The 68,974-nt window shown below is 43.0% G+C and overlaps 9 protein-coding genes across 12 annotated transcripts; 6 read left to right on the top strand and 3 right to left on the bottom strand.

The window, feature by feature from the left end:
• Positions 1 to 7,714: 7,714 nt before the first annotated feature.
• On the top strand, positions 7,715 to 9,874 carry LOC131263553 (uncharacterized). The gene is made up of 6 exons (XM_058265766.1): positions 7,715 to 7,930; positions 7,984 to 8,639; positions 8,712 to 8,973; positions 9,040 to 9,346; positions 9,416 to 9,577; positions 9,649 to 9,874. The coding sequence occupies exons 1-6, from the start codon at positions 7,925 to 7,927 to the stop codon at positions 9,735 to 9,737; spliced, it is 1,482 nt and encodes a 493-aa protein (XP_058121749.1). The 5' UTR covers positions 7,715 to 7,924; the 3' UTR covers positions 9,738 to 9,874.
• A 16,071-nt stretch (positions 9,875 to 25,945) lies between these two features.
• On the top strand, positions 25,946 to 30,721 carry LOC131262182 (E3 ubiquitin-protein ligase LRSAM1-like). Of its 3 annotated transcripts, XM_058264127.1 has the most exons (8): positions 26,544 to 26,672; positions 26,800 to 27,042; positions 27,121 to 27,748; positions 27,815 to 28,302; positions 28,465 to 28,545; positions 28,604 to 29,140; positions 29,203 to 29,358; positions 29,422 to 30,721. In XM_058264127.1, the coding sequence occupies exons 1-7, from the start codon at positions 26,544 to 26,546 to the stop codon at positions 29,323 to 29,325; spliced, it is 2,229 nt and encodes a 742-aa protein (XP_058120110.1). In that variant the 3' UTR covers positions 29,326 to 29,358; positions 29,422 to 30,721. The 3 variants fall into 3 exon arrangements, with proteins under 3 accessions (XP_058120111.1, XP_058120110.1, XP_058120109.1); XM_058264128.1 differs by lacking the exon at positions 26,544 to 26,672 and adding an exon at positions 25,946 to 26,097 and having other exon boundaries at positions 29,203 to 30,721; XM_058264126.1 differs by having other exon boundaries at positions 29,203 to 30,721.
• Positions 30,722 to 31,056: 335 nt separating this feature from the next.
• LOC131262183 (deoxyribodipyrimidine photo-lyase) lies at positions 31,057 to 33,112 on the bottom strand. 2 transcript variants are annotated; one of them, XM_058264130.1, is made up of 2 exons: positions 32,975 to 33,112; positions 31,057 to 32,913 (listed from the first exon to the last, which is right to left on the bottom strand). In XM_058264130.1, exon 2 carries the CDS (start codon positions 32,892 to 32,894, stop codon positions 31,338 to 31,340), a length of 1,557 nt encoding a protein of 518 aa, XP_058120113.1. In that variant the 5' UTR covers positions 32,895 to 32,913; positions 32,975 to 33,112; the 3' UTR covers positions 31,057 to 31,337. The 2 variants fall into 2 exon arrangements, with proteins under 2 accessions (XP_058120113.1, XP_058120112.1); XM_058264129.1 differs by having other exon boundaries at positions 32,971 to 33,101.
• A 245-nt stretch (positions 33,113 to 33,357) lies between these two features.
• Positions 33,358 to 33,985, top strand: LOC131263065 (DNA polymerase epsilon subunit 3). Its single transcript, XM_058265208.1, has 2 exons — positions 33,358 to 33,737; positions 33,803 to 33,985. Exons 1-2 carry the CDS (start codon positions 33,467 to 33,469, stop codon positions 33,913 to 33,915), a joined length of 384 nt encoding a protein of 127 aa, XP_058121191.1. The 5' UTR covers positions 33,358 to 33,466; the 3' UTR covers positions 33,916 to 33,985.
• Positions 33,986 to 34,048: 63 nt separating this feature from the next.
• Positions 34,049 to 35,119, bottom strand: LOC131263064 (RNA exonuclease 4). Its single transcript, XM_058265207.1, has 4 exons — positions 34,956 to 35,119; positions 34,835 to 34,885; positions 34,391 to 34,769; positions 34,049 to 34,319 (listed from the first exon to the last, which is right to left on the bottom strand). Exons 1-4 carry the CDS (start codon positions 35,008 to 35,010, stop codon positions 34,106 to 34,108), a joined length of 699 nt encoding a protein of 232 aa, XP_058121190.1. The 5' UTR covers positions 35,011 to 35,119; the 3' UTR covers positions 34,049 to 34,105.
• A 104-nt stretch (positions 35,120 to 35,223) lies between these two features.
• On the bottom strand, positions 35,224 to 38,469 carry LOC131267720 (anaphase-promoting complex subunit 2). The gene is made up of 3 exons (XM_058270661.1): positions 38,353 to 38,469; positions 36,427 to 38,272; positions 35,224 to 36,361 (listed from the first exon to the last, which is right to left on the bottom strand). The coding sequence occupies exons 1-3, from the start codon at positions 38,413 to 38,415 to the stop codon at positions 35,913 to 35,915; spliced, it is 2,358 nt and encodes a 785-aa protein (XP_058126644.1). The 5' UTR covers positions 38,416 to 38,469; the 3' UTR covers positions 35,224 to 35,912.
• LOC131267721 (WASH complex subunit 3) lies at positions 35,262 to 35,918 on the top strand. Its single transcript, XM_058270662.1, has 2 exons — positions 35,262 to 35,367; positions 35,433 to 35,918. Exons 1-2 carry the CDS (start codon positions 35,338 to 35,340, stop codon positions 35,874 to 35,876), a joined length of 474 nt encoding a protein of 157 aa, XP_058126645.1. The 5' UTR covers positions 35,262 to 35,337; the 3' UTR covers positions 35,877 to 35,918.
• Positions 38,470 to 38,790: 321 nt separating the features above from the next.
• Positions 38,791 to 44,273, top strand: LOC131266383 (uncharacterized). Its single transcript, XM_058268880.1, has 4 exons — positions 38,791 to 38,892; positions 38,971 to 40,220; positions 42,879 to 43,057; positions 43,152 to 44,273. Coding segments are annotated over exons 1-4 (2,133 nt in total). The 5' UTR covers positions 38,791 to 38,890; the 3' UTR covers positions 43,854 to 44,273.
• A 7,103-nt stretch (positions 44,274 to 51,376) lies between these two features.
• Positions 51,377 to 52,690, top strand: LOC131265162 (tubulin beta chain-like). The gene has a single exon (XM_058267423.1). The coding sequence runs from the start codon at positions 51,377 to 51,379 to the stop codon at positions 52,688 to 52,690; it is 1,314 nt and encodes a 437-aa protein (XP_058123406.1).
• Positions 52,691 to 68,974: the final 16,284 nt, after the last annotated feature.

Below are 68,974 nucleotides of genomic sequence, written 5' to 3' on the forward strand. Positions count from 1 at the left end.
TTGTGTACTCAATTACAGTTTTATAACCTTTTCATTTTATCCCAACAAACGACGAACTAAATTACGCTCCTTCAAGGATGATTGGCTTCCGAGGTAGCTCATCGAGGGATCCTTTGACTATGTTTTCTTTTCTATATTTTTGTCTCAGCGTCCTCTAGCACTACACGCATCTTGTTCAAGGATATAGTTTTTATGGGCAGCCAACCCGCTGGTTTCGCCTTTTCAATTAGCTGTCAAACGCGTGCCCCGCTGACGTTAGAAAGACGCTTCGGAGTCATCCCCTTGCTGGATGGTGGCGATCAATGTTTACTGCATGCGTTATGTTTCTGCACACTAGAGGTCAAGCAGTCACCAACAGTCGCCATTTGGGAAGCCAACGATCCCGGGTCACCCTGAAGTATGGGTGCGGGGCGGTGCTGCTTGCCAGAGATCGTGGTGGACATTGTGGTGCCACGACGTCTGTGAAATGGTTCAAAGGAATTTTAATCAAATTCCTCGGGGCTAATTGATATGCGTTGTTTTGGGGAGATGGGGGATTTTTTTTACTATAGTTTTAAGGTAACCAGCGTAACATTTAGACACGAACACACCAGGATTTTATGACTCATGAAAAGCAATCAACTGCGGAATCTGCCAATTAGTTCCGAAAAAGGGCAGACGGGATGACGCGATCGGCTGAGCGTCAGTGACGGTGAGTGCCCTGCAGAGGGAAAGGATTGGGGTGGTGCCGATATCCGCCGGCGATATCTAGTTAAACCCGATTTTACTGATACTGGGCACAACTTAACACTAGAAAGGCCATCATTTTACCGCTCGCAGATTTATCGCAACGAGTCAAACTGAAGTTGAAGGTTACTAAACTGAAGTTACTAAACAAACAAAAAATAAATACCAAACCATCATCAATAATGAATTTCACGCTCATTTTGGCGTAGAAAATGTATCACGTTATTTTTCTCAAGAGTATCAATAAATTACAAAACAATCATAAATAATGAATTTCATGCTCATTTTGGCGTAGAAAATGTATCACGTTATGTTTCTCAAGAGTCCTTTCTGAATGTTTGCTTCTACAACATCCTTTTAACACTAGAATCCAAACAGGGGTCGTTTTGACCGCGACGCAATTTTCGATTTTAATATCTCGAAAACTTCTGAATATAATATATCACTCGCGTTTACACTGAGTATTTAAGTTTTTATGATTTGGATTGTATCAGTCACACAAGACATAGCAAAACTTTATTAAAACAAAATTTGCTTGAATAAATTATTTAAAAAAATTATGAACTATTTACTGCAATGACCCATGACTTCATGTTTCTGCCATGTTAAATGCCATCGAGAATCGTTGTGCTAGTAACAAGGACCGTTTACTAGAAAGTAGTGAAGCCCTTGATCTATTGAAAGAAATCTCATGGATTTATATTGTTTCATTTTACAATTTTCTGTTTCATTTTGATAGAAAATATCAAAAAGGGTTTTCTTATGCAATGTAATAATTTCCGAGTTTGGTAATCCTTTCTCGTTTCATCGTATACTGCAGAGGGAAGATGTTGTTATAGAATTGTTATAACGCTGCAGAAAAAATATACCGTTTTCAGCAAGGTTTCAATTGTGTACATCTACTTTCTCCTCAATGGACCAATTGAAATTATACCATAAAAGTCACATCTTTACATCGTTTGAAGCATTCTTCTCCACGATATATTACAATCCCCTTTAAACTATTCCACTGGTCGATAAGCCTGGCCCGGTCATTCTAGTGTTCGGCTCCGATACCTCGAACTTCCTTGGACTGATTTTCTGGTGGAACCAGGAACGAAAACATACGAGCAACCTCACACGGGGTATCATTGATAAAACTAAACCCCTCGCCATTCATTAACATTCGATTAGCATACAGATTTGACGTTTCGCTATTTATGGGCACGATTGGATTCGATCGGGCGAGCGATCGGGAAACCGGTGCCAAGTTGTCTGCCGGGCCAGCGGGCCACAGGCGCGCATCGAAACCGGTCCCGGCGGCCCCGTCGCAGTCTCCACACGCACCTGCAACCTACCCTGATCCCGGGCGGATGACACCTGGCCGATTGCCGAACAAAGTTTACAAAGCTTTTTGGTGCGATTCTGGTGTTTTTCTTCGAACCCCTGGCCCTGTTTTCTTCTCAGCTTCCCTCCACGCTACACACATTTTCGCGAAAGCTGCGCCCATTGGGGTCACAAATGACCGCGGGTCGGCTGTTTTTTTTTTTTTTGCAGCGATGGACGTAGCGCGTTCGACACGGACGATCGGGATTCGAGGGGTCTTGCGCCGTTTCGCCGGAGGCCACTGTCAAAAGTCAACTTCACTTCAAACGCCTCTTGAGCGGCGCGGACCAGAGCTTGTAAAACAACAAAAACTAAACCAGCGGTAACGAGCCAACGAGAGGATACAAAAAGATGAAAACAATATAAGAAATGACCGCTTGCGTCGATTAAGTAAACTGTCAGGGTAAAGGAAATGTTTAACAATGTGTTTAAAAAAATGAAAAAAGCATCATAAGCAAGAAAAAGCATCAGGATTGCACTAAAGAGATGACATGAGTCACTGCCAAATATACATTGATTTCATGTGTGCGCACGTACCATCGCCGTAACTTATATGTTAATCGGACCCGTTTAAACAGGTAAAACAAGAAATCATTAATCAAAAAACAATTTACCCCGAGTGGCCGCCGTTAGCGGAAACCGGTTCGGCCAGTTCGGCCAGCCGAACGATGAGTTGAACAAGAAGGATCACACCGGCATTTAGATTGACTCATTTGCATCCTTTGGAAGTGGTCCGCCAGGGAACTGGCCGCGCGAAATTGGATAGAATCGGAATTCTACAGCGTTCTAGATGATCCCACCTGCTATCCTAGCCGGTCGATCTGCCGGACGGTGGGAAGTCGGACGGCAGGCTGCACATAAATTATGTTCGAATTGATTTTACTGTGCCGAGAGACACGTTGATGTCCAAATTATAGCATCAATACAGTTGTGTGCAAAGACGCCTTTTGGATTCTGCCGCCGACGTAGATTGAGCGTGGATTTTCGTCCGGCTAATGAAAGCGCTGAATATTAATGACACGCCAGAGCCCATTATAAATATCTTCATTTTATTTACCTCTTTCTTTACTTTGTGTAAGCTTCATGCAAGTTATAATCGAAGTTATAATCTTTTTCTTACCATTCAATATTTTAATAGCATGAATTACGTCTGTTAGCGTCATAAATTGTTCCTACCATGTTTATTTTAATGGAGCTCTCAAATCAAACCGAAAATATGCATTGCTCTGTTATACCACACATAAAAGTAAATTTAAAGGACTTTAGTAACTTTGCATTCAACGTTCTGAAAACTGCTCATGAAACATACTGTTGTACTCATGGGATTTTATTTCAAAGCAAGCAAACCAACAGAACATCCCTCTAAAAAGAGTCACAAACAACATAGCGGTCTGATGATGTTCCAATTAAATTTTTGACATTGTATCGATAGGTTCGCGAAATCGGGAGTTTACGATCCCCACAATTGACCTTCTAGATTAAGGTTGCAGGACCTCCGGCAATGATCAAACCATGCCGACGGTCGGAATTGGCAAGTGATATTAATTTACGTTTCATGATCAATTTGAGCTGAAAGCGCATCCGCTATAATTGGCACTTCCCACTGCCCTGACAATTTAATAAAGCAGCAGCGCCGAGTGACAAGCGTTCAAACGAATTGCATATCAGCAGCTATCGATTTGTAGGTAGCATACGCGATATTGAAAAATATTTATCCCTACGGTACGCTCTGGACCTCCCATCGTGTGAAATTCATTGTCAATGAATGATGCCACCAAACTGGTTGTTGGCCGGTGGTCGATCAAAACCCACGCGCACGTAAATGGTTGACCACCGTTGTCCGTGCGTGATGCCTCTTGCAGCATCATTTTTTACCACGCTCTTGCTCTTGCGAATGCTCTTCGGAATGCATTCGCTGCGATGTAGTCGTAACTTTGCAGTGTTTCACTTACTGGTCCAGAATGCCAGACGCAGGTCTTTCAAGTGTATGATTTTTCACAGCCTTTTCGCTCCGAGAAGGAAACCATCTTCACTGCTCCAAACCGGCCCCTCTTGCCCGTACGAGAATGTGCGCCATGCTGTCTGATCGTGCGACGCAGTTTATCGTACCCCGGTTGATCAGTATGGCGGCAAGTGTGCCACCGTCGGTTCGGGAGCAATTAATATGCGGCTACCACCAGACCGCGATTGCAATCAATGAGAATAAATCGCGCGTGTCAGCTACCACACAAGACCAGTTGCTAGGACAGTCCGGTACGTTGCTCTGGACGAGTCACTTTATCACGTTGACTGCCACGCTTATTTTGGTCATGTTTCCCTGCAGGCCAAACTTTTTCTTCATACAATATCGCTGGCTATCATTTTTGATAGCCATGGCCTGCTGGGAAGTGCACAGGTGCTCGAAGCGCACACACACAGCTCGGCAATTGATATTTTTCTGGTTTTTTGCCTTTAACACCTTATTGTTTATTTCTATTGGCGTTATTATTAAATATATAGCGCCTCAAGATTTCTCCAATAAACGGCTTACGTATTAGCAGCGTGACTGCATCCGTCTCGTTCACCCAATAGACACGCAACGACATTAAGCGAAAGAGACAAAGCGATTTACATGTGATTCAATAAACAAAAACCTTCCACTAAAACAGCTTGAAACTTTTTTCATACCACAGTTATTGTAAAACCAACCACAAATTAAGCTAGACAGGAGATGAAACTATGTAACTACCAAAGGATTTGTAGGTAAGAGTTGTCATTTAGAAGATATAGTACTTCAAAAATCATGGTAGGTGGCTATCAAAAATGATAGCCATGGCCCCCCAGGAAACATCACTGGCTATCAAAAATGATAGCCATGGCAGTCAACGTGTTATAGAAGACTAGCTTGACGCCCGGTGATGCTTGGTGAAGAAGGGGTTGAGAAAAGTGTTATGGTTTTTACTCCAAAAAAACTCCGTACACTAAAAAGCTACAATCTCTTCTTCTCTTCTTCTCTATATCTATAAAAATGGATGTTTGTATGTTCGTGATGCTAAAACTCAAAATCGGCTGGACCAATCTTGATGACGTCTTCGTATGGTTTGTTCCTTTTTACCCAAGGAAGGTTTAGGAAAAAAGAGAACGTCAAAATTCTCAAGGAAAAGCCGTAAAATTCTAAAATTCGGTAAAAATGGCTTTTTTATATTAACAACTAAAATTTACCTTCTCTAACGAAAACTAAAAAACGGTTGAGCTCATCTCCACAAAGTTTTCTGATGATTTGTTTCTTTTTTTTCCCAATAAAAACAATGAAAAGTTAGAAAATTCCCCAGGAAAAGCCAGAAAACCAGAAAACTCGATAAAAGATTTTTTCCATACAACAATGGAAACTTAAAAAATGAGTGTTTGTGTTTGTGAACGCTGAAACTCAAAATCGGCTGTGCCAATCTTGATAATGTAATCGGTATTTGTTCGTTTTTATTCATGGAAGGTTCAACGAAAATAAAACTTTTAAATTCCCTAAGGAAAAGTCGGAAAATTTCTCATACAATCAAATCAAATATACGATTTATAACTAAAACTAAGAAACCGCTTGGCCAACCGTAACGAAGTTTTGGGATGATTTTTTCTTCCTTACCCAGCGATTAAAATTCACCGAGTCCAAATTCACAGATAATCGAAATATTTCATCTCGGTTAATCAAACAAGCGATCGCCTAGATCACGTGTATTTGGTTTTGATAGGTGTTGAATGTATTTTGTTGAGTGGCAGAAAATAGCTTTGTTGCACGTACACATTTTTCTATGGAAGGTGAACAAGATTCCGTCAGATCAAATAGCGAACATTTTTGATCCAACGGTGCATTGAGCCTGCGGACTTTACAATCCCACTTCGTTTCGAAAACACCAACTTCATACCATATTGGCCTTTATTGTGTAACGCATGCTAAACACATATGAATATTAAGTATTTAAATACTTAAGTTCAGGGAAATCTATCAAACAAGTTTGCAAGTACATCGCCGGAAGGAATATGGCGGTTGGAATATGGTGTTGAAGGAGATGAAATAAGTATCAAATAAGCCGATACGGTGTTGTGCATTCCACAGGTTTTGTTTTTTATTTAAATGTTTAGTTTATTTGAAAAATGGTTAAGGAATTCTCCAAGAACTCTTGAGTCAGGAGTACAGCAAGCAAGAAAAAACATAAGATACATGATTCCAACTTGCAGCAGCGACTGGATCGTTGCTCTAATATGAATTGATTAATCGTATGAAAATAAAAACTTCACTGGAATTTTAGAATTATTAATATTGGACGAGGCGAAGTTCGTTGGGTCAGCTTGTATATAATAGATTATTACAATATTATTAATTAATAAATTTCGAATTCGAACCCACGCCGTCAAGGTGGTGAGCCCCAGCGCTCATGGGCCGATTTTCTAACCGGCGCTACCGCTCGGTTGTCGCAGAGCCCCCGGACACATTGATTAGAAACAATATTTGGTTGAAATTAACACCGTAACCAATTGGTTTTAAGAAAGGGATACATTCAAGGGAAATGTTCCAATTAGTGTTGTGCCCTATGAATCTTTTGGCGGGATTGATTCATACGATTCTTTCGCCAAAGATTCATTCAGATGGATTCATGAATCTTTTGAGATTTGAATCCTCTTATGAATCTTTCGAAACCTGAATGAATCTTCATAAATCTTTCATGAATCTTTCACGAATCCCCATGATTCTTTCATTGCCGTGGATCATGCGACCAAAAAAGGGGGAGTCGCTCATTTTGTGTACATCACGTTTCACCAGTTGCTGAATCTTTGGAATTTATGAATCTCTTATTAAAAGATTTATGAATCTCTAAAACGCAAAGAACCATTCAGATTCATGAATCTGAATCTGAATTACACAACTCTAGTTCCAATTATTTTTTAAACGGAAACAAGTCGCAGCCACGTGCTACGTTCGATTGAAAGCCCAACTGTACTTCCATGGTTTTCAACTTTTAAAGCTTGTGTTTATGAAGACATTAAAACCTAAAATTAGATTAGCAAATAAGGAATCTTAAATAGGAAAATTTGTGAAAGCATATTTTCATAACTTTGCCTGAGAATATGCCTCTAATAATATAATAACAAATTACTGCATCTGAAAGTGAAAACGACCGAAGGTGCAACATCAATACTCGTGGTTCAAATAACATTTCCAGCAAAAACAAGATAAGAAAGGCTATTAAATAAAAGTAAGCGTGAAACGCGATTTATGATTGAAGAATAGCGTTTTTTCTATTTTTTCAAATTAATAAAGATCGCTTAGTCGAGACACAACTATTTCTCTTTCCAAGGTTGATGGAACCAAGCAAGCTTTACATGAAGAGCATAGCTTTGTTGAAAAACCTTTGCTGTAAGTCGAAAAACCATATATTTTAGCACTAACAACTTTATAAGAAGTTAAAATTTGAATATGCGTCAGATTAAATGTTTAAACCAATTGAATGTGTGGAAGGATTTAATAAAAGAAGGAATACATTTCTTGATCTCTAGTAATGCAGGATAAGCAACGGTTGTTAGCGAACTAAATCGACAGATATAAACAGCTTAGACGAACGTCAAATGTAGTAGACGAAAATAAAAACAATAATCAGTACGATCAACAACTAAAATATTATAGCCGGTCTTAGTTGTTTTAAACGACTTAGTTGCATAGAACAGCTAAGCTAGTAAATGTGCAGGAAGTTGGAATAATCCCCACGAATGCATAACAGCATCAAAGAAGTAGGTGGTCGGTAGAAAGTATTTTAGTACTTGCGAACGAATTGTTTTTGTGACCGATCACTGCAGCGCATATCAAATGAAGGTAAACGACTAAAATTAAAATTTTCCATTTAGCCTGATTGTTCTATGTTTTAGATACCAACAATCCCCCAGCATGGAACCGTATTTTATACGTCCGGTGGACATAAGGAATCGGGCACTTTTCTCACTGATGAGCTTGTTATCGTATCGGGGTTAATTTTCAGTGATAACGATACACTGGTGGAAGATATAACCAACTCACTACGCCGCTGCCCGGTTATAGAGCTTAACAAATGTGATAAGCTGAAAGAAGTTGCCGAGTTGGACTTTCGGGTGATTCGAAAATCCAAAGACAGTTTAGAGGAACATGCTGCTCGACCCTGTATGATGGTACACTCCGTGCGCGTGAAGAACTGTTTGGAAAATGTTTTAAATGACCTACACGTGTCCATTGATGGCGAATCTAAGCCCGTGAACAGGTACAGCAGCCTGTATGCCAGCATCGCTATCCTGTCCACCAATACAGGCACCGTTCCTTCTTGGGACCATATTAAAGCAATCATAAATCGTTGGAAATCACCAAAAGACGAGCCAACTAATATTTTAGATAAGGTTGTCGCCATCTCTACCCCATTTGGAAATGAATCCTTCTATAACACCGTTAACGTAGGACATGTTACTAACATGTTCGGTGAAAATGATTGTCTGCTGCTGCTCGATATACAGCTGAGCTTTGGATGCCAAGGAGGGGCCGTATATGATCGACAAATGTAAATTTTTGGGATTGTAAAAGTCACATGATCCAAATATTCCATCTAATTATAAATCATTATGAATTTTAGGAAAATCAAAGGAATTATTATCGGTACGACGTTCGTGCATCGCAATGAGAATGTAACTTTTCCGTTGGCAATCAACGTTGATGAAATAATAAGCATCACATCCAACAGTCGGAACCTGTGCCAAAGCCAAGTGAATCCTTTCCCAACGCAAGCAGTACGGTCCGTTTGTATGATCGATTCCCAAGGATGCTGGGGGACTGGTTGTGCGTTTGAATTGAATGGAAAATGCTACATCATTTCTTGTTCGCACGTTCTCGCTACGGTATGTACATGCTGGTCACCTATTCTTAATGGCAGTCTAATGAAAACTAGCGGCAAATATTTGCAGAACAATATCACCTGTACCTTCAGCAATCAAACTTTTACGAGTCCTAGGTTAATCTACAAAAATCCTACTTTCGATAGTGCGTACGATATTGCACTAATGGAAGCAACATTCGAAGAAGCTCAACGTTCCAATTGGTTTTGTCGGTTGGCCAACTATATTCCCAGTGTAGGGCAGCGTCTTTATGCTGTTGGGTTTCCTGTTTTCAAATCACTTGCTATGGGATCAAACTTTAAACCTAGCATCATACCTGGGAGAGCTACGAAGTACAGCAAAGGAATTCTTTTCACGGACTGTTCGGTGCAATACGGTAATTATTCTTTGCTCATTTGAATTCGCCACGATTTTGGTTTTTTGAAAATTTTATTTTGTTCAACAGGGCAAAGTGGAGGACCTATATTTGACGAGAACGGGTGTCTGATTGCAATTGCTGTTTCGAACTTCAAGAGCTCATTGGATAATCGAATATATCCTTTCCATAATATGTGTGTTCCGGTGAAAGATATTTACAACATACTGATGCAATTCTCTCAAACCAATGGTAAAGCTCCGAGCAGTTTAATCCGCAATTGTTCTGTATCTAATAAATTCGATTCCCGTTTTCATTCGCAGACCCGCTCGCGCTGGAACAGCTGCAAGCTAATTGGGAGATAAGAAGCAAATGGAAACTCAAGCCACCCATGATTTTGAATAAACTTTAATGTTTCGGAAAGGTGTTAGTGGGGAGGGGTACTGTAGTACAATATATTGTCATTCTAATTTTATTGATTTAATCAAGATTTGGTAAACGGAACATTTTGGGCCTGGTGAAAATAAAGAAAGAGATGGAATCATATGATTTGCCAGAGTTGTCAGTTTGTTTATGCCAAAAAGTCATCGCGAGGTGCAGACTAGTGATGGGGAAACTGAATCCCTACAGAGATTCGAATCTTTCGATTCAAATCCATTCCGAGATTCGGATCTTTGAATCCGAATCCCAATCCGTCATATCATGCGTGCTTACCTAATTTACCGATCTTTCATATTATTTGTTACTTTAACAATTGTACAATCAATGGTTGAATTGATCCAAAGGCTAAATCGAGCTTTTGAATGGTCCCCAGGACCATCTGGATCGCTATCGCTATCCGCTCCAAGGGGGAGCTGTTTCATTTCAGTTCCGAGGAAACTACCCACCACTATGCGCACAATTTGAGAGAGAAAAGAGAATTGAAAATGCTCTCGCAACATCGCAAAATCTCTCTTTCGAAGAGAGAGATTGCGCATCGGGACCTTTCGAACTGGGTTTTCCTGGGATTATATGAAAATGACATTTGGAGGTTTTCGAAGAGTTTCGGTCGACCGGGCCATGTTTACAATGTGTCGCAGTATTAATTTCTCCAAAACTGGAAACGATGGATAAGTCTTTACTTCGACAAAGTTGTTGGTCTGCAAAAGACCTTTCGTTTGAGGGGTCTGTCGTAAAAATCGGTCCACAGAATCAAAAGTTATTGGCAATTTGGCTGTTTCGGCCATTTTCCCATACAAAATCATTTTGCAAAAACTAAGAGGCCTTGAAAATCTTACTATCGTTAAAGTTGTGTGTCTTGAGCAGACCTTTCATTTAAGGGGTCACATGTACAAATCGGTTCAGCAGTTATAAAGTTATTAGCAATTTGGCAAGTTTTTGCCTAAATGGCTATTCGAAATATTGAGTACGTTGTTCCGGAGATTTCCGAAGCTTTTCGAAAAATAAAGTTTCTCAAAAACTAGATAATATAGAATGATCTATTGTTACACAAAGTTGTGTGTCTTGAGCAGACCTTTCATTTAAGGGGTCACATGTACAAATCGGTTCAGCAGTTATAAAGTTATTAGCAAATTGGTAATTTCAGCAGAAAATACCAACCAAAGTTTCTGCACCTACGTCTCAGAATTTCATAAACTAAGAATTACGGAAGAGTCTTTGTTGCACAGAGTTATCAGTCTTTAAAAGACCTTTCATTTGAGGGGTCTGGCGCTAAAATTGGTCAAGCCACTAAAAAGTTATTAACAAATCAGCTATTTCAGCCATTCATAAGGCAGTTTGATTGTTTCAATTTGAAATCTTTGATTTCTGAATGAATTTCACGACAATGACGATTCACCAGCCTGGCCATTCAACAAAGCTACCAACTTTAACACGTTGTGCCAACGCAAAACCATCAGTCACAGCGTAAAATTGTCGCCTGAAAGGCCATTCTTAGAATCGAACCATTGTGGTAGCCAGACGAACGTTAACGTTTCGTAACGTAAATCGTTTTCAAAGCAAAGTGAAGTTTAATTGGTGTAAATATGTCTCAAATGGTGAATGCTTTGCAATGCAATTGTAACAATAGTGAAAGCAGTGTGCCAGACGGGATATTGTGCCAAGATGCACCAACAGTCACATTCTCGGAACCTGTGGTAAGTGTGGAATGTTTAAGTTTTCGTTTTTTTTTTGTATTAAAAACGTTTGGAAAACGTATATAATTAATCTATATTGCTTACTGTAATATGTGGTCATATGTGTCTTCCGCGACGACTCAATGGGTTATGCGGTGAACACCCGATGGGTGGAACGATTAAATAAGGGTAACGGTACCAATAGTGGTGCACTTTGTAATGTAACTAACAATATGATGTAATTTATAAGTGTTAACATTAAAAATAGACTAAAAAATCGTATATTTCTTTCGAGTTGGTTGCTCCTATAATGGTGGTATGTAGTATTGGGTCGTGTGCTACTGTGCTACCCAACACACACACAGCACCACACACGACACAGAAAAAAATGTGTTACCACAGAAAAGTTTTACCAAATAATACAGTCATAACGTTATACCAATAATTTGTATGAACCGTTCTTTGGTTCCTTGGTGTACCCATTCCATAACTACCATACCAGAACACCTCCCCTCTAAAATTAATGAAAAACAATTATAGTTCAACAATTATTGAACGAGTTTTCACAAAAATTAGTACACATACTGCTCACATACTGACCAGGCCATGTCAGCACGACGTGCTCAACTGCGAGCGGGCCAGTGAAGAAGAAAAAGAAGACTGCTCACATAGGGACATACCATGGTTTGAAATTTCATCTTTCTAGGGGAAAGGGAAAGGGGGGCTCCCATACTACCCCATACCTTAAAAATGGTTAAAATGCAATATGGGTATCAATTTCGCAGAATTTATGGTTTCTAAATCGAATGACCTCACTATTAATGTTCAATCTTAGCCCAAACTCCCTCTACCCTCCTCCTCTTCTTCAGCAAATCAATAGCATAGCTCAAAACGAAAAGTGTTAATTCTCATCACAAGTATGCAACGCAAAATCTACTAAGTGTATCTGTGCCAAACTTGGCTGGAGTGTAACTCATTTTCTCGAACTAAATCGAACCCAGACATCCCAAACTTCTTCTATCTTCTCTTACGTAACAAATATTCTCAATCACACATAATCGGTCTAATCAATTTATACTAAACATAATCATAAGAAAGACAATTTTTCAAGTGTGAAATGTCCAACATTCTTATGCCTCCTTCCTGCCTATAACTTTCTATCGTCTGGACGATAGAAATTAAGTAAAACAATATAATGCCACATTACTACGGATGCGACGAGTTTACAAAACGCGTACATATCATGGGTTGACGGTTTTACTGGGGTATTTCTCATACTTGCTTCAATTGATTAATTTTAAATGGTTTAACCAAGGTGGAAGCACAATAAGATAGCGAATGCAAAATGTATATCAACATGGTTTCGTCGACTAAAGGTAATACTAAAAAATACCACTATCCCCAAAACGCTAAATTTAACATTGCAAAACTCAAGATACTGAATGAAAACAGTCTTTCGTTTGGAATTTCTTTCCACCCGGATGAAATCGGGTTAATCAGCTAGTATTTGTATAAAAAAAACTGCCCTCCTACGAAAAAAGGCTACAATTGAAGCGCGATAGGCACAAATATACTTTAAATAAAAACGACAGGAACCTAAAATTCCAAAAGGAGGATTTTCGAATAGATCAGCTTTTAACAACTTTAACTTGAAAAGACTTTTTATTTAAGGGGTCAATCGTGAAAATCGGTTGAAAGAATCAATAGTTATTAACAATTTGCCACGCGGTGCCGCCGGTGGGTTGTATTCTGTTCCAATCATCTTGCATGCGTGTTTAGAGATTGTCCGTTTACGAAGGAAATCATCTAAAATCTTCCATAGGTGTTTTACCAGGTTCATATCTGGACTCTGTGGGAAGCGAATGGAGTTGTTTACGGCTGTGTGTTTAGGCTCGTTATCTTGCTGGAATAGGAATCTTACTTGAAATCCTAACTTCTCGGCGCTTTTTATACAACTGTCTTTCAAAATTTGAACGTAGGTTTTGTGATCCTTTATGCCATCAATGAAGTGCAACTACCCCACTCCTGCTGCTCTAATGCAACTCCAAACCATGTCGGAACTTTCACCAATATGGTTCACCAATGTTTCACCGTTGAAATAAGATTCTTTGTTTGCATCTCAGTATTGCATTTTTTATGTGGTTAAAGCTCGTGGCTCCACCTTTTCGTTGCTTATTGTCGAATGTTTTTGTAACGAAGAATCGATCAATTGCCGATTGAGCTTTAAAACTAGGTCTGGCCACAAGTTTTGCTATCTCATTGGTAGACTCATGCAATCAAACGATTCGTTTTTCTCGTCAAAGGTTGTTTCTAACGCTTTTCGATCTATGTTGTGAACTAACTGGACATTCCGAATTAACACATTAAGCGCTCCGTTCATTTTCACTACTTTCCGTTAAGTCATTAATTCGTCATAGATCATCGACGGTAGGTAGTGAGCAGTGCTTGCATGTTCAAACATTCCTTGTTTGGGACCTGGTTTCCCTACAAAAACGGCTCTGTCGGTTCAACGAGACTAAGAGAACGCTTAACGCGCTTTTGCCAGACCGTGGTATACTAGATTTCATTTAAATTGAAGGTAAAATCCCAAATGAGGCCCCCTAGTCGCCGCATCGTCATCATTTTTTCGATGTTAGCGCCTGGAATTAATGTAGTAGGTGGCACATCAATTCAGTTTGAATATTTGAACTGTTGAATTTCCGTTAGAAGCTGTAATGATTTGAACTAATCGGTTGAACTGGGCAAGATGGACAGCATAAACCAATGATTTGGAGTGAAATAATGAGTATGAAACGGCGGCGCGCCCGCAGCGAGCGCAGCGAGCGGACTGCGCTAGGTCTACCGAAAAAGGGAGTTTGTTATAAATTTGTGAAATAAGGGGGGCCCGTGGGTCATATGGCATGTGTGCAGAGGCGGATTAAGTGTTCTAGAAGCCTCAAGCAGCTACAAGTTGAAGGCCCCAAAAGCATACATTGCATTCAACATTCAACATTATATTTCAACTACATTACAAACTAACATTTTCCTCAATATTATCCCATGTTTTAAATGCTAAAAGCCTTGTTTTCAAAATCATATTTCACGCCAAACCATATTTGCGAACTATCCAAGAGAATCATTTTTCACAAATAGTATTTTCTATTAACAAAATTGACGAATAATTTCATAACAGCTTAGTGCAATGCAAAGTATTATAACTATGTTTGGGGCAGGGCATTACTTTTGCTAGCCCATGTGCATTATCTTCAAACTATTCTGAGGATTATCCTCTTTTGCAAAATGATCTTTACACTGTTCGCTTTTATACATGTTGGTTCATCAGTATTTTTTATGTTTACTTTAAAAAACTCAAAAATGCGACGTTTGATCTCCTTTTCGTAATCAAAGCCCAATTCATTCGCAAATTCATCACACATTTGATAAGACATGCAACTTTTTTTAAAAAATAATAAAATTATTTCAACATTAAAATTAAAAAAAATATATAAGGTGGGTAAATGATGGGGCCCTCGATAACTTGGGGCCCTAAGCAGCTGCTTAGTTTGCTTACCCCATGATCCGCCTCTGCATGTGTGCCTCACGTAATTATATATTTAACGTGTTCTTCAAAGTTAAAATTCAATATTATTTCTCTCGATTTGAGGTGTCGCACATTTATCTAAATCGTGCAGTGCTGTACGAAATTGTAAGGCTGCCACATATACTTCTTCTTCTTCTTCTTCTGTTTTGCGATTTCGGGGTATATCCTCTTACGTTGATTCGAAAACTATGTTCACTTTCACGTATTCAGAGGCGTACTGACTCTGTCCGAACTCTTATATAGGGGTTCGTCCTTTGGGAGATATATAGTAGCAGTTAGTTTGTCTGTTTTGATGGTAGTAGAGTGATAGTAGCAGTTAGTTTGTCGGTTTTGGATTAGAAATAAGGTTGGTATGTGTTTCAATACATAATTTTTCTAGTGATAGGAAGGTGTTATACGTGAGGGGGCAACAGTATTATTTTCCAGGAGCTCGAATTGGCTAGTGAATGCTCCTTGTAGCTCGAGCGTATTGGAATTTTTTATTTTCCCCGGAGATTTTTACCCGGTAGAATGCTCAAGTGGTAACCTCGCGACACTCGTTTTTGCAGAAGCTGCATTTGAATGCTGGAGTTAATTGGTGAGATAATTTTCTTTGCATTTGGAGCATTTGGCAGATTTGGCTTGGTTTCGATTGTAGCTACACCTATTCTGCGACGAAGGGTATACAATGCAATCTAAAGGTATACAATGGGTGATATAAATACCGTTATGTGAATTGTTTGTATTAGGTGTTGTGTCAAACTTTTATCGATGAAAGAATAAATGAGACCCCTGCCTTCGTTTTCTTGTGCGATGATATACCTAAACTTATGCAATTGGTGATATATTAGTTCGGCAACGCAATCAACCTAGGGGTGCGGTATGAGGGGGGCCCACGGGCCCCCCTTATTTCACAAATTTAAAACAAACTCCGTTTTTCGGTAGACCTAGCGCAGTCCGCTCGCTGCGCTCGCTGCGGGCGCGCCGCCGTTTCAAACTCATTGGTTCATGCTGCCCATCCTGTGTAGTATAATTTACAAGGTACTTATATATATAACATTATATTACTTCTTCTTCTTCAATGGCCCGCTCGCAGTTGAGCACGTCGTGCTGACATGGCCTGGTCACCAATCGTTCTCCAGGTAGCTCGGTCCATGGCTGCAGCCCTCCAACCCCGGTCGCATCCGATGTGAACACGCCCTGTTCACACACACCGCCAAAGATAGACCGGAGCACGCGCCTCTCGAAGACTGCGAGGGCGTTGGCGTCCTCCGTGAGCAGAGTCCAGGATTCATGCCCGTAGAGAACGACCGGTCTAATCAGCGTGCGGTATATGACACATTTCGTGCGTGGGAGAAGCCATCTGGACCGCAGGAGTTTGTGGAGTCCATAGTAGGCACGATTCCCCTGAACAATGCGCCTCCGGATTTCACAGCTCACGTTGTTGTCCGGAGTTACGACAGTGCCGAGGTAGCAAAACTCCTCTACTACCTCAAGTTCGTCGCCGTCCACTGATACACTGCTCCCCAGCCTGGCTCTGTCACTGTCAGAGCCTCCGACGAGCAGGTACTTTGTTTTCGTCGCATTGATCATTAGTCCAATCCTTGCGGCCTCGCGTTTCAGTCGGGTGTACGCCTCGCACACCGTCCTAGTGTTCCGCCCGATGATGTCGATGTCATCCGCGAAGCCGAGGAATTGGAGAGAGCGGGTGAAAATCGTGCCACGGATGTCGAAGCCCGCGCTCCTCATGACACCTTCCAGAGCGATGTTGAATAGAAGGCAGGAGAGTCCATCACCTTGCCTCAGACCCCGATGAGATTCGAACGGATCCGACAGCATGTTCGAAATCCTCACCTTACACTGCACCCCCTCCATTGTGGCCTCTAGCGGGCTCGCAGTCAATGTGGGGTCACTCCGGTCAAACGGTGTGACGGCGTGAACGCCTGGAATACTGGCCTCCTCGTGGCGCCACTGGACCCCCTGAAGTGATGGCAGGGGTGACGAACAGAGATCTGGGTGGGAGGGGTACCCGACCTCCCGTGCACTATCAGAGTGAAACTCTCGAAGGATTTGTGCGAGATTCCTCCTCCTTTGCCGCTGGGACCCAGGATGATCAAACTGCCTGGATTGAGTTTGGTAGTGTGCCGCAGACGGAACGGGCCTTGTAAGGTACCTTTAATCCTGGTTTTAGGTATCTAGCCCTCTGGTCTGTTTAGCCTCTCCGGAGGTTAGGATGGACCCTATGTCAGTGGACAGGACCGCGAAGACGTAGGGAGTGTTTCGGAAGGGATTCACTCTCCTGGAAGATTCACGAAGGTCACGAGTAACCCTGGTTACGAAGGAACTATTGATTTGTTTCCGGGGGCGACCGGTTACAGATGTGTAGAATGTGCATAATTTGATAATCCCCTTTTGACTGGTAAGCAGGGCGCTGGGGTTGCTCGTGACAAAGGCGGAAGGGCAGGTCTGGCTATGGGGCGACCTGTTAATTGTCGGTTAGGGATGCACCGGTGAGCGTTGGCACCAAGGTGGTACCCGTCTGACTACGACCAGGTCAATCTAGAAACCAGATTTGCAAGAAGGGGCCCGGCAGAACAGCAGCCGGGCCAAAGAGAGCACCAATAGGTGCAGAAGGAGGAAGGCGGTGGGTCTTGTCTATGGGGCGACCTGTTAGTTGTTGGTAAGGGACACACCGGTGTACTGGCGCACCAAGGTGGCACCCATGCAAGTTGCCAACTACGACCAGGTCAAACCAGAAACTAGACCCGCCAAGGGTCTGGCCTGACCAGCCAGACCAAGGAAGCACCAGCGGGTGCAGTACGGGGACGGCACGTAGATCGGGCAGGAGCTCGATTTTGCGGGCCATAAGATCGCAGATCAGAGGTGTCAGTGGAGAACCTGAGTGCAAGTCCCATTTACGGGTTTTTAGGAGGTAGTGGTGTCATGTAAGTCAGCTGTCGGATCGATCTTCTGAGCCGCTTAAGTTGCATTGCGCCGAGTCCGTCGCCTTAGGCTTGGGAAATAGCCCCTGGTAGTCAGGGTAGTACCTGTTAGACCTTTGGAGACATGCGCTTTCACCCTTCAGGAGTTAGTTGCGTGCCACAGCGTCCGTAAACTGAGATTTTTAACCTAGGGGCAGATGCCTCTTCCGTCATTGCTTCTACCGTGTAGGTGCATAGCGTGACGGAAGGTGAAAGGCTCAGAGGAGGGAGTAATGTTGGTCGTGGTCCCACGGCGGGGCCAAGTCCAATGTGAACCCTCGTCCAAAAAAATTGTGGCCTCTAGCAGTCGAACCAGCTTCTCGGGGAAGCTGTACTGCCGCATGGTCTTCCATAGCTCCTTCCTATCTATGGTATCGTAGGCCGCCTTGAAGTCGATGAAGAGGTGGTGCGTCGGGATCTGGTGCTCCCGGCACTTCTGGAGGATCTGCCGTAGAGTGAAGATCTGGTCGGTGGTGGATTTGCCTCCAACAAACCCAGCTTGGTAGCTTCCGACGAAATCTGTAGCAAGGGGCGCGAGTCTGCAGAAGAGTATCTGGGATAGGATTTTGTAGGCGGCATTGAGGACTGTGATGGCTCGAAAGTTGGCACAGTCCATTCTGTCACCCTTCTTGTACACTGGGTGGATGACACCCAGCTTCCAGTCCTCCGGTATCCTTTCCTGCTCCCAGATTTTCACAATTAGCTGGTGCATACTGACGGCAAGCTCTACCGAACCCATCTTGAATAGTTCTGCCACCAGCCCATCGCTGCCAGCTGCTTTGTTCTGTTTCAGCTGCTTGATGGCACTAGTGACTTCGTCCAAGGATGGTGGGAGCACCTCGTCATCTACCTCCTGGCTAATGTGCTGCTCAATTCTGCCTGCGCCGCTGCTGGACTCCCCCAATTCCGCTCCGTTCAGGTGTCCGTTGAAGTAGCACTTCCACCTTTCGATCACCTCTCGCTCGTCCGTAAGAATGTTGCCCTCCTCGTCACGACACATTGCGACATTTGGCGTGAAGCCGCCTTGTGTCTTCCTCAACATCCTGTAGAACTGGCGAGTTTCCCCCGACTGAGTTAGTTGCTGCATCAGTTGTTCATCCGACTCCTCGAAGCGACGCTTCTTGCTCTCGAAGAGCCGGGTTTGTTGTGTCCTCAGTCGTTTGTAGTGTTCCACGTTCTGACGGATTTCGCGCTGCAGCATTCGCTAGCTGTTTTACGTCCCGTAGGATGCCAGGACAGGGTGTACAGCCGCCCCTAACATGGGGAACAGACGCTGGTTCGAGCCGCTCCTAACATGGAGAACAGACGCTCGGGGATGAACTACTAGCAAGTAGCAGTCCATTCCCCCTCTCAATTCAGCCTTGCCGCCCATCCGCCCAAGGGGGTGGGTTTCCCCGTGTACCCAAGCTTGGATATTTAGGCGACAAGTTACCGTTCTGTACGTCGCGGACGTATTGAGTAGGAGTTGGGGAGGAGAGCCTATAGTAGCCTTCAGGAGGCGTCGGATCCAACCCTTTACAGAACTTTATATTAACCAGCATTAAATATCTACTGTATGATTATATTATTGTTATATTTTGCAATTAAAGCATGCTGTGATTAATGAAAGTTTATAAATTTAAGTCAAAAGTTTTAAAATTTTCTTTCTATCATCAGGGGAAAGATTCTATATAATAATAGCCCTTTGTAATGTTAGAGATTTTACATTATCACAAATGACATAGAATGTATTAATTACAAATTCTTAATTGATAGAAAATTTGTGTTCGTCTCGCTTACGCACACGATTTTCTTCTGAACTGAACTATAAGATGACTCGTTAGCTGTTATTCCTACATTCGCAAAATCTGCGGGAAAACTCTTGATGAATGTTACTAACGATTGCAACAACACTGATCCTTGCAATAGTTCACATTCAACTGTTTGAGGCGTCTTGCTTGTAGCATTTATTTTCTGAAGCAGCGTGTTCCAAATTACGGCTATTAAAACAACCACATATTTACTCATTTGATGGAGAAGCGTGTTTGTTTCATCTATTGTTATTGCTTTTTTATCTTTACTCCGAACCTGGGTTTTAAAGCTAAGATCGCGTCGACTCTAGTTGACCACCGAGTCACTGAATGATTGTTTTCCTTTTTAATTTTTTTTTGTTACAATTTTCCAACGATGGGTTGAAGAGGTAAAAATGCGTTTTAGCTGAAAAAATTGCACTGCTGCCTTATAATTTGTAGCTGTAAAATTAAAAATTGAATTTTATGAGTGATTTGCACATGGTATATTTCACTGTTCCGGTTAATGCTTGCGCGAAGGCTCAAGTATTTAGCAGACATATTGCAACGTCAGATGACTGTGCTCTACAGTTTGCAATATCCATAATTATTGTTTTTTTACTTCTTTTTTTCAGTTTTTTATAAGATCTTAGTACTTCTCTCCAATAATTGTGTTTCTTTCCTCTTTCATTTATTAACTTTGTGTCTTTAGTTTGGGTTACCGTATTTTATCGAATATAGTGCGCATTTTTTCTCAGATAAAAGATCGATCAAATACTATCTGCGCACTATATTCGGAAGTTACCCATTAGCAAGTAACCAAGATGAACTTCTCAATACTTTTGTTTTAGTTTAGGTACGCACTATACTCGTCTGCGCACCATACTCGATTAAATACGGTAAAATAAACCTTTTGTACAAGTTACAAATAGATGTGATGTGTTCTTTTGATTCATGGGTAATAATTAACACTTTTGGTAGTTTCCGAAAATAACAACCAAGTGCTTTCTTCTGATGCTCCGTTGGTTTTTTAGTCAAAAATGTTCTGTATTGAACTTTCTGCAGTAAACGTCATCCTCATCTTTATAACGAGGTTTTAGAACTCTCGATATTGCCATAATCTGCAGGTTTTTTTCATTATGTGGTTAATGAAAACATCGGAAAAGAATAGTTTTCATGTTGCAGCAGTTTCAAAATCAAAATTTGAAGTTGAAACAATTATTTCAGTTTCTTGTTGGCTTTAAGACATGGTAGTTGTTTCTGGCTCCAGGATCTCCGGTGCTCCTACCCAAGTAACATTTTAAGTTTTATCATGGCTCTAACGTTGTTGTTCATGCTCATCATTAAGTCTCATCTGAAGAGTAAAATATCTTAAAGGTTGTGATAAAACCTTCATAAGCCCGTTTTAAGTGTAAAAGGGCCCACTCTACAGAACGTTGTCAAAACCACCTGTTGCTTGATCGTTGTTTTTGTTGTGCTATCAAAATTGACGTTTGATAGATAACGCACAGCAGAGATAACGATCAAGTAACGGCTCGATGATAAGCTGGGTCACGCAAAATCCCGGTAGAGGGCACGAGATTGGAGAAAGAGAAGGAACGATCGCTCGCACTCTACCGTCCGGCTGACCACAGGTCGTTGCTACCGGGTTGCACCGGCGTCAGCTGATTGGGTAAACGACCTGTGGTGAAGCCGAAAAGTTCGGTTGCAGTGGGGGCGATGGTTCTTTCGCTATCAGACCGCCAAGAAGTGCAGTGTGAATTTTTTAAACGACTAATAAAATTCGTCGCTTCAAGAAATTACTGTTTTATCTTTTGGCGGGAGAAAGAAAGCGCCTTGCCGCACCAGGTGCAGCAATACCACCCCTTAAAACCTTTTCTAGACCAAAAATCACTGATTAGTTTTAAGAGAAGGTTTTAAGAAGGACTTAACAGCGTATTTACAGATTCTTCAAGTCTACTAAGATTTTAGACTTAATGAGCGGTTTTATAGCTATCCTCAAAAGGTTTTAAGGATGTCAAAATTATTAAAACTATTTTGCCTGCTGAGAAACCTCTATAAAACCAATTGGACTTGGTACACCCATGTTAAAACATTGATAAAACTTGTAAAAGTCTATTACCGCGTGACTACATTAAGCGTACCATATCAAAAAATGGTGCGGCCCAGGTGGTAAAAACCGATTTTTCTCTCTTTCTATCGCACCATCGTCACTGGTAAGCTGTCACTAGACCGTACCAGGTTTTTGGTATGGTACGCTTAATGTAGTCACGCGGTTAGGTCTTGGAAATGTTACTTGGGTAGAGACGGTTGAGGAGTCTGCATTTTCATTGTCAACCAAGTTCGAACCATTTTAAATCTTATAAATTTACCCAAACCATTTTCTTGAAAATAAATAAATTCTTCTTCTTTTTTTAATTTTCAACGGTTTACTGCTCCACTTTCAAACCGCTTCATTTAAGTCGCTTGTTTTGCGTAATTTTATAGTTGTTAATTAACTTGTACGTCGCTAATAATTACCAAACTGAACATAGCAATATGGTAATTTCTAGTAAGAATTGCGAGAACTCTTCACTTCTATCGGTCGTTTGCACACACGATCTTGGTTAACTCTCAATTATGTAGTATTTTTAAAGGGGTTCTCTGACCGGCGAGGCCTCTAGCGGCCGCCAACTCCACCCATAGGATAATCTGCCACTGCGAATGATTTATTGTAGAAATTTGCGAACGATGCGCTCCCAGGTGGCACTTCCATCGACGTAGGAGCTAAGAGGCGAGTTGTCGCTTGTAGATTACTAACTTTATTTTTCGTTCGATACGCTTTTTTACAAATTACTAGCTTATTTGCCCGGTTACACGGGCACTATGACTTTTTTTTATGTGAAAGCTATCTTCTAGGAGGTGGAATATGAAATTTTAGTCAAATATAACATTCAACGTTTTATTTCAAGTCCAGTTATCACTTGTTCACTTGTCGTCCAAGTCACTTATCGAACCGGTTAAATCGGTATTGTACGACTTCATATTATCTCAGGAAGCTTTGAAATAATTATTGCTAAGAAATGTGGATCAATTAAATCCTTCAGTTGCCTCGTGTTTGTCCATCGGAGTGAGCTCTGGATTTCGTTCTGGTTGATTTGTACATCATGGCGATATTTTTGTTTTGTGTGACTGTATTTTATATTAATTTGGGTTTTGTATGTGTTTCGAAGCACTTGAAGAATCGTGTATTGGATAAAACAGTTCTAAGGAAATTCGTCATCACTTCTGTTGGTGGTGCTTTTTGTTTTTCTTCTTTTTTTTGTTAAATTATACGGAGACCATTGCTAGTTACCCGGCGTCGAGTATTTTTTTACTTGACTCTATTGAACGCATTTCATAAGGCCCGGGCCCGGTGCCGCGCGAAAATTTTACTCTTTCCCAAATCAAGCTGGTTGCTATAGCAATCAATGCAATGTAACTGTTGGTACTTTTTGTCAAAAGAAAATACGCTTCGATATTTTTGTTCATGCTTCATATTTGTGAACAAACTGAAAATACTAAACATTCGTTGCAAGTTAGTGACCTCAAACCGAGAACCAAGCGCTTCAGGACCGATCATGAAGACGCTAATTTAGTTATTCTGTTCCGGGATTGTTGGTTTGGATAGTTTTCCCTATTCCAGCAGCAGGTTACTGGTTGCATAACACACTTGGATGTCAAACATATTGAGATACTCAGTCCTGGCACGTTCAGTAGTATTCGTGGCTACAGTGGTGACTGTCTGTTAGATAACCTGTTGATGAATCCTTTGAGAATATGACTTCATTATGTCTACATAATTTAATGCCCAAAACAACACTATGAAATTTGTATAGGTAAGCCCATCTTCGAAACTCCCCACGGCTAGAGCACGGTTGGTACTCCTTCCTCCTGTAATCCTATACTATATTTTACAATTGTATTAACTCAGTATCCATTACAGCCCATCCAGAAGACACAACATAAGATGACATCGTAGGGACGTCTGAAGTACCAGCTAACCAACCAGCCAGTCAGCCAGCCAGGCAACGCCAGTGCGTCATTATTCCCTTAATTAGGGAAATGATAGGGCAGAGCTAGTCAGGGATGCGGCACTAGATGAAGTGTAGGAGATGCGTAATTATGGCTACTTAGGCAGGGATAGTGTACTATGTATTTCGTTAGGGTTAGGTTAGTTAGGAGACGTTCGAATCAAACAACTGATAGGGCAGAGCTAGTCAGGGATGCGGCACTAGATGAAGTGTAGGAGATGCGTAATTATGGCTACTTAGGCGGGGATAGCGTACTATGTATTTCGTTAGGGTTAGGTTAGTTAGGAGGTTCGAGCATTTTCGAGCTCTTTTAGTTACTTCAAAGAGTTTTACATAGTCAATTTTGGTATGCCACCTATTTTTTCCTTGATCAGGTACGGAGCATACGGAGATAGGAATAGTAAAAATGTACCACCACCACCTTTTCATGCTTAGCGACAGGCCACACCAAATTTTGATTAGGGTATATTTCGCCAGGGATGTCAGGATCTAGTAAGACCACTATCTTTGAACGGAATCAACAGTAGCTGTTGCGTGGCTAATATCTTAGTTAGGACAGGTAACATGCGAGGTTGGTGGTGTAAGAAACAGCTTTTTGCCGAGTTTTTTAGGGAGTAGTGAGGGATGCTCTTATGACACCTTCGAGTCTGTTCTTAGGAACCGCCCGCCTCTTTGGGTGCCCACGGAGTGCGTAATATGCATTTTTCTTGGCTTTAACAAAAAAAATCAAACTAGCTGTCGTAGAATACACGCAACAATCGCACCAACGTGTTTGCTAACTAGTCCGGGTACCGGGAGAAAACAAACTATCCTATCACCATGTTCATGATTGAATTCTACCCAAAATAGATGGATCCTCTTGCCCCTAAAAGTTTACCAGTTACTGCCGCATGCTACCCGCGAAGTCCTTCCTACTATGTAGGGTACTGTGTTTTTCAACGGCCATCGCTGCCATGCCGGTAAGTATGATACAGAAGTAATTAAGGATTAGCTCACTGTTCTAATTGCACTGTTCTTCAATACATTGTTTTTACTTACATGGTCGCCTAGGTGATCTTTCATATATCTATTTGATGAATCTATGGGCCCGAAAATGCTCGCCGGAGGCTGCCGCATGTCATCGTTCTTTAGATGTTAACTGCCATTGCTGCCAGGCCTGTAAGTATGGAAAAAATGTACATCAGCCTAATGTTCCGATTGTTCATCCTTTTCATTTATGGGGTTACATGTACAAATCGGTGGAAAGAATCAAAAATTATTTACAAATTTGTTATTTCAGCAGAAAATACCTTGAAGGTATCTGTATCTAAATCCCATTCAAATGTTTATTTCATTAAATAAGAATCGAGGTAGAATATTTGTTGAATCAAGTTGTTTGCTTTGAAAAGACCTTTCATTTGAGGTGTCTGTTGCTGAAATTGACCTAGGCACTAAAAAGTTATTAGCAATTTGGCTATTTCAGTTATTATTTCAAGCTGCGACCAAGTTTTTGAAGCTTGTTGGCGCGCTGCAGCTTTATGCTAGTGGTGGGTAAACCAAATCCCCAAATCCGAATCCCAATCCAAGAAACAGTCGGTCCAAGCACTCGGATAATGGACATTCTACTGTATTTCTTTGTAAAAAATAGGTTCTAGGAATTTTTCTAGAGCCTAACTCGCAAATCGCGCAAAAAACTCAATCTATGTCCATTGGACATTCTACCCAGCGTTCGATTTGAGTAAATTTAAATCAATTACATTGTCTCTAGATCGACTAGTTATGTGACTAATTCGACTCAAATCATTGTGAGTCGATTCAAACAGTTTAGGATCAAGTCAGAATCGAATCAAATCGAGTCCCAAACAAATCAAAACAGATTCGAGTCCTAAACAAATCAAATCAGATTAGAATCCCAAACAAATCAAAACAGATTCGAGTCCCAAACAAATCAAATCTTTAGAATCCGTCAAAAGGGATTCGAATCTTTAGAATCCGTCAAAAGGGATTCGAATCTTTAGAATCCGTCAAATGGGATTCGAATCTTTAGAATCCCTCTAGGGATCGAATCTTCGAATCTTCCGAGTCCCGATTCTGCCAACACTAGTGCAGACAGATTGAAAACATTTGCGTTCTCGTGACCACCGTTTGTTGTACGGACAACAAAAAGGCAGTAAAAAGCAAGAGTTAATGCTTTGAAAAAAACCAACCAACCAGTGTAAAAGAGAACGCGAAACAGTTCGTAAAGTGCGCGAAGAAAAGCCGCAGATTGCATTGACGTACAAGACGCAGATCTCGTAGTTTGGCCGCGCTTGATCTAGGTGAAAATCGAAGCAAAACGTCGTGTTCCCGCGTAGAGCATGTATTACCATTTTGGTTCACTGGGTTTCACGTTCAAAAGTTTATAACTCGTTCGGGCTGGTAGGAATAGGTTTGCACCGCATAGTAGAGCAAAGCGCAAAGGTAGCAGTAGTAGTCCAACGTAGTAGCCGTAGTGAAACTCCCCAGTAGCAGCAAAGCAAGCAATCAAGACAACAACAACGAACTACCCAGCAGTAAATTACGCGTGATTCATAGATAGCCGTGCTGGACAGCAGCTCATTTACGCCAATTCGTTTGTGTCACCGTGTGATACGAATTAGAATAAAAAATATTCTTGGCGTTAAGCTCGTGCGTGCGGGTGTATGTGTAGTTGTATTGCTAACTTTTGTGTAATATAGAGAGTAATACCGTAAGTAGAAACACGGTGCTAAGGATAATTGTTTTTATGGGTTGTCGTATTTCGTCTTCGAACAATGAAAACCTGTTCACACCAACAGACGACAGTGAAATGCCTACTACGAGTCAGCAGCCAACCGTGGATTTCAAAGCGCGTCTAGAGCGCAAGCAGTGCCTGGTAAAAATGTTGACAATTTATCGAACACCGAGAGAGTCCAGAAGGACGGACGCTTATCGATTTACAAAGTGTGACCTATTTTCTCATGCCTGGTTTCCTCTATTACCTCCCAATTCCCCCCTGATAGGCAAAGGAAACACCGGAACCAATCTACGACCTGGAAGATTGCAATCTGAAAGATGTCCCACCGGGCGTTTTTGTCATGTGCAAGGTGCTGCGGAAGGAGGTCCTCATCTTGGCCAACAACAAACTGTCCACCCTGGCCGGCGGTGGATCACTGCAAGACTTAGCTTTACTGCAATCCTTAAATCTGTCGTACAATCGTTTCAAGAAGCTGCCGGAAGATATACACCAACTAGTAAATCTCAGGGTATGTTACCGTGCGTTAGCCGCAAATGGGTAGTGGGTGTCACTGAGAAGAATTTTGTTTTATTTTTACCCTCTCTAGGAACTATTTTTATCCAACAATGCCTTGGAAAAGCTGCCGGCTACGATTGGGCGGCTGAAAAAGCTAGAACTGCTGATACTTTCAGCGAACAATCTGTCGACCGTAGAGCAGATAGCGTTCATGACCAATCTGAGGGTGCTGGATATTAGTGGCAATGTGCGTCTTTCTCAGCTGCCCAACCAGCTGGCAACGTGTGATAATCTTGTAGACATAGTGCTGGACTCGGGGCACATAGAAAACCCTCCGGCGGCCGTGATTGCCGGTGGGACGTACGCTATTCTGAAGTATCTTTCTACGGGTGAAATTCGCCCACCGGAACAGTCTAATGCGTTGGATGTTGCTGTGGCTACCACCTCGGCGTTCATCAGTGGCGAACGTAGCGAAAAGCGCCAACAGGAACTGGGTCGTGAGCGGTACGAAAAAGAGCGCAAGCTACTCGAACGTGAACGGTTGGCGTTCGAGAAGGACATACTGACGGAGAGCAAGTTGCACGAGCAGCAGCAGAAGCGGAAACAAATGCTGCTGTTGCAGTTGCTGGAGCAGCAGAACCAAAGTGAATCGCAGGTGCACAAATTGCAGCAAGAGAAACAAACCGAACGGGAGCGACTGATCGACAACATTCTCAAAGGTATGCACTAAGTTTTTGGCGAAAATACTGCGAGATAAATTCTAATGATATATCATCTTTTCGCAGATGAGCAAAAATCGAACGAATTAGTTAGCAACTTACTAGAGCTGAAGAACGGTCCCGATCCCGCCTTCCTCGAGCAGGAACGGGAAGAGCAGCAGCGTCTGCTCGATCACTTGCGGACCCAACAGAACGATCTTCGCAAGCAAGAAATTCTCGGTGCCATGACCAGTCTGCTTGAGAACGAAATCAACATTATTCAGAACTTTCATAATCAACGGGATCAATCATCGCGCAACATACTGGAGCGCGAGTACGAGACGAACAATCTGCTGAACAATGTGTTTCTGAACTACGACCGGAATCGGCAGGACGTCATCGACCAAATAACATGCAACGAGGATATACAGAAAAGCGCGGTTGCTGCCCTGATCGCCCGCAATGACTCACGCACCTGGGGTTTAGTGGAGCAGGTGCGAATAGTAGAATCGCAGTTAGCCGCCTTGACGCTGTACGAGATCGAACGAAAGAAGAACAATCAGGATGATCAAATTGTAAGTTTAAGTTCGGGTTGCTTTTAATCTCTTACAGAACTAAATTTCGATGAACATTTCTCATTGAATCTTAAACAAATAGAACAAATCAAGCAGATTCTAGTTAAATTTTCTCGCTCCTTTTTCTAATAATGATCCCTATTTTGCACTTTTCCCTTTTAGATAAATTTGACTGACCATCGTGTCAATTTAACTTACGTTCTTACGGATTTGCTCAAACAACAGGACCAAAGAAAGCAGCAGGTAAGAAGAAACACACCCGCCCGCCTTTACGATATTAATTTTTATTTGTTTCTTCAAGCTCTTGGATACACTCAAGATCATTGAAAAACAGAAGGAAAGCGAACAGACCGACTTCTGGCTGCTGCAGTACCAAAAACTCCTCGATCGGCAACCGACGGAGCTTTCCAACGATACCGCTTCAATCGATCCCGTGCTTGGGTATCAGTTCTTGGTCAATGGCGTAGTACACTGTTTGCCATTCTTGTCGAAAATTTGGCAAAACAAGGACAAAGAATTGTGCACCGTGTCCGATCAGGACCTGGTGGACGCTGGCGTACAGAGTTCCACCGACCGGCGGGGAATTCTGTTGTCCATTGCCAACTACTACGACTATCTGAATTGCAAAATTGACTATCCGGAATGTGAGGAGTCGGTTGTGGGGACACCGATGGCTACCGCTCCGTCGACCACCAACACGCCAGATGATCCGGTCAGTGCAAATACTCCACAGTCGCCGTCCATCGTCGGAGGACGATCAGCTGAGGAACCGATTAGTCCGATGGGTGGTGGTGGTGTGACACAGTTCGCGGAATGTGTCATCTGCATGGAGCAAACGGTACGTATAGCGAAAAGAACAGTTTGTAGTATTGTTTGCTAATCATTTTTTTTTTGTTTCAGGTACAAGTGATATTCCTGCCATGTGGACACATGTGCTGCTGTTCGGGATGTCACGTGGAAATCCACGACTGTCCAATGTGCCGTGCGTACATCGAAAGAAAGATTAAAGTCATACAGCCTTAAGACCGGCCGATGGCTGCCGTCGTCTTAGACTTAGTAAGCAATAGTCGCAGGAAAGGCGCTCCCCAGTGTTATTTGCTAACATTCGTTTAATTTTAGGATAAATGCATACTACACACCAATTACTAACCGGAAGATGCGCGAGTTTACTGTCCTTTTATAAATGGATACGGGTGGAGCATTTAACATAATACTCTATGTCCTTGAAAAATTCGTTTTAAACATTACATGTACCCTTGAAGTTGTTTAAAGGATAATTATTGAGTCGATTTTACAGAATTTCTACTAGTCATTAACCCTGGGGATGATGTTTATATCTTTTACCTATGCAATCCTCTCCATTGCATGTTGCATGCATATGGAAAAAAATCTCCTTTCGATCAAGTTTCTTATCTAATCCTTCATGTACGCCAAAGCATACACGATGTATCTACTTTTAACGGCCCAAATGGTGCAGCACCGATCGGTATCAACGAAAATAATACACAATCCAATGCTTTTACGATCATGCAAAACACAATTACTCGACGTACCGAGTTTCAAGATACTTTTGGCTTCGAGCAGCAAAAACCTACCGTAGATAATGCAAGTCCAACTAAAACAAATTAAAATATCATTACTAGTATTCTGTAAGGGGGAAAAAACACCAACCATTTACCAATTAAGCCATAATTACATACTTTATTCATGTCGTTGGAAGTTTGCGAACCATAATGGAAACGTTTATAATTTTATCTTCCTCGTTTTGTTCGCGACCCGCGGCTTTTGGTTAAGTTTGTTAAATAATATCGAAATGTTAATTACTGCAAGTAGAAAAGACACACCTTTATATAGATATATAGATATATACTACTCCAACATCTTGCGTATCGGGCACCGGGACGCTTGTTATCACTTGTTCACGGTTCTGCTGCATATAAAATATGAATAATAGACAACAGAAACGCATAAAAATCAGCTCTAGCACATTTAACGGATTGCCGACTCTGTGCAATCTATGGCGGATTTGATTTCTACACACAGATATCATTGTAACTTACGCTTACATCGGACGCCCCTTTCGTGCGGGTCTGGCGGATGAAACATATACACCAAGAAATGTACTCATTTCCTCTTAGAAGAGTGCCTTTCACACGTTAAAAGCAAAAAATTCTATTACTCTCGTCGAGCGGAGAAAAACGATATAATAAAACGTCTAGAATAGTATCGGTAGTCTCGTCGGTTACTTTAAACATTTGTAATAATCAAGCACGTTTTACCGTCTAACATTGTACATTAATTGCTCAATCAGTTCCGGCACGGCACGAAAGAATCGATTCAACTATAGCCGAGCAAATGGGAGAATTCAAAACGTTACAATATTCAGCTACATTGTGTTTCCGTACAGAGCAGAGAAATTATTAACAAACACACAATCACAAACGAAATGGAAGAGAACTGTAGACATGAGACTCTTGCGTTTTAAGTTCGCTCTAGAGATTGGTTCGAGTTTATGGTTATAGTTTACATAAGAAGCTCGTTTTAATAAAATTTTATCTTACAACAGCTGCCTCTAATTTTCTCAGTTTGAAAACCAATTCCAGTTGGGGTACAAATTTGTATAAGTTTGTTTGAATGTTTATTTAATTGATTAAACGCGCATCCCTCCACTTGCATCACTTGATGCATGTCTTCAGGGATCTTCGTTATTTAAGTATCTCGATTCTTACGGATTTATTCGATGGATATGTACTTCAGGTACTATCGGCATGCGTTTGTTGAATAATACAGGGCCTTTTAAGTGGTTTGTTCAACACATTTACTGCGTTTTTCGAGGTAGACAGCCAAGTAAAACGGGTAACACGTTCATGGCAGTGTTAGTGAAACTTATCAAACTTATCGAAACAAAAATAACGTATGCCTTCTAGCAGCAAACAAATACGTGCAATATTAAAATTAAGGACAAATAGTAAGAACCGTTAAACGTGACTCTTAGATTTTATCAAATATCAAACTGGATTTATAAGCGGCGTGGTTCACTTACGGCGATGAACCTTTCCACCATATCGAATGACAAACGCGTTCACATCAAACTTTCTTTTGCAACCTTCGTAGTTCATATATCTGATTTTACCGAAGATGTCCCGTTCTTTCCAACCCTGATCGTGAATTCCAGCGATCGACCACATGCAACCGACGTACCCGTTCGGATCGCGCCCATCTAGGCTGTAGCGATCGTTCAAGTAGATCGCCGTCTCGAGCGCTTCCTCGGGCGACATGGTCCACTCGAGTATCTTCTTCGCCCAGTACATTCGCAGGAACCCGTGCATCTTGCCTTCCTTCACCATCTGCAGCTGGGCTGAGTTCCATAGATCATCATGCGTTTTGGCCGTTTCGAGCTCCTCGCGCGAATAGCAGTACACACGCTTGTCTTTCCTGTGATCGTCCAGCGTTTTGCGTGCCCAATCGTACGCTCCCTGCAGGTTGTCGTAGTTTTTATTGTAGAAGCAAAAGTTGTCGGAAAGCTCACGACGTACAATCGCTTCCTCGCAGAATGAAGCCACACTTTCGTTGAACCGTTTGCCATAGCTTTTCACGGTCAGGATAGAGCGCTGGACGGATATTTGACCGAAGTGGAACCAGGGTGAAAGGTTAGAGAGCGCATTTTGCGTTGGGTCGTTACGTTTGCTGTTAAATTTAACAAGGCGTTTCTCGACGAAACGTTGAAGTGTCTTAACACCACCTTCGTAGCCGGGAGTGGCCCATGTCACTTCGTCCACGGACCGGTCGACTTCCAGCGTGTCCAATACTTTCGACCAGTCAATCGGTTTGGCTTGTGAGGACGCAGTGTGTGGATGCTTTATGACCGGAGGGAACGGCGTCAAATAGGTCGACAAATTATTGTTCACCTTGTTGCGGATCGTACGGGCAGCGTATTCCAGCTTGTCGGAAGTCACCCACACTGGAACGATATTGTGCGCATCTACCTGGCACAATGGAACCTCGAGAGGTAGTGCTTTCTTGACATCTTCCACCCACTTCGCCGGGACACGCAGTGGACTGAAGTCACACACGACGCCACCTATTTTGTGCTTGTTCACAAACTCCGGCACATTCTGGGCAGCGTTGCCCCGCAGCAGATGGAACTGAATGTTCAGCCGTTCGCATTCCTGCGCTACCTCTTCCAAGCCTTTGAGCATGAATTTAAAGTGCCGTATGGTGGCGTCGAGAAACTTCGGAACAAGGTTGAAGCACACGTGCAGCGGCAGCTCGTTTTTCAGTGCCAGCTTCTGGGCAAACAGGAATGCCCAGTTGTCCTGTACGCGCACATCCCGTGACATCCAATAGAGAACTCCCTTTTTACCTTCCTCTATTTCCTTGGCGTCCGATAGCACGCGCACACGTTTCTTTTTGAAGTCGAAATCCAGCACCGACTTGGCCGTTGCTTTCCGGTCTGTTTTGAAAAGAGCTACAAAGTTGTCGTTCGCTTTGGATGCCGATGCTGCCTCGACCGGTGGTTCCGGTTCATTGGGTTTCTGTTTTTTCGCCGCCGGTCCGATGGACGAAGAGGATGCACTGGCCGATTTCTTCATCGTGGCAGAACTGGATAACCTTTGAAAAGATGGATAGGGGTAAGACAAGCCTTTATTCCATGTGCTATCTACAAACCTACAAAATGGATGGATCAGTGTTGACTCGATTGGTGTTAAAATGATGCGCACAAAGAACATTAAATTGGGGTATTTTACTAAACTATGCTGCTATCCTGAAGCACACACGCAATTCCCACAATACGCGCGCTTTGGAAAATGTGTACAAACAACTAGGCTGTCATTTGCAACATGTGATGAAATTATTATTTTTCCCCCGGCTGGGTTAGTTATTATTTTAATGGAATAATCTGCAATTGTGAAACCACATTTAATGGATTTGTTAAAAAATGACTTGTATTTAAGAAAATACAATTGATATTAAAAATTATTGGATGAAATATTTCAAATAAAATCGCGGGGAATCGAGAAATGTCAAGTCCCAACAATTCTGTCAAAACTTAAATCCGCGCGTTTTGTGATGCATGTAAACAAAATATTCCAAGCAAGCCGACATTTGTCGCATCGGAAAGTAAATAAATAAAAGTGCATAGTCTCACAAAGTTCGCTTCACAATGGTTGAACGCATAGAAGATCTGAATTTACCTAACACCTCCGTGACAAGGTTGATGAAGGAAGCCATTCCGGCCGATGTGAAAATATCGACCGAATGTCGGACAGCATTAACCCGGGCAACCTCGGTGTTTGTGCTATATCTAACGTCGGCGGCCACAACTGCCGCGCAGCAAAGAAATCACAAATCACTCATGGCGGACCATGTTTTGAAGGGCCTGGAAGAGATTGAATTCGAAAGCTTTATCCAACCGCTGAAAACCGAGCTGGAAAGTAAGTAGAATCTATCAGCAACCGGTCTTCTAGTAAGAAACTTAACTAATGCAATTCCATAACAGGTTACAGGAAAATGATAAAAACGAAAAAGGAGAAGAAAGCGGCTAAAGCTGAACTGAACACAACGGTAGAAGGAGCGGTAATAGATCTTGAAAACATGGCTCAGGACAATTAAGATAAACAGCACCGTATTTATAACGATTTATACGAAATACATTACCTGTTGTTAGGTTTGTTTTTCCCCAGTTTTGTGTTTGAAATCCAACCTATTTTCTTACGAAATTTGTCACAAGAAGCAGGGATCTGCGTACAAGTGTAAATATAATTTATTAACCTACTATACATAGTGAAATTAAATCGTAAGATTAAAATTTACACGATTGTTTTACAGCGTCCTCCCATTGCTTCTCGAACAAAAGGTATATTTTCATTACAGTTTGAGCATCTTCGACGGAGTCGTGTGTGCCATTCTGAATAGTTATACCGAGAAGCGCCTTCGCCAAACTCTTCAAGCTAGGTGTGCCCATTGAGTGAACTTTTTTCGCTATCGCGCGATACCGGGATGTATCGCGTATGCTACTGCAAAAAGATAATAAAAAAATAGATTATGGAATCAGTTAAACCAAACAATTGGAGAATGTATTCCTTACTATTTGGGATGTCTTAGCTGGAGCACTAAAAGATCATTGTTAAGCGAATGGCCAACCAAAATTCGACCGTATATAATCTTTCTTACTAGCTCCCGGATGGCAGCAAACTCTACGCCGTGCTCAATCAGTTCGGGTCGAATACCGCTGATATTGGTGCGGTAATCCTTTACCGGGTGTTGTGGCTTCACATAACAATCCACGAGCACATTCCCAAACTCATTCACCAAAGAGACGCGTGCAACCATGTGTTCCTTTCCGTTCTTACCAATGCCAACCATTTCACAGTCGAGGGCTATCCGATTAGTAAGCTGGAGCTCCGCTATGGACGGAATTGAAGTACCTGTGCCTGTGGCCTGTAGGCGCTTATTGTGTTCGGGAGCTAAACAACGAGACACATCAATATTAGCCAATTTTCGTAAAAGTGTCGCACGTTAGTAGACTTACCGGCATTGATGGACAATGTGCCAAATTTGACTAAATTTTGATAAACATCAACTGTAAGCAAACCAGGAAATCGGTTTTTGTTGTTAAAAAAGGTCAAGGTGAACGTTTATGAATCTCGTACCTGTGCCTACAGGCTGGGACATGCTGCTCCTATGTAACATGGAATTGAACACCATTTGGGGCTATGACACAGTTGAACTGGTTTAACTTTTCTGGGGCTACCACAATCAAACAATGGTTTTGCCGAATTTAACACAACACGGAATTTCCAATCGTCGTGGGATTCCCTCGTCAAGTAAAACAAAAACAATTTGAGGATAAAGAACAGAAGCTGACGTTTGTTTAGACATTTATATCTTTTCTATAAAATACGATAGATGGCAGCATAGTACAACTACAAATGTCATTTCATTCTACACAGTTTGTTTACATCTGGAATTACAATGATTTGTTTTGGGTAGAGTAATTCGCGAACGTTTTGTCGAGAAAAATTACACTCAAAGATGGATTCGATAGCGGTACAGAAACATGAAGTAAATTTGTTTGCTATCTAAAACAAGGTACCGCTTAGTGAGCAACACAATTGATTTCCTTTCAGCTACCTCCAACTAATCAGAAACGCATGATAGCGTTCATCAATCACTTCATCGTGAGCACGGTAACTTTCTTGAATAAATTTGCGTCGGACTGTGAAACGAGATTCGTCGAGTACGAGCATAAAATGCAAAACCTAGAAGCTTCGTTGATGATAGTAGAGGCAAAACTAGCGTCTATCGATGTGCTAAAGAAACCACCAAGCAATCCCGCCGTACCGGATCAATCGCAAACCGAAAGTGTACCAAAGACTGGGGAAGGTGTCCACGATGCGGATGTTAGCGAAACACAAATGGAAGCACCCTCACCACCGACTGAAACCGTGCAACGAGATCCACAGTACGATTTGTACTTTAAAATGCTTCATCTCGGTGTTCCCCTGGAGGCAGTGAAGAACAAAATCACTATTGAAGGATTGGATCCGAATTATATCGATCAATTTTTATAATAATAAACTATACACCACTCCTTAACGAGCGAGGCTCTACGTTTTGGGCAACTGATAGACACCGCCGGCGTAAACAAGCTTATGTTCGCGAACCTTGCGCTGGAGGATATTTTTCAGCTCGTCCTGTGTAAAGTCGACCTGGGACGCGAACAGTTTCAGCATCTGATGTATACGGTCCAGTGGCAAAGAGTCTAGGTTTGTGAGCATCGCTTCGATGTATGACCAGAACACTTGCAGCTCTTCTTCCCGCTGATCGCTAGCCGATTCCATCGCACTTTCTGCTTCATCTTCATCGCAGACATCGTTCGATTGGGTGTGTGCCTGTTCCGTTTGCTTGCCAGAATCAGCACTGTTGTCAACCAGCTCGAAGAGGTTCTCTTTCGTTTCCCGTATCATACCCTGGGACTGCCAGAAGACCAGCCTCTTTCGCAAAATAATTGGCGGCATGTTCATCTTCAGACCCAAACTATCCAAGTCCCATTGTGCTGTAATGGAGAGCATTATGGAGGTAAATATCTAAAGCTGCCACCGCATTCACGCACGAACTTACGTTGCTCACTAAAATGGATGACAATTGTCGCTTGGGCCGGAGTAACCTGCATCTCCTGTACCTTACCGTTGTGCTCAACTTCGATCGTCACTTTTCCGTTCAGTGGAGTCCACTGCAGCGTACGGTTAACTTTGTACGATTCATAAGTCTTAGTAAACCTGTCGAAGACATCCTTGATAGCCGAGGGCAGTTCCATGGTTTCTTTCTTGAATGTTGGCCAAAACTGGGATGAAACGATGAGAGCAGACATCTGGAACGGTGGTTGCTCCGTGAGCCCGGACTCCGGGGATAAGATATGCGTATTGATGCGTTTCGAGTCAGTTATGTCTTTCAGCATAACGTCACAGCTGTGTAGTAGGGTTTCACCGAAACGCACCTTCAGTAGCTCTAGGTTCTTAATTTCCCGCTCGGCATTGAAGTCATTGTGCGAAAGTAACCGCTCCGCTAGCAGGTTGCGGTACTCATTGACGAATATTTCTTTACTTCCGTATATGTTGACCACCATCGTTATAATATCGGCCGTTTTATCGGTCCAATCAGATTGTAGTGCTGCCGGGGCCTCATCAATCGGGTTCGGATTCCAGCTTTCCCAATCCGATTCCTCCAACTTCTCGTTGGTGCTCTCTTTCGGTTTGACCGCTTCACTTTTAACTAGCTCCTCGGCCAAATCGGATGTACCATCGCCGGTAAGGCTGGTTACGATGCAACGAACCGTTTCCGGTCGCCCGCGAAGATACTCTTTGATCGGTTTTGTGATAGTATGTAGCAAAATTCCACTCGGGTCGAAATGGGAAAGTGTTTTCAGTGCCGACACGTAGCCAGTCAGAATATCGGGAGTGTCGACGCCCGGATGAAGCAACCGAGAATTTAGCATTTCGCTGAGCTTTTCCACCAAGGAGAACTTGAGATGGATCCTTTTCAAGCATACCTTCAGATCATCCACAGCCGGCTGCGATAGGGGAAAGTTTATGATGATCTGAAAGAACTGATCAATAATGGTAAGGGCGTACTTCTCGCACATATAGTACTGTAGTCTGCACATAAGACGATCCACGGTTTCCTTTCCTAATTTGTTCCTTGGGTTAACCTGAAGCGATCCATTGTTGAAAATTCGCGTCAACCATTGTAGCACAACCGTGTTGAGCCAGTGTTCTAAGCTTTGGACGTGCGAAGTGGCATAATTTTCCTTCGTTTCATTGACCTTCCAGTCGATTCGCTCCTGTATGAGCTTGGTGAGGATCAACCCTGCGCATTGTTCCAAAATTCCCATCATCGAGAGGTATTTGTTCGTAGTAGAGAAGGCACTGGCAATAGCCTGACACTGGCAGTTTGCAGTTTGCCGAGTGCACGCCATGCAAACATCTGATTCCGCCACGTCCATTAACTCTTCGCTCTCGGAATGCGTGTATATGAAGACACGGAACGTTATAGCATACAGGTGTCGTACACCTTCTTCGAAAGCTTCAGGAAGCTGCCCTATCAGGGTGGTATGGAACAGTTTGTAAAATTCGGTCGCTTCGTTCGCTTTTTTCCTGATTTCAGGCGGCAATTCATTTGACGGACAAACTTTGTGCAGTCTTTCTAGCAGCTTGTGGTAGTAAGCGTAACGAACATACAATTCCTTTACAACGTGCTGAAACTCCTGTAACTGTTGGACAATATCAATTTCCTCATTTTCAGGTCGTTTTCTTGGAAATTGTGACCAAAACTCTGGTACGGTGATGTGGTGAAGGGTCTTCTCGATTTTTTCAAACACATATTCGTAGATCGTCGCAACCGCTTGCTTTTCTTTAAAGAAGCGCTGCAAGCGTTCCAATTCCGCCTCTTCTACCGGGCTTGTTGTAACCTGCAAGGAAGCAGGCAAGTTGTGGTTGTGAAAATATTAGCTGCGGGAACCTACATAGCGAACGGTTTTGTGATAGTTACCTCATCAATAAGCACTGGAAAAACTTTATGTAATAATTCATATTCTTCACTATCCGGCGTCATTTTATCTGTTTAGTAGAAGTTGCCGGGAATCTTCGATCACAACTTTGCACTTACAAATGTTTGAGGCACGGTGTTTCAGTATATCAGGCGTTGGCACGACGTTAAAGTTGACAGTTGCTTCTGATTGAGAAAAAACAAACAATCAAAAATTTATATTTGTGATAGTTTTGAAGAAATAAAACAGCTCAGCAAATAACTGAGCAGGGGAAATATAATATTAAATTTTTCTAGTTTCTTCAGAATTCATTATTTTAGTAATTTGCATTATTTTTGTGTGTGGAGAACATGAATGTCACAATGCTTAGTTTATCATAACCTGCTACATAGAAATATCGTGACATGCAGTGTTGCATCTGTAGCAAAACAAAAGTTTTCCAACAAACGCCATCTTGGAAAGTGAACGGATCGCATCTGTAGCTTTGTTCGGAAATAAAAGAAGTTTTTCATCGCTCGGTGGTTGAAAAAGTTCCTAAAAATGTAAGTATTCTAGGGAGCAAGCGATGCGCGTAGAAAATGTCTAACAAGATGGCTCTGTTTCCTTGCGCTTTCTTGTAGGAATCGCCGTGGAGTTCGCGACAATCGTAGTGCTGAACGCAGCAGTGGTCGCAGTTTCGGTGGCGGAGGCGCCTCCAGCCTTATACGACGCAACGAACGCAACGGAGGGCGGGTGGAAAAGCGCTTCGATCGTATGGAGCGAAACGGGGAAAACTTGCGCAGCATTCGGTGGGATCAGGTAAACCTGGAAGCTTTTCAGAAAAATTTCTTCCAGCCCGCCAGCAGCGTCCTCAATCGGTCGCGGGCAGAGGTCAATCAGTATTTGGACAAGAACGAGATTACGGTGTATGGAAAGAATGTGCCGTCGCCCATCCTTCACTTTCACGAGAGTGGCTTTCCGCAGTACATGCTGGACGAGATTGCACGGCAGGGTTTTAAGGAACCGACCTTCATCCAGGCGGTCGGCTGGTCGATCGCGATGAGCGGCCGCGATATGGTCGGTATCGCGAAGACGGGCAGCGGCAAGACGCTGGCCTACATTCTTCCGGCCTTGGTGCACATCAGCAACCAACCCCGGTTGGCACGGGGCGATGGACCGATTGCGCTCGTGCTGGCACCGACGCGTGAACTGGCCCAACAGATACAGCAGGTGTGTGAAGATTTCGGTCGTCGGATGGGCATTCACAATACGTGCGTGTTCGGCGGTGCGTCGAAGTACCCGCAGGCGGACGATTTACGGCGCGGGGTCGAAATCGTAATCGCGACACCCGGTCGGCTGATTGATTTTCTCGAGCGCGAAACGACGAACCTTCGGCGCATCACGTACCTCGTGCTGGACGAGGCGGATCGCATGCTGGACATGGGCTTCGAGCCGCAGATCCGCAAAATCATCTCGCAGATCCGCCCCGACCGGCAAGTGCTGATGTGGTCCGCCACCTGGCCGAAGGAAATTCGCAAGCTGGCCGAAGAGTTCCTGCGCGATTACATTCAGATCAATATCGGTTCGTTGAATCTGGCCGCGAACGAAAACATTCTGCAGATCATCGAGTGCTGCGAGGAGTACGAGAAGGAGACGCGCCTGTTCAAGCTGTTGCAGCACATTTCATCGCAGGCCGACGGCAAGACGATCGTGTTCGTCGAAACGAAACGCAAGGTGGACAAGATCGTGAACGTTATCCGGCGACAGGGGTGGCGCGCGGACGGTATTCACGGTGACAAGTCGCAAAAAGATCGCGACTACGTGCTGAACACATTCCGACGCTCGACCAGCGGTATCCTGGTGGCCACGGATGTGGCTTCGCGCGGCTTAGGTGAGAATTACGGACAGTACGGTACGGCTTCATCCGTGCAGCTGTGACCCATTTCGTCGTTTGTTGTCCCATGTTTTCCTCCTGGTGGTTTTGATTCTAGATTTTCATTTCACTTTTCCACTGACATTTTGGTCTACTTGGATCCAATCCGAAGTCGCGATTGTCTTGTGTGTCGACGTCGCCCAAGTTTGTGGAACGGTCGTCATTCGTTGCGTTTGAAGCGGGAGTGAAATTGTTAGGCCTAAGCTAGCTGATTGTCGCTAGTAAGGGGTGTTCGTTCGTTCGAATTGCCATAACAGGGGTTCATTTTCCAGTATTCGTAAACGTATGTGCTGCCGGTACTACTGTGCACAGCCGGGGGCCGGATATGACTTTCCCGGTGGACGATCTGCGCAAGCGACAATACCCAACTCCAACACATTTCTCTCCCCCGCCCCACCCATTGTACGGAATCCGTTGCGATACGATCGCGAGGAAAAGGGAAGCGAATCCGATGCATCCGGTCATCGGAGAACGTGACTTCAAAGTAAAGCTTCAAGTGTACGACTTCCCTTTTCCTATTCTTATGTATTTTTTCAGGAAGAAGCATCTGAGGCCGTTTAATCTTAGATGAAACATAATTTGCCCCATCGGGGTTCGTACGCAAACAAATCGGATTCCGTCTCGCAAGTGTTCCGCGTGCGAAATAGCGGCGAGAGAAAGAGATTGGGGACCGGGTTAACCTGTGCTGTGCCCGCTACCGCGGATGGTCCAGTGTGTAAAACGCTGCTGGTTGGTTCTCTCCCCTTGCGCGTTCCCCTCCCCTTTCGTACCGTGTGTATCCGTTCGATCGGGTTGCGGCGAGAATCAACCGTGGTGTTGGACCGGTCAGCCGTACCAGCAAAACGAATACTGGTGCTCGCATGGGTAGCGGTACCCAGAGTAGTAGCGGAGTTGATTCCACTGTGTTGTTAAGCCTCAGTTCATAATGTGCGTCAGTTCCTATGCGAGGAAACGGATTACAATCTGCGGTCTCGAACAAGAAAGACTGCTAGCGAGCACAAATAAACCCACCGCGATCTGGGACTCGTCCTAACGACTCGATGACGTCTCTGCACCGCCACCCGGCTATCCATTGACCGGGGGGACGAACCGGGAGTCATCGAGGACGGAGGTGCTCGTACAAAGGGAATGTGGCAGTTTACTTTGTTCCGTACGTTCGGCCCGGGGGTAACGCGGCCGGATTGGCGCGGTCTCGCGGAGTTGTCGATCGAGCTGCTGATGCGCGATCACGTGGAAGCGGCATCAGCGCGGGAAGATCGATGGAGGAGATGGCTAACTCAACGTGGGCAGTGAAGGTTCAATCTAGGTAAGTGGCCATCTCCTGTGTAGAGCAACTCTGCCCGGTTGACCGTACGGACCTTAGGCTAGGAATCGATCGCAGCTACTACCTGCCATTGCTGGCCGGTTAGTAGCGGTGTGTGTGTGTGCGAGCGTGTGTATGGCGTGTAACTCACAGGCACATGTGTTTTGTCTCGTTACGATCTACTAAGCATAAGAATTTACGAGCCCCTAGGACGAGTAACATGATTGTCTTAACAACGGTGCGCCAATTGCGTTCACAGTCGAACACTATGAAGGATACCACCACTCCGCACTACTTAAAGGAACTTGAGGTTCGGATATTAACATAATTTTCACAGACAGAATGGAATAGAAAAAGATATGAGCAGAAATTCCTGTTCGGAAACTATTTACCAACAAACTCGTTTATTGTGTCAGAAATATTGTTTCTTTTGCTTTGGGGTAATGTTGAAAGTTGGTAATTCCCGTTAATCCATACATTTGAGTATCTCTAAATTTAACATACTGCCTTTTCCTAAAAAAAAAAGAAATTTAATGGCTTAAATTCGCAACCATTATTTTGCAGAGCCTACATATTTCTTCCTTGTATTCGTAGATAATGGAAGTAGGCCGTGATCTCTTGGACTCCCTTCTCTTGTATTAGAAATTTGTAACGGTCGTGTAGTTTAAATTATTTCAAAGAAAGTGCTCCCATCACAGACAGTGTAATGAACAGAGGATTTTTTTAATTTAGATCCTAAAGCTTCACAATGTCATCCTGCTGAACATTTCGATCCGTTTGCAACGGAAATATGCAAAGGGGAAAAGGTGCTTTATAAAGATTAATTGGAATTTGTCGTGTTTTAGTCCATTTTTTCTAAAACCAAAAAGAGTTTCTGCAGCATTTTCTATTAGTTTCCTATCACATGTTTATGTTTATTAAACTTTCGTGTCAAATTTCGTGTAAAGCAAATCATATTTGTGAAAAAGTATCATGATGCTGCAAGAGGTTTGATATTTATTGATTCGATCAATGATTTTAAAGGCAAAGCTGCGATTATGCATGCATATACATTATGGTCGAAAGTCGCATCATACAACAAGTATATTTATCTTGCAATAACCATGTTTGTCCGTTGCGCAATGACTGATCGATGCTTCCTATGCGATTGTGTGCTGTGCAAGATGTTGTGCTGATGGCATTGTGCTTTGCAGGGCGAGTGAATCTCGCACATCCTTCGAATGTTTTCAAGCCAAATGAAAGAATACACGATGATAAAAATTAATTAATTTTATATTTTGTTCTGTTTATGTTCGGTTCGATATCATCGAAAGACGTGGACGATGTTAAGTTCGTCATCAATTTCGATTTCCCCAACAACACCGAGGATTACGTGCATCGCATTGGCAGAACCGGTCGTTCGACCAACAAGGGTACCTCGTGCACGTTCTTCACACCGGCCAACGCTTCGAAGGCCGGCGATTTAATCAGTGTGTTGCAGGATGCAAACCAGGTATTGTTATATTACTTTTAAAATATTTATTTCTTCATTTTCGGTGCTTTCCCGTTCGTTTGCTCATGTGGATTTGTTTTATTGTCCTCGTTAGTTCATCAACCCGGAGCTGCATGAGTACGCTCGGGGCAACGGTCGTCATCGCGGAGGCGGTGGTCGTCAGCGTGGAAACATGGGAGGTGGTGGCGGTGGGCGTGACCGCGGTGGACCTCGTGGCGGTCGAATGGGAGGCAGCCGTTTCAGCGATAATAAACCTCCGGGCCGTGGTGACGATGGTGGCTATCGTAACGGAGGCAATGACGACCGTGGTCCGAAGTATCCTCGTAGGGACGAATTCGGTCGGAACGACCGTGATCACCGGGATGGTGCGTCCCGGCCCGGCGGAGGCTACGGAAGTTCCGGATCGCGTACTGCGAACGGTTTGGGATCCAATGGCTATGGCGCAGGAAGTGTCGCTACCTCGTACGGTGGAGACGATCGCAGCTACGGTGGACACTATGGAAGTTCCAGCCAGCCTCAGGGAGCAGCCTTCGGTGGAGCTGTAGCCTACGGTGCTCCCTCAAGTGCTGGTGGATCTCGCCGATCGGACGTTGATCGTTCGCGTGCACCCGGTGTCGGTGGTAGCATCGGACTGACTGCTACTCCAGCCCTGGCCAGTGCCGTTGCGTATGGACACCCGATAGTGCAGCCACTGGCGGGACCGTATGGTGCTGCAGTGGGCGGGTATCAGTATGCTGCCACCAGCGCGTATCCACCTCGGGGCGTTATGCCACCAATGCCCACTGGAGGAATGTAAACTCCGCGAGCGCCATAACCCATCACCTCTTTCTGTCTATGTTTCGTATCATTGGCGATAAGTACCTCCCGATAGTTGATGAAGAACCTGTTTCATCTCAAATTAATCTTTATCGGCTGAGTTAATGAGCATAAATGTATATTAAAAAAAAAGAACTGAGTGAGGGACAGTAAGTAGTAGGATGAGGGAAACTAACTCGGGAGAATTTGTGTTGCCCGTATGATTTATAATTTAGCATTATTATCACCGTCATCATATTAATGGATGTAATTAGGTTTTAATTTTATCGATGGATTAAACCGGAACAATGCGGAAAGGAAGATCAAGTTTAGTTGTAGATCAGCATATATTTATCACCATACGATGTAACATTTTGTGAACATAAAACGACAAATATTATTAAACCACTATCTGTGCAACCATGAACCTCTGTGTGTGTGTGTGTGTTCTTTTGTAATTCGTTTAATTTTATTAGTCAAAAAACTGACGAATAAGACCAGTTTTGAAACAAAATGCTAACGTATTTGTTTGTGTTTGGTTCTAATTTGTGCGCGACTGATTGTATGCAAGCAAAACCATGTTCTTTAAAATACCAAATCTGTGACTGTAAAAAACTTTCTTTTCAGAAGAGTTTATCCACAAAATAATAACGGCGTAGTTTGACGTTCGATAGTTTCATGAAATTATTATATTTTCTTACAAATATTCTGATTGGTCACTTCATTGTATTCTGTTTTGGTTTTTTTTAATCTAGCATTTTATGGAATGGAATTGGTTTGTAGCTTGGAGTTTTATTGCAATAATACATAAAAAGCAATGTAAAAATACATTGCGTGAGGTGGTACCAACCAAAAATGCCGTTTGATGGTTGTTGATAATTATAGCGTCTATCCACAATTTCATTTCTCTTCCATTGACCATTATTTCTTTTAGGCAATGGTGGCGCATGATAGCTTACGATCCAATCATCCTTCTACTCTACTAGTTTTGTTTACCTTTGATTATGGAAACTTGTTCAAACAGTAGTTAGCTGATGAAGCTGAGAGGAATATTTAAATTTAAGAATGTTGCACGTTGTTCCACAACGGTACATGCGCTTTGTTTCGTCATTCTCCTTTTGTTTCTCTGTACATTTCTCGATTATAAGACAGGTGTCTTAAAAATATGTTCAAAAATCTCTTTTCCACTTTACCGGCAAGTTTCCTTCGTGGAGTGCTTTTCTACGGATTATCATTAAGGTCGTTTATACCACGAAACACTAACATCGCGCCAAACCACGGTGGGTCCCATATGCGCACGATTCACCAAGGCTTCACCACTTATCCAACGCCATCCGGTTTGCTTGACCCGCGGCCAAAGGTGGCAAAAATGTGTTCTGTGAGTGGAAAAAAAAGTGTGCGAATAACCGATGTAACCATCGGAGGCCGACGAGTGGCCCTTGATAAGCGCCCGATGCATATATAATGCAATAATCTAGCTTAGAAAACTTTTCACTTGGCAAAGCTCCAGGATTAGAAGATGAAAGGTGGAACAAAAGCAACAACTAAAGAAGGGAGCATTTGATGGTGGATAAGAACACGGAGCGAAGGTAAATGTAGGTTAAAAAACAAAACACAAAGCACAAAACTAAAATAAAAACACACATACTAGTGCCAACATGAGTATTCCGGCAAATGGTGTTGGTTGCTACTTGGCGTCGAGCGCACCGCAGGTGTCGGCCCAGCACGAGTGCCACTCGAAATGGAATGTTCCTGGGCGACCACAGCATCGTCGCCATCGTCCCGACGTCCGGCACCGCCGACGTTGTGCGATAAAAGTTTACTGCTGGCACGATAAGATACAGCAAAGCGCGATGACACTCCGCGTGCCGTTGGTCGTTGAATGCGCCACCGTCGCATATCGTTCTACACCAGGACCCAACCGAGAGCGCGATAGCTTCCCCATGGTGTGGCATCCATCCATGCCGCTTGCCGTCACCATTTTGCAGCCCACCATTCTGTTTCTTCTGTGCGCGCTCCACTCAAATGCTCGGGATATTCCGGATGGGGAATGGGGGTGCGCTGAAGCCATCCTCTGGCTAACGCTATTTATTCTTGCATTTTTCATTTGCCTCGGTGGCAGTTTTGCTGATGCTGATGCCCAGCCTCCAGTGGAGTGGTAGAGCTTAGCTTAAGCGGTAACGTAGCGCTTCGCCAGCAACGATGATGCCGGGCATTGCAGGAATGCACAGAAAACAAGAAAAAAAAGACTGAACGAGCAAGAAAAGGAGCAAATGAATCGATGCAAGCAAATGCTAAGGAGAGGGAAAGTAGTACGGACGCGGGCCACATTAATATTTTATTCAATAAAACGGATAGTCGCACTAAAGCATCTGCGAGCCGCAAAAGTTTAGCAATTTACCTGAAAGTTTGCTTTCGGTCCGCACGAGCGAAGTGAGTTTGGCAAAATGTCATATTAAGGTACTTTTTTTGAGCTTTTAATTTTCATTTGGTTATGACCATCATCACTTGGTTTTACAATTATTTGATCGGTAAAGTTTCGCATCTGACGCGTACCAGCTGGATTGCGAATTTGTTGTGATTATTTTTTCTTTTGCTCAACTTGACGGATTTGTGACTTTTAATGGTTTTGTTTGTAAGGTTTTGACAGGTAAGGCTGTTTGGTAATTAGCTGGTGCTCAATTTGTATGCCGTGAATTTAATTAATTCAAGTAAAAAAAATAGGCCTTTTAAAAGCATTTAAAAACAAGAGATCTTTCCCATCATGTTAGATTTGCTATTTGACAATAACTAAATTCCTTTTTTAAACAACTTTGAGTGAATATACCTTCCATGCCACAATTTATTACTCTTGTGAACAAGTGTCATATAAAGAAGTAGACCCACTCGATTTGATCATAAACCACCAGGCGTCTCCATTGCCTCAAAGAAGTAAAGTTCGATAGCAACATTGATTTTTTCCTTTTCGCGATTCAATCCTGATTTATTCTGAATGTTGTGCGTTTGTCTTTACCAAGAATTATTGGTTTTTCTTATCTGTCAATCTATGCTGTGTGATTTTTTCGTTACTATTTGGATTTTGTATATGTATTTGACGAAAAAGTGACACTATATTATTAACTTCGTTTATCACTTTAAATTAAATGTTAGAATAAAAACACATTTATAGCAAAAGTGTGCCTTACAACCAAGGAAAACGGTTCAGTTTTTCTTGTATTCTTGTGGAGGTTAGTAAATCTTAAATGATTTATGAATCAATTTAAACTAATCTTGGATGAGGAATTTCTATGAACGAACTTGGTTAAGGGGATTCACACAATTCAATTCAATTGTTGGTGCAAACAGTTAAAAGTGCTATCTTACAGTTATAATAAAAAGAAATCTACAAACGAACGTTTGGAGTAACAAATAGCCATAAACATTTTAGATGTGTTGAAAGCAAGAAAAGTACATCGATAAGAAATGGTGCCTATATTATTGTGTCTTCAAGCATATTGCGTTTATCGCCAACTTTAACGTTTCAGTATTTGGCTGCAAGTTGTGTTATTTTTTTCTATTTGATTATACCCTCATGTATTGGCCCACTGACTCAACCCAAGTACTGCAACCTGCCGGCAAATGTTCGACAAATAAGCAGACAATCAGTGAGCAACCCAACGGTCGTGTTCAATATCGCTGAGCGAATGAAGCGTGCCGGAAAGACTTTACCGTTCAGGGCTCGAAAAAGGAAAAACATACCACACCGAACACAATAACGAGGCGAGAAAAAGAACAATAAAACTACAACCCCATCGATACCAAATGGCACCCCGGGAAAGTGTCACCCGCACGGCGGTGCACGTGGCCCACGAGCGTTCCGGAGCGCTTCGGTCACGCAGCGATCGCTACCAATTGTGCCTCCGCCTGTGAATGACGGCGAAATTAAATTCGTGAAAGAACCATTAAAATAAAATTAATTCGCGCAAACGGTACGAACCCTGCAATCGGTCACAATAGGTGCCGCAGAATGCCCCGGTGCCCACTCGGGGTCGCACACATGCCCGGTCAACCGACTTCCGGTCGGGGGTAGGTTGCGGATCCTAGGCTGCCATTTTCCGGTTTCAGCTTCCGGGACGGGCAGGCATCCGGTCCGGAACTACGGTGGTTAGAGTGTTTTCGGGTGCAAATTTTTCCTCAATTTCGATATCCAATATGGCGGCCACTGAGGGAAGGCGCAGCGTGTGGTTGGTGGGTAATTTTAATTCCAACGACACCTGTGCTTGTCTTCCGCCTCTGCTCTCACGTTTTACTGTACCGCATCATGCACACAAACAAACCCAATGACCAACACATACGCTCGGGTGAAAGATACTTTCATGTGGTCACCGTCGCTCGGGAAAAAGCCACGACGCCTAAAGTGTTATGTTGGGGCTTTAACGGATTATCGTTTGTTCGTTGGGTTTTTCGCAGGAATCGGGCAACCAACCAACCCCGGTGAAGGATGGCCCCGGTGTGAGCGCTCGAAAACTCCCCTCGTGTCCCCTCTTTCTGCTGTGCAAAGTTGAATTTGGGGCTTCCTGCTCGATTGGCGGATTTCGGCCATGGAAAAAATTGACAAAGGAAAACATTAACACGTCGACCGCCAGAGGAAAACCCACTCCCACCGGTCGGTTAACCTGATCGATGGTCGGCCCGGGAACGGGAGTGAGACGGCGGCTTGGTGGTGAAAATTCTCGTTAAATTCCAGCCCCTCGACCGATGTGTAATGGTCGGGATTTAATGAATATTGAATTGATGTGGTAAATAATGGCTTGGAAATCGGAGCATTTCGGTGGCCGCCAGGTGGAGATGGAGATTTATCTCTTTGATGATACGCCGAAGGGGCTGTTACGCGCTGATAATAGGATTATGCACAAGAATAATGTTCTTAATTAGCCAATCATATGCAACGGAGCGTCGTTGTTTGGGTTCGGGGGCACCCTTTTTCGGTCGAAAGTTTAATCGTTAATAATCACGATTCTGATTGCAGCTCGGACCGCGGTGCCATCCGGTGCATGTTGCGGCTTTTTTAAAAAAAAGGAAACAATCTGATTAAGCTGCCTACGATGAGTTGTGAAGGTTAAATGGGACGTGCCACGGTCAGTAATTGCGTTGCGTGAACGTACGTTGTTTTTCTGGTTGATTCCATTGAGGGTTGGTTGAGATTTTTCATGCGTTTGAAGATCATATTACCTAAAGAAATATATGTAGGATTTCGTAAATCTCAAATCTTGTTTTAAGTTATATTTCATATTAGTTTATTAGTTTTTTTTATTTTTTTAATCTCAAACTGTTTGTAAAAAATACAGAAACGTATAACATAAATTAACCACTTTTGGGCAGCACGGAAGGACGGTACCTTTTCGAAACATTTCAAAAGAATGTAATGAAGGAGAGGGATTCCTTTTTTCTTTTGGAAAACGTTCAAATGCTAACGATTTTTGGAAACTTTCATTTACGAAATAAATTCGCAATGACTTGCTTCTTACCACAAAACAACAACAACATCAAATTAATTACAAAAAAAAGAAAACACCAAAGTGTGGTGAAAACTCGTTAACAGCAGTTTTTAGATGTTTGCAGAAAGTGGCATGAAAAAATCATGACCGGGTTGGGCCTTTTCCTTGCCTCCGAAAAAAAGTGCCTCGCTAGAGCAATCGATCTCTCGAGTACCCTGCAAGGATGCCACTTCATCGCACCGCGCAAACCAGCAATCTTTCGGGTTTGGGCATTCGAGTCGGCTGTAATTAATAAGTTTTGCCATCGGATGCCCCCCCTCCCCCCGGAAAGCCCGCCTCATTCCGTATGCGACGAAGTTGCGCGCAAGAAAACTATACATCAGCGCCGCCCCAAAAACAGGGCCCTCCCCCAAAGCAAAGGAACCACCACGGTCAACAAATCAAACCCACAAGCCATGTCGCCGTTTCCTTGGTTGGAGGGAAGGGGGTGGGTGAGGGGGCACTGGGGTTGGCCTGATGAATAATTAACTTTCCAATTTACGGTATCCCCCAGCGGGCCCGGGACACCGGATCCCATTTGGCTCGTTTGTGATGCTGTTGAATGTTTTATCCTTTCCATTTGCAGCCACCGTCAGCCGATACTATTGCTGGCAAGGCGGGCGCTAGCTGGCGGTGCCCACAAGTAAACAGCATCAATCTTAATCACAGGTAATTAGGGTACATCAATTTTGCACTGAATTAATAGAGGTTTGTGGGTGGTGGGACGGGGGGATGGGGCTCTAGCCGGCGTAGTGCATAGCGTTTCGGTTGTGCCGGGAGTGGCACCGACTGTGACAAGTGGCCGCGGATGTGCGCCGTTGATGCCGGGGTCGCGACGGCCGACGGAGGGTTCGGACTTGCGGACGAATCGAAGTGAAGTGAAGGCGTACTTTCGAATGTAGTTGGTGATGAAATATTAAGTTTTTCTATCAATATTCGAAATTGTGTTTGGATAAATGCCAGTTTTGCATCAGTAAGCAGAGGATCATTGCGGTATATATTCATAGCATTTGCGGTTGAGCTTTGAACGTTGTTTTGATGCGCTTGTTTAGAAAGAGTCTTTAGCAACATTTTGTCGCATTTGTTTCATATCTAACAGATACAGCTACAAATTTTTAAATTATTATACATGTATTTTACTGTCTTTCACATTTTTATTTAACCTTTTGTGAGAACTATCCATGGTTATTTGGATAAATTTCTAATGAATGTTTTTATCCTTTGGCCTATGCTGTAAACAAATTACTTCTGCTTGGGTTTTGTGATACAAAATGTCGGACATGTCAATGTATCAACCTCACAAGAAGCCTTTACAGGATTAAATGTATTAATTGCAAAACGATAGTAAAATTATCAAGCCAAAGAATTGAATTCAATGGAAATTATTTGTGTACTATTTACCGTTGATAAATAACCAGTTTTCGCTCTTTATTTTTGCACCACTATTGACCGTAATGACAAGCTTCTTATTATACGCCAGTAAGATGCAGCGTGGACCCGGGCTCTCCGTAGATGAGTTCCATCTTCGGGTGATGCCACGATCGGGATCACAAAGGGATTAAGATTTTTCACAGTTTAAAAAGCTTTTAAGTTGAATTATAAACTGCCGGTACTTTCATGCACTATGGTATTATGGCCTTTGATGCCAAATTTGTTATTTTAGAATTGGTTTTGAGGAATGTGAAAAATTACGCGTATGTAGTGATACCTGTAGTAGCGATGCTCCTCGCCATAATTAAAAGTTAGTTCATGAATTAAAACAATTCATTAAAAGAACTCATAAATAGTAGCTATCTTGTAATCTAAAAATTTTTGTGTAACAACATTTGTTTTGCTTACCCTCTTTAGCAAAAAAATCCTACACGTTTTGTTCACAACTGGAAAGAAGCGAAAAGCGCATGCCTTCGAAATGCACAGTAGGCTCCGTTTGTTCGTTTGTTGTGGTGGTCGAAATTATCCGTATTTGTAAATTTAAGTAAACAAAAAAAAAGGACAAAAACAGTTCGTGATGCGTGAAATCGTGGTATTCCATCTGGGCCATTGCGGAAACCGGGTGGCCGAAAGCTTCTGGCAGTATATTTGCGGCGAGCACTGCCTGAATGCGTTCGGTCAGTTCGAGGGCGAGCACTTCCTGCCGCGGCAGCGAATCAATGTGTACTTCGACGAGGCGGCCTGCTGTAACTTTGTGCCGCGCGCCATTTTCGCCGACCTGGAGCCGAGCGCCCTGAACTACCTGCGGTGCAGCAGCCACGGGCGGCTCTTTTCGCCCGAGAGCTTCGTGTCGGGGCAGTCGAGCGCGGGAAACAACTGGGCCCGGGGTTACCACACGGAGGGGGCCGAGCTGCTGGATCGGATCGTCGAGAGTGCGCGGCGGATGGCGGAGGGGTGCGACTGCCTGCAGGGCTTCCAGCTGGTGCACTCGATCGGCGGTGGGACGGGGTCTGGTTTGGGCACGCTGTTGCTGGAGCACCTGAAGGATCAGTTCCCGGGTCGGATCAACAACACGTTCAGCGTTATCCCGTCGCCCAAGGTGTCCGAGGTGGTGGTGGAGCCGTACAACGCCGTGTTTGCCCTCAGCTCGATGGTGCAGTCGGCGGACGAAACGTTCTGCCTCGACAACGAAGCCTTGTACGACATCTGCGTGGACACGCTCCGCTTGCCGGCGCCTTCGCTGGACGATCTGAACCACCTGGTCGCATCCGCGATGGCGGGTGTTACCAGCAGCTTCCGCTTTCCCGGGCAGCTCAACTCCGATCTGCGTAAGCTGCTGACCAACATGGTGCCCTACCGGAGGCTGCACTTCTTCGTGCCCGGTATCGCTCCCCTCGGTGCGCGCGCCTCCGAATGCTACCGCCAGCCGACGGTGCCCGAGCTGGTGTACCAGCTGTTCAGCAGCAACAACCTGATGGCCGCCTGCGATCTCGCCCAAGGTACCTTCCTGACGGCGGCGGCCATCTTCCGAGGGCGACTATCGACGCGGTTCGTCGAGGACCAGATGGCGGGCGTACTGGCCAAGCACGATCTGGCCTTCTGCGATTTCATCCCGAACAACGTCAAGACGGCCATCTGCGATGTGCCACCGCGTGGCCTTAAGATGGCGGCAACGTTCGTCGCCAACACGACGGCCATCACGCAACTGTTCCGGCGCATCACGGGGCAGTTCGGGAGCATGTTCCGCCAGCGCGCCTTCCTGCACTGGTACACCGGCGAAGGGATGGACGAGGAAGAGTTCACACAGATGGAGCAAAGGTTGGCGGATTTGATCGAAGAGTACGGGCTATACGAGCAGGAGCGTAAGCCGAACGACGAAGAAGTAGATTAAAAGATTTATTGTCATACTGGCGTAAGTTAAGAATGAACTGAGGTGGATTTACCAAAATCAGAACTGGTAGTTTTTTAGTTGAAATGTGTTGGATTGAAAAGAAACTCATTCTTTTCGCTAAGTTCGCTAAGTAGCGTTAATGCTGGTTCTGTTATTTTTGTTGTTTTCATTTCATAAACCTTTCTTCTTCTTACATAATTAAAGCACATTAAGTGCAACTATTTCAAGAAGTAGTAAAGAAGAGATTTAAGAACCCATAGATGTATGTTTCCTATAGTTAAAAATAGAATTTGTTTTAGTTTTTTCAATCGACGAGTAGTGCACAAAAATTTACGTAAATACTATACACAATCACAACAATTAAGTGTTGTAGTTTGCTAATATGTATGTGTAACATTTAGTGATAAGATTACGGTGGACACATTGTGCCCCTCTGCTGGTTGTTTACACTTAAAGACGTAAATTGCACGGAATGTAATTTCTTTTAAATCGGCTCACGAATATTAACGTCATGAAACGCAAAAAATGACCGCAAACCTGATATTTGCGCGTGTGTTTGTTATTTTCCAAGCAACCCAATAAATCATTCATTTGTAATTTAAAACAGATTTTTGTTTGTAAATCTGGAAACTATTTTCACACTGCAAAAGTGTCGTTGTTTGACATTGATGGTTTGTACTGTTCCCGCCAAAAGGGGGAAAAGATTGTCAACGTGCCCCCGGTATGGTTCCTGACCTATCCTTCCCCCGGGGGATCCTTCGAGCCAATCGGTATAATTTTCCTACACATCTTAATCAACCCATGAATGATTGACCGTCCCGGGAACGGGAAACAAAAATCAAACAGTCGAGTGTCGTCCCTTGCGGGTACCTTTCGTCTACCAACCACCCGACCCCACCTCACCGGCAGGCGGCTTGACTCCGATTGTGCAATTTATTATCATTTCGTGTCAGCGTCCTTTTTATTTCGGCCCGACATTCCTACTAACCCCCTCCTCTAGGCGTTCCACAGCAAGGGGAAAAGTCCATTTATCTTTCAGTGGAGAAAATAAAGGCGAAAACAGTGATGGCCGATGTCCAGCGAGCGCGTGGCCACCGACCGGCTCGACCCTAGCCTGGGATGTAATAATTCCACCGAGCCAACGATGAATATCCGACATCATTTATAACTACCCGGCTACCTTTCGAGGGCCGGCCAACACTGTGGGGCTGAGGGCGGGCGGTATGCAACCGCACCGGACAGGCGAAGTGTATGACGAATAGCGTTTAATTACACACATATTGACCTATCCGCTCGGTAAAGTTGACTTTCTCGCTGGTTGTGGGATGGCTTATGAAATATGAGGTTACATTTAAGGAGGGATTAATCTTCCGCCGGTCAAGTGGCCGGCCTTGCGGTTGCATCCGGGTCTGGTCATCTTTCGCACAAAGTGTTGACAGTTTCTTAACGGGGTCTTAACGGAGATAGTAAGACGTTTGGGTGAGTGCAGGTTTTGATAATGTCTGGTGCAATGATAAATATTCTTTCCTTTTGGGTAGTAATTTACTATCGATTCAATAGATACAAATATGATACATAAGTTTTATTAGAAGTAGTGTAAGATAATTTTTTATTTCATTGGTTAGGTTTTCAATAGAGAACATTCGGAATGTTTTATATTTTCTGAAGTTTTCATTTCTAGCGGGGAATATTTAACTAACCGCATAGTATCATCATCTTAAAATTGGTTGGATTGTTTTGTAAATTTAGAAAATCTACTGTCTGCAGTTCAAACATGGTTTAGATTCCACTTTTTTCACATGTTTAACAGTTCCTTTTATTTGATTCTAACCCTTTCAGAACTCGTTAGCTCTAAAGAAAGTAAAAACTGATCATTTCCTTACAAATATTATTAAAAAAGGTCTCTCGCAAGAAAAAATATATTTCTACAAACAAAAATGCCGAAATCGATATATTTTCATTAATAACATCACTTCATTCTTTTCGAATAAGTATTCGTGCATGCAAAAATATGCTATTAGTGAAAATACGGGAATTGTCCTTTATTGTGTACTATTGACTAAAAAAGTATAACTTCGATAAATCTATCTATTCCGCATAGATAGATGAAAAGTCCGCAGTCAAGGTATGAAAAGACTGTACAAAACGTGACGTGACGTATTTGGATGAGTGCTGTTTAAGTTGTTCATTGTGCCAACCATTATTCATCAGAGTGTCTAACAGCTTACTTTTTGTAAAAGTTAAGCTTACCTCAAAAAACGTGATCAGGAAGTGGCCTTTATGGAATGTGATAGTCCGTTTTTTTGTTCTGCTCAGTGCAGTGCAGGTAAAAGGTTTGCCCAAAAGTTGCATGAAATATAAAGTGCACTCATATCGTTCCATTAGACGAGTGGCGATCATGAATGGGCGAACATTTGGAGTCACTTTTTCATGATATTAATAATACCTTTTGTACCGTTTGAGGTTTTTTTTTGTATGCTCGGTTGGGTTTTTACTATAAGCTCGAATCTCAATTGGGCAGCTTTTTTGTGTGCCACTTCCGATCGCTCGTAATAGGTGGTTCTTTTATGCTTTGTTTCATATTTCCAATTTTCCGGCCGTTATTTTACCCCCTTTCCACGTCAATGCGCTCTGCCGGGCGCATTGAGTGCTGACCGGATCTGCGGTGGTTGGCCGAACGAACGCTTAATGCGTCATGTTTCTTTGAACTGTGTCCATCGCTTGCGTTAGTGGGCGAGATGGTGTCCTCTTCCTGTGCTGTATATATTTTTTTTCTTTTCTGGCAAACTTCAGACACGTTTTTTGCTTACCTGTCCGGTACGGGTTCAGGTTGCCTCGGTCATTCCGAAAAAATTAAATCATAAATTCAGTTAATTTTTATTGGCAAACTTAAATATGATTACACAAGTTATAATTAAAATAAAACCCCAAAAAATACGGGAGCAGAAAATGTCCAAACGAACATGCAAATTGACTCTACATTATGTACAACCGATCAGATCTCACCTTCCGTCCGGGTATGGCCTCACGCTAGGGGGGTACGCTTCCGAGGGAACTTCTGCATCTCGAACGCCAAAGCACGTGCTTTATTGCGTGGTCTGAGTTTTCAAAATTAACCGTACTGTCCGTGCTTCAATGGTAAATGAATATTCAGAAATAAGTGTGCGTGCTGGGAGTTTGCGTGGGCGTGTGACTGTAGGTTAGTTCTCGGTGGGCGAAAACAAGCGAGAAAAGCTAACGAGGGTCCGCCCGAACGTGGCTTCCCAAGTCACATCAGCCGATATTGAGTGTGATACATTTTAAATTGCAAAATATGTTCATTACAAACCCGAGGGTGGTCCATTTCGGTTTTTTTTCGATCTCATGAAAACGGATGAACAATTACAAATTGCACAATGGGGTCGACCTATTTGCAAAATCATTACCTGCCGACAGACGGTCATTTAGCTGTTTCGCGATGAAAGGAACTCGAAGGGAAACATTATTTGAAAATGATTAACTCGTGGCGTTCGCTTACAAAGAGTGATGTATCTGGTTTTTTTTGATTTTTTACGTGATCTCCAATTCTACATGAATTTTAACATTGTTATAGATAGATTGCTCTACAACAATTACCTTTCCTCACTGGCCTGATTTTACTTGGCTTCAACTTCAACAAAACGATGAGTATAAACGATGAGGAAAAAAACTGAAATTTAAGATTCAGTACATTAAACATGAACGAACGAATAGTATTTATTCTGATGCATTTATTTTCAAAATGACGTTATGATATTAATTAAGCGAATCAAACTGCACGAATATTTTGTTCATAAATTGAATCTATCAGATTTTGAACATCACTTGCATTCTCGACCTATCCACCTGAAGCTTGTTTTTCCTCAAAACTCTTTCCGTAGCGCGGGTCACGCTTAGGCGAAACAATGAATAAATAAAATCGACAGCGAGCCAAAAGTGAGCCAATATTTGCCGAAAGATTTATCTACACCGGGCCCCATCCCGCTTGGAATCGCTGCGCCGAAGCCTCCGGGCTGGAAGGAGTGCGTGTCCTTCGTGCCCTTGACGTGTTTGCGAAGGAATCAAACAAACAGTGGAAACGATTGTTTTCCGCCACAATGACGGTATGAAAATGTTTACCGTCAATCAGTAAGCAAATTGAATCAAAATACTGCTCAACCAGAAGGTGAACCTTTTTTTTCTCATCTGCTGAGTGTGTTTGTGTGTTCAGAAGTTCAGCACAAATTTATATCCCACAATCGTACCTTTTGGATGTGTACAACGTAGAGATGATTCTATAATAACAACCCTTCCGGTGTTGCGGGGGGGGAAAAAGAAATCCATCTGATGGTTTTATTTCACCAATCGCTGCATGTTGCGTGATAGCAAACATATCAATCTACCATAAGTGCCTCCTCCCTTTTTGTCAAACGAGTCTTGTTCAACGTCTAAAAAGCGGCATGTCGAAAGTGTTACAAACTTTCCGGCACATTAGCGATTGGTACGCGACGGTTGAAATCAATGATCGGTAGTGATCGGAAACGATATTAAACGTTAGCAGTTAGCAGTGGAGTGGGGAGTTAGACGTGGGGATGTGAGGGATATGTTTGCGCGCTGCGTATTGCATAGAGCATTCCGTTTTCATTCGATTAGTGTTTACCACTCGTCAATAGCCGTTTCACCTCGCGTCGGTGTTGAGGTTATGTATTAAACGGTTAGTTTTCTATCAGATAAATCAAACGATGTTGACTTTGTGTGGGTGGATTGGCGCGGGCGGAGTGGGTGGAATTTCAATTGATTTGCAAACGACGGTTTAACAGAACGGTACGTGAGTTGTGTTAGTGAGAGCGAACGCAAGCGCCATGTAGTTGACTGTGTTTTACGGTGTTTTGTTTTGTACTACAAATATTTTTAAATCCATCGCTTCCAGTACACGTACACAAGTTGTGTATTGTTCCGTATGGAATGTTCAAACTAGTGGAATGTAATTTAGTGAATCGTGAACATATTTTTAAAATTTGAAAACGAAACATGCAGTGCAGTTGTGGTATTTGGTATCGGAAAACACTGTTTTTACATGAGGTATTGATTTATGCGATGTATTCGAAGTTTATAAATACAGAGTTTTGTTTGAAATTGAAAGCTATTACTATATAATAAATGGGGGGTCCGCGACAGCCGAGCGGTAGCGCCGGTTAGAAAATCGGCCTATGAGCGTCGGGGCTCACCACCTCGACGGCTTCGAATCCCAGCCGAGACCGGACCCTCCCCTGTACGAGAGGAGTGACTATCCACGTACAATAGGGAAAAAAGTCTCGTAAACTCTTAACGGGCAGGCATGACCAAGAGGTCGTTACACCAAGAAGAAGACTATATAATAAAACACTTGTAACATAATTGTTCAAGAGTTAAGAATTCAATTAAAACAATTTTAACTTTAGGATAAGTTTTTATTTTTTAAAGTTGATCACATGGAGTTATAAAAATAAATTACGCTATGAGTTGGATTATTTGGATTTTGTAAATTATTTACATATTTATAAAGTGAACATTAAAAGTTGCTTGTAGTTATTTTCATATAAACCATGAAAAATCCTTGAAAGGCGCTAACAAATCTTATGAAACGGCGATATCACTAAAAATATTATAGTTTTCCCCATCCAGCCTGCAAGCTGGAATAATTTATGCTAGAAACGAAGTACAATGAATTCATTTTTGAGCTGCCTCCTTCCCGCTCGCTGTAAGATGAAACATTAAAATTCCGTAATGCTTACCTCGGCTGCCGGGACGTGAAACTGCATTATCCGGATTAAAGGACTTCGCTGACGACGACAGTCCCGTTTTGCCATGGTTCCGGCTGAGCCACCGTGAAAGCAGTACACTGGCCGAGGGCTCGTCTAATGGAAGCTAGGCAAGGTAAAAAATAATCAACCGACCAGCCAGCTGACCCTATCAGGCTGTAGCGGCTATTCCGGTTCCTGCCAGCAAATGTAGCATATAAATTCGAAGGAAGGGCAAAGGAACGCAAAGAAAAGTGGCAACTCAAACCACAAGTCGGCAAGCCGAATCGCAATTGCGAGCGCGTGCTTTTGTTCGGCCCTGGGTTTACTTACGATGTTCACACATTTATAATGCATTATCACTACAGCGAGTCATGAAATATTTATAATCTCATTATTTTTGTATGTCACTACCGAGTGTACCGGTGCACTGTTGGCATTTTTGCACCGGTTTTACTGTGACCGAGTGAACGTTAGTGTGTGGTTGTGTGTGTTTGTGTGAACGCGGTAGGTGGAAAATGTGAGCTACTCGGTAGCTTGTTGAATCCATTGTTTGATTTTCAAGTGCACGGCCATGGGGTGTTGGATTTAGTCATTAGAAATAAAATATGAGATACTCGTAGGTAAGGTAGCCACAGAGAGAACCGATTAAGCATTGGATATTAGCAGCATAAGAACATTGTAAAGATCACCGAATGAAGGTTTTTTTTTACGGTAGGGAAAATCATTGACTTTATAAATGTAGAAATGGGAGTAAATAAAATCAAAATTTACATTTATTGATATCAAATCATATTTTACTTTTTCATAGTACCAATCCACATTGCAACACACCGTACAAATTGTTTTTAAAATGTTTTTCAATCATTATGATAGAGAGATGCTTGAACTGAAAAGAAAAAGGTGCATCTCGACGTTCAAACGAGAAGCGGTCCTAATGGCGAATAACAATTGGACATAAATCGCGTATCCGGTACATCTCTTCAAACAAGTTCCACTTGCACCAGCGCCGTGCGAAAGTATGTGCATCGAGCAAAGTTTGTGGCTTCGGCATACTCCACTTCTGCATCGGTTGCTCTATTTCGCCTCCAAAAAGTTGAACGTTTTGATATTTGGTTCGTTTGAGTTTGGCTCCCTTTCGCACGAGCGCGCTGCCAGCGAAAAGACAGCGACAAAGTTCCCTGTTCGGGCAGCTTCCTTTTCCGCTTAGAGAGCAGGTAAATTGAGTTTTCAAAAGTAGGATTTCTTAAGTTTGCGACAAAATTTGCAGCATTCACAGCAGAGCAGCCTCGCCTCGGACGGCGCGAGGACAAACTTGGTGCTGGAAGTAATCCGCCGGCAATTGCATGCCAAATCATTAGTACGCCGGTCTTTTTTTCTCTTTCTCGCGAATCGTTCTAATGCAACAAGAAACGAGTTGAACAAGGAGTTTAGTTTGAAGTCAAACGAAGGCAGTCGGGTAAAAAGTTTACCGCTAGGAAACACACTCAAAGCCGCTTTGGCAGCCGATTGGCATTAGATAAATGTGTGGCTAGCGGTGCGCAGCCTTGGTCGACCCCGTGGAAAATCGTTGAACAAAAGAAGATAAAGCCGAACGAGTTCTACAAGTAGAATATGCCTTTTCCGGTTGGTCCGCCCGCTCGTGAAGGTAGGTTTTCGTTCGCAATCGTTCCGTTTGGTAATTCAATTGGAAATTTAAAACTCTTATGCTACCGACAATAATTTTGAATGGGATTGAAAATGGAATAATGTTCGCCCCAAATTGGAATTGTTACTCACTATCGGGAGAAATGTTTCCCTGAGGAGAAATTTGCACGAAACTTTCGGGAACATCTTATTGTGTTCCGATCCTGATAATTTGTTTTGTGTCTTTTTTAAAGGGTAATGGCTGGGTTTCAAGATTTCGTCTGAATTGCGATTTGTTTTCAGTATGTTTTAGGCAAGACCAACAATAATAGTTATCAAGTACCAGGCGCCTCCATGAATGAAAATAAAATGTAATAAATATTAGAAATGAAACGAAAATATTATCACTGACAGATAGTGTACAATATTTGTTGTGATTGAATAACTTAAGCCTAAATTAAATAGCTTTCCTTCGTTCACAGTTTTATGGACTGAAAACTGAGTTTCGAGGTAAAATGCAACAGGAAAATTCGTAGTTGCCTCGTTGATTTACATTTTTTGATGAATTGTAAAATGTTTACCAACGAAAATAAAATTTGGATAACACCGTACTGTATATTGGACATGAAAAAAAAAAGCAAAGACCATAATTTAAAATTCAAACATAAAAATTTATCTTTTTATGTTACAAAACACTGGGCGCCTCCATTAGCAGTTGTAAGTATGCACTTTAGTGTGTTTTTGTCTGTGCACGTCTGGTACTCATGATTATATACACGCATTATAGAGTGATCAACGTATAGATTTCAGTAGGTTTGCCTTTTTGCAGAACCCTCAAATTTTGCTTAGTATGTTTCCTTCAAGAGAAGTGATTGCTTGCAACATGGTATTCATCATACAACCTCACATAAGGATGCGCTGCGAAATGGTTCTCACTACCCGAAATGAGCACAACGAAAATAAAAACGACCAGGTCTTACATACTGGCACACCCATACACACACACACACATACATCCACCAATGTCCATAAACAGTCGCAGCCAGAAGCGCTCGTGTACTCGGGCTCGTAAAATTTATCTTGTGCCTTCAGTTCACACGGATGTACCAAACACACAAAAAAATGAAGGAGGAAAGGCTTCTTCCAACAGCCAGCGCGTCTGCGAGTGCGATGCAGCGAAGCGTTGACGAAAAAGGATGGCAGGTTGATATAAAATGCACGCACTGGCAGTTACAGTTTGCTGGCGGAGAAGAAGGTCCCATAATCTTGGTACGTGCTCGGAATAAAAAAGTAGACGAGCGCTGCTCAAACCGGGCGTGTAGTAATGTTTTAGTGCAAAACGGGAATCGAAAGAGGGAGAGACAGAGAGGCAAAAAAAAAACGAACAGGTCCCCCCGTTTTCATGCCACCCACCGGTGGTATTTTTGGGGAACTGTTTTAACTCTTGCCCGGACCGCTTCTGGTTTGTCGTCATTAAACTTGCAGGTATTCGTCATCACTGACGAGTGGAGGCAGCTGATGAGGCCGAAAATTCTCGATTGTTTATGTTCTTCCAGAAGCCACTGCCTTTGTCCGGTGGAAAGCCGACTGAAACACAGCCGACTCTATTTGCTGATTGGTTGTATTTATATTGTTCGTCCGTCTGCGAATGCTACTTCATTGTTTTATTACAAGTTGCGATTGTTGTAAGCATTTCTTACTCGTAATACATTGTTGCACGTCGAACAGGACGATGAAGACAATTTTCTGCACAAAAACCACACACCTCACAAGAACTTTAATCGACCAAATGCCTAAAAAACGAAAAGTTGTTCAAATTACCGTAATAACTATATGACTATTTAAATATACAAAAATAATACTTCATTTCTTTTGATCTTCCCATCCAACGCCAACCATCTTCGTTAATCAAGGCCCTCGAGGGTCTCGACAGTTTGTTGCGGTGTCATTTCAGGGCCTTTTCAAAACCACTTCCTTAAGGGTGAAACTTCGCCACTTCGTTTGACATGGGTTCGCAAACGCCGATCGTTTGTTGGGAAAGGAAATTTGAAGAAACGTGTGGCCAACTTCCTCCCACGAAGAAAAGTTTACTCGTAGCGACATGGTTAAAAAAAACCCGGAGACGTTCTGTTATTGCGCTTTTCGTTTTGATTGTGAATGATGTGTAAAGTTTTGGGAGGTTTTGGCTGATAAACTTTACTTTAAAACTGTTGATATATTTTGCATACAGAGTGTTTTCGATTGTTGTGTGTACAATTTTGATACTGGAACGATGGTTCCTTAACTCTTTTCACTAGATTTGTGTGTTATTTATAGTTTGTTATCGCACTTTCTTATGCCCCGACGGTCTCTTATAGGAAAGGTAAACTGTTTTCATGCTTTCCAGATCTCCTTTCCGATAGCGCTCGTCGCACGAACGAAATGGCAATTTACTCAACCTTATTGGGAGTTAATTTGGCCAACTGATAAAGTTGTTTGAAGTGCAAGATTAGCGCAAAAGTACAAAGGGGGCAAAATCAGCCAAAGAATACGCCATAAACCCTTATTAACTGTTTTATATAGCTCGTTGTTTTTTGTTTTGTTTTGCTGGCTCCTAAACCCTCGTTGCCGAACCACAATGTGTACCCTTTCATCACGGACGGGTTTTTTTCTTGTTTTCCTATTTGCTTTCTCCTTCCCCCCCCGTTCGACACTTATCGTGGAACAATCGTGAAAAGGGCTTGCTGCTCGCTATCGTGCATCGGGAACCCCAAAGCCCCGGAAATTATGAAACTTTCCGCCCTTCGGTAGAGGTAAAAGAACTTCACATTCTTCGCTCGCAGTTCATCTGCGATGGCATCACTCGCTTCTTTTGTGGACGACGGGTGTTTTTCGTTTTCTCTCCCTTCCTCCACGCTTACCGTGGTTTGTTTTTCGCTCCGTGTCATTTCTTAGTGGCTGCGTGAAAGTGCCGGTGGGCGCGGGACTTCCTACTCCATTTTCGCTTTCGCATGCTACAAGCGGGATGCCACAAAGGGACGAGCCGAACCCGGGCAACCGTTGGTGGACGTGCCAGCAACAGGCACTCGATGACATCGCCCGCATCCTGTGGGCGACAAAAATAATACTCGCCAGAGCAGCATTATGCACTGGTTTCAAAAAAAATAAAAAGCGTTCACCGGGCGAACAAAAGAGCGTAAGGAACAAAACGCCCGGTCCTTCCCGTCCATTGTCAGCGGTATGATCTGCTCGCTTTTCTTCGGCTAAACTGATTGCTATAATAATAGTGGTCTTGTGCATTTCTGGAAAATTAAAAGATTTTTTTCTTTCCCCTCCCGCCACTCCCTTCCCCACGCCAAGGCGTTCCCCCCCGGCAAGGGTGGGCGCTATGTGGCGTTTTGTGCACTCTCGCATCGGGAAGGAACGGGTTGGCGGTTTTGTATCCTTTTGACGGCTGTGGCTGATAGCCTGGCAAATGAGCGAACTGCCCGGACGGTGGATGCAGATAGCTTGTTTTGCGGATGCTGTGGCCCATTCATCGGTTTCTCGAGCGGCCCGGACGGGAGCGTAATCATTTAGCCACAGCGCACCACAAAAGCACTACCTCGGAGGGGGGGGAAACGCAATCGGAAGCATAATACCGGAAAATGCTGTTTCTTCTTCCGTCCTTTTATTCTTGAAAGCTTGTTTGCTTCCCTTGGGTTCTAAATTCCGACCGGGAACGGGGCAAAGGATTGAGTGGATATAGTTTGCGGCTGACACCGGCCCCGGATGTGCCATTCCGGGTTCGGAAACGGGGTCGACAATATGTTACTGTGAATTGCATCATCAGTGGCACATAATTCGCTTTGAGACTGGCATCGCCCTCTTAAATTACAGTTAGAGGTGACGTTGGCATTAGATAGCAATAGCATGGAAAGCGAGCGTAAGGAGGGCGAAAGTGAGATGCACTCAGCTAACGCGTTAGTTTCCCCTATAACGCTATACTGTGTTGCTAAGGATACCAAGGGTGCACGATGGAAGGGGAAATTTTCCTTGCGCTCTGATTTTTGGTAATCGATGGTTACATTGATTATCGATGGTTACTTTGCCGGAAAATAAAACAAAGCAAAGCGGAAATCTGCTACACAGTTTTATTCAAAGTTTGTAATAGGAAAGAAATGATACTTTTTGATTTGGGGGACAATTTTTTCGAACATTGCAGCTACTCTTGGGAAAGGTGGTACTGCAACGTGATGAAAATAACCATCGCAGAATAAAATCAACAATAAAACTACATCCATAAGGTTGGGCCCAGTAAACGGGCCTTTCACCGGGCCGTGTGACGGGGTCCTGTAAATTGGCCGTGTTACCGGGCCACGTAAGCGGGTCCTGTTAACGGGCCGTGTCACCGGGCCATGTAAATGGGTCCTGTAAACGGGTCCTGTAAACGGGCACTAAAGACGGGTCCAGTAACTGGGTCCTGTGACTGGGCCGTGTAACCGGGCCGTGTCACCGGGCCACGTAAACGGGTAACCGCTGCTAACGGGCTGTGTCACCGGGCCATGTAAACGGGTCCTGTAAATGGGTAATGTAACCGGGACCTGTAAACGGGCCCTGTAAACGGGCACTGAAACCTGGCCCTGTAAACGGGCCCTGTAACCGGGATCAGTCAACGGGCCCTGTAACCGGGACCTGTGAACAGGCCGTGTTACCGGGCCCTGTAAACGGGTCCTGTAACTGGGTCCTGTAACTGGGCCGTGTAACCGGGCCGTGTAACCGGGCCGTTTTACCTAGTCTTATTATAAAAAATCCTTAACGTCACGCTCCAAGGATAACGCTCCTACTTGGATAAAGTGACGCACTAAAATCGAAGCAAAACCACATCTTTGTATGGAAATTCTCAAAACGCTCATCCCATTGCATTGCATTGATCACCATAGCAATCAGCATCCTTGGCGAAAATGGAAGGATCGTCATAGCAACCACAGTTGACCTGGGCAAACCAACTCGATTGGAAAAAAGTAGAACGGGATTTTCAAAATGGTTCTAAATTTTGTAAAATGCCGTTCACGGGCACTATGTGTTCGATTGATCAGATAATTCTAAAAAATGTGCACCAAATCCGTGTTCAAAGGGCGCGGGCAGGCAGGCTCAGATTAATTGAATCACTTTTGCTGTGTATTTTCTAACACTGGAAATGCACAAAAAATTATTCGAAAGGTTCAAACACAAAAAAGTAGAAAAAAAACACTTAAAAACAAGCACATATGACACCGTTTTCGACACAAATCACTATCACCGAAACAAAAACACAATCACAAAAAACCTGTTACAAAAACACACTACAGGTCAGTTCCCAAAACACAAATTTCTGAGCCGTCTCTCACACGAAACCACACGCACGCGCCTCTAAGAAAAACAATTACAAAGTTTCCTAAACAATAAACAGTCAATTTTGTAGAACCTGAAGCGTTATCTTACAGAGTCTATGTCTGTCTACCTTATAGAGCCTGTCGTCTACGTTTCTCTGTACTTTGATCGCCTTGGCAATCAGCTCGCTTGAGTTAAACAAAAGGATACTTGGATGACGAAATTCATAAAACGAACACTCGAAACTCTCCGAACACTAATCCTATTGCATTATATTTTTAAATTTAACGGTTTTTAAATTGAGATCGTAAAAAGAGCCAATGCTCTTCCAACCGGGATAAGGTTTTGAGTAGATGCAGCTTTTCATCTATTGACTCTACGTGTTCACTTTATTAGATCTTCTAAATTATGCGAAATTTAAAATGTTCTTTTGCAATTAGCCAGTATTTCCCGGGGACTCCATTTAGTAAGACGATAAGACCGGGAATATTTGTCGACACGTTAGTCAATTAGTGGTGCTTGGCAAATAACGGGTATTGGCCCCGTTATTTTTCTTTGACAACAATTCTTTCGTTTGGCCCGATTAATGTTTCATTACTATTCAGCCATCATAAGGCAGTCAGTGAGCCGGGATTTAAATTTGGCCTCCCACAGTTTAATACAGGCTAAATCTTCTAATTGGGCTGAGCCTTTGATTGACAGAATTTGCCACAATTTTACTAGATTCTAATGCAAATTATTTCATCAACATGGGCCCGTGTAACCGGGCCGTTATACCTAGTTTTAATCCAAATTTGCTTCGAAGTGTGTGCCGTGAATAAAGCATTTTTCCAATTTCAGATAACAAAAGAGATAGCTTGAGAGAAAATAATCATATTTGATACAAATGGCGAGATTGTGAAAAAGTTAATCTTAGTAAAACCTTCTTAAAGTGGAAATTCTGTAGAACCATAACTTTCAATTACCAATCAAAAGTAAAAGCTTTGTTATGCCTCAATTTTAACACGCGAGTACCACAACAACACAAGCGAAAGCTAAAATAAAACTTGCTCATATAAGCTCATGAGCATTTATTTAACCTAACTACATGGACACCGACGGTAGTTGGGCATCGTACACCGGTGTGGTGTATGTTGCCATCTGTGTTGCCCCATAAATTCCGTAATACAAGTTAATTACTAAAGCATTACCCCGGAGTGCAGCAGTGGCAGGGAAAGGTTGGGTCGGGAAATTTACGTATCCTCGAACGGGGCCCCAAAAAACGAGAGAGCCCGCCACATCGAGAGCCATTCCGTGTTGCGTAGCTCCCATCGAGGGCACAAATTGTGCCGAGTGTGTAGTTTTGCGCCACAGCATAACCGAGACCGGCTGCTCAGTTTTGTTGCGAACCCTGACCGGCTTCTTCCCGCCGGGAAAAACCCCTCGGAGAGTTCGGTTAGTTATGATAGAATCGTGCCTAAGCCGAACATTACCATTAATATAATTAAGGCGTCGCACAGCACACTCACTAAACTATTCCTAGGTGCCGGGATTAGCTGCTGCTCTGGGCGCCAGTTGGAGGGCGCGCCGTGGGGTAGCGCCGTGGGGTAGCGCAGCATGCATAAAGCCAATGGGAGAATGGACGAAGCCATTCGGCGGATTTGGATAGTTTCGAAACCGGGTGATTTTACGGCGGCGTAAGTAAATGATCTTACGGGCAAGATGAACGTAGAAGACGTACACAAATTAAGGTAAGAAGTTCAAACGACTACCATTGCATAATAACGCGGATAATTTGAACTCTACACTCGTTGAACAGTGTGTGTACGCAAGATGAAAACATATTACGTGCAGGTCGTTGGACCTTTCATTAACGGTTTAAGCCATTTTTCTCCTATCTACAAATTAGGACACAAATTTCTGTTATGTACAAGTTTATTACAAATTTTGGTTGTGTTTGTTGACTAGCAATTTTTGTTTAGGATTCGTCTAGAAAAAATTTGTAACACATTTTCCAACAATGTTAGTTTTGTGTAACAAGCTTTTAAGAGTTAACTTTCTAAAGGCCTCACAAAACTATCTACCAATTTTTGTTGAAGCTAAAACCTCGGAAGGTCTAGTTTTAAAATTGAGTCAAACGACGACCATCATCTTAAAAAAGATAATTTCGTTATCGTTCACGCACTGTTTTGAGAGTTACTAAATACTTTTTTCTGTAACTTTTTCTGTAACTCTTAACTGTAACTGTACTTTTTTCAACTTTGTTAGTAGATTGTAAAAAAAAAAATAAAAAATTGTAAAAGTAATCTAAACTCGTTATTATTCCTTCAGCAACCTTGTACTGAACGTCACTTTCTGAAAACCATTTTGCTTTCCTTGTATCATTTCTTTCTTTCCAATTTCCGATTTATAGTTCGAAAATTCCACAAAAACTGTAAGCTTTTATTTGCACCTTCTCACGCTAAAAATAATAAACTTACATTCTTCCCGCTTAATTGCTTTCCTTTGTCTCAGTGTTTGTCTTCGTTTAAGTTGGTATTCTTTAAAAGAATTTAGTCAGCGTTACATCAAGTCTATCTGTTTCAAACGTCAATGAAGTGAAACAAAAAATTGAAAACATTGATAACGATTATTTATTTGACTTTAATGTTTTCGTAGTAATTCCCATATCAAAATGTTTGCTCAGAAAAAAATGATTATGCCAAACTCAAACTCTTTGTTTCATGTCCAGAAATACACTTTCAACAGCAGCTACCCTTTACTAGCATGCGGTCGGTGCTTTCATTCATTGAAACTCTTCGCTTCTGGAGGAAGACAGAATATAAAACAGCATGCACATCTGTAAACCTTTAAGACATAAAATCAATAGCGAGTGTTGGGTGCGGATTTTCGGACGTTTTTTTACCCCAGTGCGCAATGAAATCCAAACCCGTGCACTTCACGATCCTTTTTAGAGGATGGCAACGACCTTCGGACGGTGGCGTTGGCTCGGGCGTGCTTAGGCCCAGATGATGGTCTATAAAGCTTGAAATACAATACTAAAAAACCAACCACACCTTGCTGCAGCCCATCGCAAACCGGGATGATGTTCACGATGCCGAAACGAAGTGTAAAATGTGTGTAGCATAACTTCAGGGCGCAGCGGAACCTTCCGAATCAGGGCATCAACTTCCGCGTGGCACCTTCCGTGAATGGAGTGCGTTTAGCCATCGTGCTCCATTTTACTGGGTGCGAACACTCGCGCACGCTTCGGGATGGAAAAGGGAACGTCCGGATACCGAAAAAGGAAAAAAGGACATATTCCGGCTGCAAAGCGAGCAGCCAACCACGGCGGGGGCCACGTGTGGCTGTCTGCCGCTGTCATCATTGTTGTTGATGGCAAACATTACGATCATGATTATTATGTTGCGAGCGTCAAAGGCGTACATCATTTTATATGGGTTTTACTTCATCATTCCGTGGGCGATGTATCCGGTTTTGCGAGGCAGCTGCTGCGTATTTCAGGCCTCTTCCTGCGCCGGTATAGTGCCGGGACGGGATTTGTACGGACATAAAGGCGAAAGATTCGAAC

The sequence above is a fragment of the Anopheles coustani genome, chromosome 2 (genome assembly GCF_943734705.1).
Source record: "Anopheles coustani chromosome 2, idAnoCousDA_361_x.2, whole genome shotgun sequence".
In the NCBI taxonomy this organism is placed as follows: domain Eukaryota; kingdom Metazoa; phylum Arthropoda; class Insecta; order Diptera; family Culicidae; genus Anopheles; species Anopheles coustani.

Bases quoted from the DNA above. Each gene is read 5' to 3' on its own strand.
- LOC131262183 (XM_058264129.1), bottom strand. From the start codon at position 33,032: ATGTTCTTTGTGCGCATCATTTTAACACCAATCGAGTCAACACTGATC. The intron at 32,914-32,970 runs GTTTGTAGATAG...ATCTTTTCAAAG, and splicing joins CTGATCCATCCATTTTGTAG to GTTATCCAGTTCTGCCACGA.
- LOC131265162 (XM_058267423.1), top strand. From the start codon at position 51,377: ATGCGTGAAATCGTGGTATTCCATCTGGGCCATTGCGGAAACCGGGTG.
- LOC131266383 (XM_058268880.1), top strand. The intron at 40,221-42,878 runs GTGAGAATTACG...TATCATCGAAAG, and splicing joins TGTGGCTTCGCGCGGCTTAG to ACGTGGACGATGTTAAGTTC. The intron at 43,058-43,151 runs GTATTGTTATAT...TGTCCTCGTTAG, and splicing joins TGTTGCAGGATGCAAACCAG to TTCATCAACCCGGAGCTGCA.
- LOC131263553 (XM_058265766.1), top strand. The intron at 8,974-9,039 runs GTATGTACATGC...AAATATTTGCAG, and splicing joins GTTCGCACGTTCTCGCTACG to AACAATATCACCTGTACCTT. The intron at 9,578-9,648 runs GTAAAGCTCCGA...TTTCATTCGCAG, and splicing joins GCAATTCTCTCAAACCAATG to ACCCGCTCGCGCTGGAACAG.
- LOC131267720 (XM_058270661.1), bottom strand. From the start codon at position 38,415: ATGACGCCGGATAGTGAAGAATATGAATTATTACATAAAGTTTTTCCA. The intron at 38,273-38,352 runs GTAACTATCACA...GCTTCCTTGCAG, and splicing joins TTCCAGTGCTTATTGATGAG to GTTACAACAAGCCCGGTAGA. The intron at 36,362-36,426 runs GTAAGTTCGTGC...TCTCCATTACAG, and splicing joins CATCCATTTTAGTGAGCAAC to CACAATGGGACTTGGATAGT.
- LOC131263065 (XM_058265208.1), top strand. From the start codon at position 33,467: ATGGTTGAACGCATAGAAGATCTGAATTTACCTAACACCTCCGTGACA. The intron at 33,738-33,802 runs GTAAGTAGAATC...ATTCCATAACAG, and splicing joins GCTGAAAACCGAGCTGGAAA to GTTACAGGAAAATGATAAAA.
- LOC131263064 (XM_058265207.1), bottom strand. From the start codon at position 35,010: ATGGTGTTCAATTCCATGTTACATAGGAGCAGCATGTCCCAGCCTGTA. The intron at 34,886-34,955 runs GTACGAGATTCA...GTTTGCTTACAG, and splicing joins GTCCCAGCCTGTAGGCACAG to TTGATGTTTATCAAAATTTA. The intron at 34,770-34,834 runs GTAAGTCTACTA...CTCGTTGTTTAG, and splicing joins CACATTGTCCATCAATGCCG to CTCCCGAACACAATAAGCGC.
- LOC131267721 (XM_058270662.1), top strand. From the start codon at position 35,338: ATGGATTCGATAGCGGTACAGAAACATGAA. The intron at 35,368-35,432 runs GTAAATTTGTTT...ATTTCCTTTCAG, and splicing joins TAGCGGTACAGAAACATGAA to CTACCTCCAACTAATCAGAA.
- LOC131262182 (XM_058264126.1), top strand. From the start codon at position 26,544: ATGGGTTGTCGTATTTCGTCTTCGAACAATGAAAACCTGTTCACACCA. The intron at 27,749-27,814 runs GTATGCACTAAG...ATCTTTTCGCAG, and splicing joins GATCGACAACATTCTCAAAG to ATGAGCAAAAATCGAACGAA. The intron at 29,141-29,202 runs GTACGTATAGCG...TTTTTGTTTCAG, and splicing joins TCATCTGCATGGAGCAAACG to GTACAAGTGATATTCCTGCC.